General features: G+C 60.7%; 1 protein-coding gene across 1 annotated transcript; it reads left to right on the top strand.

Moving 5' to 3' along the window:
* The first annotated feature begins 21,128 nt into the window (after positions 1–21,128).
* RTN4R (reticulon 4 receptor) lies at positions 21,129–45,504 on the top strand. The gene is made up of 2 exons (XM_082640246.1): positions 21,129–21,296; positions 43,649–45,504. The coding sequence occupies exons 1-2, from the start codon at positions 21,275–21,277 to the stop codon at positions 45,070–45,072; spliced, it is 1,446 nt and encodes a 481-aa protein (XP_082496372.1). The 5' UTR covers positions 21,129–21,274; the 3' UTR covers positions 45,073–45,504.
* The last annotated feature ends 19,514 nt before the right edge of the window (positions 45,505–65,018 follow it).

The raw sequence follows: 65,018 nt of genomic DNA, 5'->3' as shown, positions 1-65,018 counted from the left end.
GGGGTTGCTTGGCAGCAGGGGCAGGGCCGGCCTGGCACACTGGGTCCTGGTGAGGTCTTGGGCTGGGATTTCTCACAGAGCCCCCTGATAAAGAAGGTTTGGGACATCCTTAAATGTCACCTCAGGGGTTGAAGGGCTGGGAGCACCTTGGGGCATCCACATGATGATAAATGAGTGTCTTCTGTGTGTTGACCATGGTGACACATGTCCCTAGTACACGGGGGTGAGGAGGGCCTGCACAGGTGAGGCTGCGTGCCCACAAAGGCCGCAGAAGGGGGTGGGAGTGGGGCAAGAACAGGTGAGTCGAGGAGGCCAGGACTCAGTGACTCTTGTCTTTTACAGTAATGTTTTTGTATCAATTGCTCTTTTATAAAGAGTTGCCATTATTCTTTTTCAAAAGTTATAACATCGTAAAATAATCTTACAGCTTACTTTGTAACGTGTAATAATCAGGGCCAGTCAAAGATGGAGACGAGGCCCCCAGGCTGACCCCTCACCAGTGTCCTTCACCCAGTCTAGGCTCACCGGGACTTTTTGGAGATTGGTTCAGCTGGCGTGGCTGGAGCTGGCCTAGGGCGTCTCTGGATCGCTGTTCAAGGCCCTCGGCTTCTCTCCAGATCCGCCCCAGTGCATGGTCAGCAGTTCTGCTCCAGCTGGGCCAAGAGCCCGACCACCCCCAGGGGATGTCCAGGGCCCAGGTGGACGGGCTCCTGGAATGCTGTTCACCTGGCCGCCCCTTCCCCGGGTTCCCACGGGAAGTGGAAAGGCACAGGGGCCTGTGGAGCAGGGGTGGATCTGGCACCCCCAGCCCCACCCCCAGCCCTGTCTCCACTCCGCCCCCACCCCCATCCCTGAAGCTGGAAATAGTCCCTCAGCCCAACATTGATTTTCCTTCCTTGCTCCGGCCACACTTTGAAGTTGGTACGAGCTGTACCTCCAGGTGCTCAGCGATGCTGACCTTGGCCTCCCCGCCCCTCAGCAGAGCACGCTGACCTTGGCCTCCCCGCCCCTCAGCAGAGCATGCTGTTTTGTGCATCCTGCCGTCCTCCTGGAGAGGCAAGGCACGGACGACCCGGCTCCCTGGCCGTCCACGTTAGACCCCGTACTGCAGAGAGCAGCGCAGACGGGCCTCCCCCTCCTCCGATTAATGTTTAAACACACGTGTGGGGGAATGTGGTGTGGGGCAGGGGGCCAAGGGGGAGAAGAGCTCTGTCTTCTGTCCACTCAGATGCTGCCGCCTGCTGAGGCTGAAGGGGAAGCAGGAGGCCGTGGGCATTGGGGGTTGCATGCCTTCTCTGGGGGGTGAGCCTGGGGAACGAGGGTGCCCACCCCAGGCGAGCCTCAGCAAGTTCCCTGAGAGCCAGGGGTGGGTCTGGAAAGACTAGGTTGGGCGCCCTGGGGCAGAGCAGACCGTGGGGCACAGTGGGAAGGCCCCACCTCCAGGCCATAAGGACAGCAGCCAGGCGGGCCTGGTGAGGACAGGGCCCAGAAGTGCAGGGTGGCTGGTGAGAAATGCAGCACACAGGGCTTCCCTGGTGGCACAGTGGTTAAAACTCTGCCTGCCGATGCAGGGAACACAGGTTCGAGCCCCAGTCCGGGAAGATCCCACATGCCGCGGAGCAACTAAGCCCATGTGCCACAGCTACTGAGCCTGTGCTCTAGAGCCTGCGAGCCACAACTACTGAGCCCGTGTGCCACAACTACTGAAGCCCGCGTGCCTAGAGCCTGCGCTCCGCAACAAGAGAAGCCACCGCAATGAGAAGCCCATGCACTGCAACAAAAAGTAGCCCCTGCTCGCCGTAACCAGAGAAGAGCCTGCGTGCAGCAATGAAGACCCAACGCAGCCAAAAATAAATAAATAAATAAATCAAAAAAAATAGAAAGAAATGCAACCCCCACACACACAAACACATACACACACACAAACGATACTAAAACAGAGCCCTGTGGGTTCCCCGAGTCCCAGTGCAGCCCCGCTTCTGCCTTCGCTGCCCTGCCAGGTTCCTGGAGCCTCTCTCTGGACCACCGGACCTTACCCTTAGCCTCTCAGAGACCTTCAAGTGCTTTGAACACTGCCTGATGTTTTGAAAAAGCTGGTTTCCTTTCTGATTATAGAGCTAGCCTGTGCTTTCTGTAGACAGTCAACAGACAGAACAGCACTGTCTGAGACCCCAAACCCAGGGCTGGAAGCCAGGGCTGAAATTCAGGCGTGTCTCTCTCCAATCTCTTCTTTGCAGGTGTGACACGTGTGCACACGTGCACCTGTACCCGAGGCACACTGGCCCCATCCCATGCATGTGTTCATGTGTGCACACCCACTCTCCTTTCTGGAACTTCCTGTCCCGCAGGGCTCGGGGCTCCCGTGCTCCTGGTGCTCTCAGAGTGTCCGTGTCCTCACAGGGACCTGCCACGTGGCAGGGCTGCCTCAGGACGAGTTCTCTAGGCACCCAACGGCCCTGCACCAGCTCACGGCAGCTCAGTGGGTGTAGAGGTCCCACAGAAGCCGAGAGATGCCTTCATCTCTGTCCCCCCAGCAGCCTGCGAGGGATGTGGTCTATTTGCAAACTGCGAGGGTGGGTGGACTCAGGAGCAGCAGCACTGGGGGCACGAGACCTGTCACCCCCACCGCCCGAAGAGCAGGACAGGTTCTGAGTGATGTCCCAGCAGAGCGGAGCCTCGGGGGCGCTGAAGGAAGTGGGGGGGGTGTGGGGGGAGGCCCCGGGGCACTGAGGGCTCTTAGCAAACGGAATCTGCCCTGAGCCCTTCACAGCCCCCGGCGATCACAGGCGAAGACCTGGCCTCAGCTCAGCCCTGCGCTGGGCACAGGGTCAGCGCCAAAGTCACTGTCCATCCAGAACAGCCCACTGGCCTGTTTTAACCACATATCAAACTCCATTAGGATTGATGGAATTCATTACCTGTGTACAGAGCTCTGGGGCACTCAGAGGAAGATCTGCCATAAAAGCGTCTGGGTGGTGAGCGCCCTCTGGGAGGGGCTGGGGGAGTCAGCCCATGTTCAGGGTAACGTTGGGGGCAGAAGGGGTGGATCCCCTGCCCTTAGCCTCTCCTTAGATCTCCCACCAAGGGCCCAGATGGGGAGCCACAGTGCCAGGTGCTTGGGGTAGGGTTTCCTGTCCTCCTCCTGGTGGCAGGGCACCTGCCAAGCTGGCCCCTGCCTGCTGTCCTGAGACCTTGGGTGGCAGCCCAGCCTTTCTGAGCCCTTTCCTCTAGAGCCACTGTGGGGCAGTGGTGGTGGCCCCCAGGCTGTCCCACGGAGTCCCCCCAGGACCTCCTGCCCCAGATGACGCTGGGCACAGGGGTCGGCACAGGCTCCCAGCCCCCTCAGACCTCAGCAAGTCAACCCCGTGCCTGCCCCTGGCACCGCTGGGCCTGGTCTCTTGGGGTCCATGCCCTTGTGGGTGCTGGGGAGCTGAGGGGCTAGGCCCGCAGTGACAGAGCTGACCAGCAGAGGGAAGCAGAGGGCCATGGAGACCCCTCTATAGAGCCCCCCACCCCCACCCCAAGGGGCCTTATCCCGCCTCTAGGACACCCAGACCCTGACCCGCATCTGCAGAGGGAGATCAGGCCTCACCCCTCCCCCACCCCAGGCCACCTCCCCTTCAGGCCTCTATCCTGCCACCTGCCCCAAGCACAGAGCTCTCCCCCACCGCTCTCACCAGCCCCCACGTATGGGTCACCCCCAGACACTGTCCTGGCCCATCCCAGAGCCCAGCACAGGGTTTGCCTCCTGTACCCCTGGGCCCCCAAGGACCGGGTGAGGCTCCAGAACATTCCGGGCGGCAGCCTTGGGGCCATAAATCACATTTGTGTTGCTTCTGCACCACGCATCCTGAAAAACCCACCTCCCAGCAGCTCAGAGACCCCACGTGCACCCAGCTGCTGAGGCCACAGATAGGGAGCACCTCCAGGGAGCAAGACTGGGCCTCCAGGGCCTGGCCAAGCATCCTCAGGGGCCAACTTCTCCCAGTGGGGGTCCCGACAGAGGTGGCTGTACCCTGCAGTAATGTGAGGCTCCCTGGACCCAGCATCTTGAAGGCTGCAGAGCCTTGTTGTCTCAGTGGGTGGTCAGTCTCTTTGTGTCCTCCAGTGACGGGGAGCTCACTCCTTCAAGGCTGCTGGTTCCAGAACCTCCACAGCTCATTCCCATAAGCTGAGGTTTGGTGGTATCAACCCCCTCGGCCCCATGGGTGGTGTTCTGAATTTGCCATCAAGCCCTCCTCCTCCCGCTGCTGGATCTGGCCTCTGGCCTGGGACCCTCCCTTCACTGTCCACCGTCTTTCTCAGGTGAATGCATTGGTGTCTTGGCTGTAACTACAGTCCACAACGATCCTCCCACCAGCCCAGCCACTCCCAGGACCCACCCCTGGGCCCAGGCTCCCACTGTAGGCTCCACAAAACTGACCCTCCTCAAACAAGCCCTGACCCCATCCCCCCAGCCACCACATGACACCACTGGCCCTAGGACATCGCCCCCCCCATTCTTCTTCACTCACCCCAACTTCTGTCTCCCTCTCCCTCCTTCCCCAGCCCACTTGCTTGGCCCGCATCCTGGACAGAAGCTCCTAACTGCCCTCCTGCCGCCAGCCATGCCTGAGAAACCTCCCACGGCTGTTCCATGCCCTCAGAATCAGTCCGGGCTACCCTCCACCCCCACCCCTCCCCAGCCACACTGGCAAGAATCCCACCCCACCCCCAGCAGCTGTGACCTGGCTGGGCCTGGCCCATTCCCACTGTGAAGACTGGGGCCTGGCTGGCTCAGGTTGTCAGCACAGACTTGAACCTGCCACAGAGGCTGATCTGGACCAGGCAGAACTGAGGCCAGCCAGGTCGCTGTGGCCTGCCCTGGGCATGGAAATGGAGCAATGAGGGTAGAGCTGAGGGTGGCTGCTGGACAGCTGAGGTGAGAAGTGCACTGTGGGCTTCCAGGAAGGTAAAGCAGGCACACAGGGCAGCATGGCCGAGGGAACCTCTAGGAGCAGAGTGAGCCTTGATCAAGCGGCACCTGAAGCTTACATCGCTGCAAATCTTCTCAGTTACACAAGCCCATGAGTTCCCTTCACAATCCAGCCCAGTTTGCAGTGGGTTTTCTGTTCTTTGAAGCCAAAGGCTCACTGTGGGTGTATTACCACTGTCTACCCCACCTCGCCCCCACTGCAGCCCAGAGTTTCTCCCCACAGTCTTCCCAGTATGTGTGGCCGGCTCGCCTGGGGATGATTGGGTCCCCACAGCCCCTCTTCAGGCCCTCCACCTCCAGAGGAAGCCGGCAAGGAGCAGGCTGGGTGACACCTACCGCAGAGCAGTCGCGCTGGCCCACAGTGAGCCCCAGAGACAGAGACACCCAGTGGCCCCCAAGGGCCCAGGGCCAGCTAACCAAGATGCCCATCTGGAGGGGCAGACAGGTGGAGGGCATGCTCCCTGGAGCTCACTGCGCCAAGGAGGAGAGTGCCCCCAACCAGGACACTCTGGTCTGGACTCTGGGGGGCTGTCTCCCCAGCCCACCCCATCACCCCTAGGCCTGCAGCCTCTCCAAACCCCACACCATGTCCACACACAGGGTCTCCTGCCCCAGCCCTGCCCACTGCCCCACACGGTTCCACACCCTCGTCCTCTGGGGCCTGCAGCCCCCCAGTGCCCACAGCCCCACGGTGCCCTTTGTCCAGCCTCCCAAGCCCACACTGAAAGTTGCAGCCTCCTACCTGACACAGAGGCACCAGGAAGATGGGCTAGGTCTGACGTGCCCTATGTGCAGAGCTGGGTGTGCGGCCGTGGCCTTGGCCAGGCGAGAAGCTGGTGAGACCTACGAGCTCCCTCTGGGAAAGGGCCTAGACTCCGAAGCTCACCTCCCTCTTCAGAGTGTCGGGACAGACACCTGCCCAGGGCACCAGCTCGGGTGCTGAGTGAGTGACAGCCTGAACCAGCGAATGAGCCTTGAGCTGCCCCTCGTGGGGGCTCAGCCTGAAGCCCTGGGCCTGGTGACCGCAGGCCCCGTGTCAGCCAGGGGGCGGCCCAATTCTGGGTACCGTTTTCAAGGGGCAGCCCCAGGGGCTGAGGGCTGGCCGGGTGAGTGTCTTAGGCCCACTCCACCGAGGAGAGACTTGAATCTGACTCACCTTCCTCCTCCCAAAGCACATTGTCTTCGAGGATGGGGCATTTTGAAATGAAAAGATCTGATGATCAGTGGGAGCAACTTCCCCCTTACAAAAAATTGAATAGATTGTCACAGCATTGTTAATTGTCTATACTCCAATATAAAATAAAAAGTTTAAAAAAAAATTGAGGGACTTCCCTTGTGGCACAGTGGTTAAGAATCTGCCGGCCAGTGCAGGGGACACGGGTTCAAGCCCTGGTCCAGGAAGATCCCACATGCCGCGGAGCAACTAAGCCCGTGCACCACAACTACTAAGCCTGCATTCTAGAGCCCACGAGCCACAACTACTGAGCCCACGTGCTGCAACTACTGAAGCCCACGTGCCTAGAGCCCATGCTCCGCAACAAGAGAAGCCACCGCAGTGAGAAGCCCATGCACCGCAACGAAGGGTAGCCCCCGCTCGACGCAACCAGAGAAAAACCCGTGGGCAGCAACGGAGACCCAACGCAGCCAAAAATAAATAAATAAATAAATAAAATTTAAAAAACCCATTGAATAGAGCCGCTGCCCCAGGCCACGGCACCTAGCCCCTTCCCATTCAGAGCAGAGGCCTCCTACCTGGCCCAGCTCTCTGGCAGGGGTAACCCTGCCGTTGCCCCATCTGGCTATGTGTCCCCCTATACCACCAGTGCCAGCCTGGGATCTCCCATCCTGTCACTGGTTTTCCTCGATGTCTTCACCTCCAGTGTCCCCGGGAGTGGCTCCCACTGTGCCCTGCTCCATGGCACCCACTGATTCAGGCTGCCAAGGGGGCACTGGGGTCTCCAGCAGACTTGTGCCCTTTCTCATCAAGGTGTAGGACAGGGGCCACTACTCCCAGCCTCTGAGGGAGGAAAAGAAGCATGTGGAAGCATGTGGGGGCCTGAGGCTGTGTCTGGGGAGAGTCTGGCCACACAAAGGCCAGCAGGGGTGTGGCAGGCCCTGGGTGGCCTGGCCTGAGCTCCGTCTCCCCCCGCCCAAACTTCACTTTGCTGCCCCTCATCTCTGCAGGGGAGCTGATGTGGATGAAATGGGAGCGTGAGACATGTCTGGGGAGAGGACGTCCCTAGTGGGGTCGGAGAGGGTCGATGGGGATGGGGGGAGCAGGTGGCAGCCCCCAGCCCTTTTTCTGAGCATCAGGAGGAGCTGGGGCTTGTCTGGGCTGGAGCCACACAGCGGTGGGCAGTGGCCGCAGCGGAACATGCCATTTGTTGCCCCTGACAACGTGGTCTTGGAGGGGGTGGTGGTTTGAGGAACATGCTCATCCAGGCTCCCTGAGCTGGAGGGTCATCTTTGGAATGGAGGGTCCGGGGCTGTTCCAGACATGGTGCCCCTGGGGAGAATGAGCTCTGCACCAGCCACCTGCTCCCCCCGGGCCCCCTTCCTCCCACTGTGTGTGGCTCTGTGCTGGTCCAGCCCTTGTCCTCTCCCTTCACCCTCAGTCCTGCCTGGTTCCCTGGAGCCCTCACTCTCCTGTCTCTGGGCTCAGAACCCAGAGTTGAACTTGGGGGAGACAAAACTGAGCCAGACCCCACCAGGAGAGAGGCAGCCTGGCTCGGGGCAGAGGTGGCTGTGACGGGGTGTTGTCTTCAGATGCGATGGGAGGAAACAGCACCAACTACCCTAAATTGCCCTGAGGCTTGAGCACAGGGCGCCAGGAGCTGTGGGAACGTGGAGGGGATGAAAACGCAGACGTACAGTGTGGGTCTCGGGACGGGCCTCAGGCTCCTGGGGACAGAGGGCTTGCAGCTTCCCAGGCAGGTCGGCCCAGGTCTCGGGTGGAGGGAACAAGGCGTTTCCCACAAGCCCCTCAGCCCGTGGTTTGGCTGCTCGTTAACATCTGAGGACTGCAGTCATGGGCACTCCAACATCCCTCCCTTGCCTCAGAGGACATGAGGGTGACTCGTTGAACATGCTGGGTTTGAATTTCCAGTTCGGTTCTCCCAGTTTCATAAAATATTGACCGAATCTCAACATTTACAAGGAAAGGGCGTGCTGCCGGGAGGTGCGACGGGCTGTTGTGGGATGGGTCTGGGGGAAGTAACCGCAGGGCTCTGACACTCACGCCCGTCTCTCTCTCTCTCTCTTCAATCTGGCTCAGATATTTTAAAAAGGGAAATAAAATCTCTGCTTCACGATGGTGGTTTCTGCACTGCTTCCAGGTCTCTGGGGTCAGAGTCCCCCTCGTGCACCCTGGGTGCAGTTCCTTGCATTTGGGGGCTCAAGGAACAGGGTGTCAGCACTGAGGGGAGGAGCTCGGGGGAGACGGGGCTGGAGGCTGGAAGCCAGGAGTGGACAGTGGCGGCACCGGAAACAGGCAGGACGTACGCCTGGTGGCCCAAGCCAGTGTCAGAGGCCTGGCGCCCATGGCCAGTGGGTGGGGGGAGAGGCTGCAGGGGGCCGGTCTGCCCCCTCAGGCTCCTGGCTTCCTGCCTACCCTTAGATTCCTGCAGGTCTGTCTTGCCTCAGGGCCTTCGCACTGATGGTTCTTTCTGCCCATGCCTGGCTCTTTCTGGTCTCCTCTTCTGAGAGGACGACCTTTGGTAGCACCTGAGTTCGGCCACATTTCCTCACTGCCTGCACCTGCCCTAGCACCTGGCATGCACCTGTCCTAGCAAGTGTGCCCTATCGACTGGGGTGCAGGGGAAGGAGGTGCACCCCTGAGGGCCTCTGGGGTTGCTTCTCAGGCTGGATGTGTGCTGGACTCTCGCTCCAGCCTTGCCCTCGATTTGCCCATGCTCCATCCTCCCAGACTGGCCGCGTTGCTCGGGGGTGCCGGGCAGGTGCTGGCTCAGGGGCCCTGGCTATGGGGCAGAGGGCACAGCCTCAAGACCTCAGTCTGGCCACAGGCATGGGTGCAGCCCAGCTCCCCAACGCCCTGTCCCCACAAATAAAAGATTCCCTTCCTCCTCCCAGCCTTGCACAGCCGCCGCAGCCTGCTCAGGCCCGGCCCTTTGTGCCCACACGTTGCCATGGAGACGGCGATTCAAAGGCCTGGCACTTCAAGGCTTCCCTCCTCTCTTGGCGGGCTGGGCGGGGGTAGCTGGGATGGTTGGTGGCAGGTGCCGCCTCCTCTCTCCGTCCAACTAAACGCCAGGCTCAGCCAGGACTGGCGCCCACTCCCTCTCACCCAGGGACAGGTGCACTTTTACTGGGATCTTATTTGAAGTTGTATATAATGAGGGAAACTGAGGCCTGGTGGCCCCTGGCTCCTTTGGTCTCTCTGCAGCCCAGCGTGGTGCTGGGTACATGAGGGCTGCAGCGTACTACACGGCGGCCACAAGACTCTGCATGCGCCTTCTCCACTCCCCGGCCAAAATCACCATCTGTGCAGTGGGCTGTTCTCAGCCTAAGTGCCCGCAGGGTGTCTGAGCCTCTGGGACCCAGGCCCAGGCAGATGCTGCCCCTCCCTCCATACCCACAGCACTGATGGCACTGGGACTGACAGGCAGGGTGTGCTGCAGGGGGCTCCTGATCCAGTACTAGTCCATCCTCTCCTTGTCTCCACGTCCGCTGTCTGGTGTCTGTCTCTGAGTCACCCTATTGGGGGTGTCGCAGGGTTTTTGAGGCTCTTGCACTTTCTCTACGCCCTGTGCACCACTCACACTTTTTATCTCCCCATAATCCACCCTTTAATCATCTCCTCAGACTCATGCAACTAAAAAAGTCTACAGCAGAATTTTCTGGTTGCAGCCACTGCCCTCCCACCCCATGGTGTGGCAGAGGAGAGATGACCATTTGGGGTGTCACCCACTCACTGTGGCACGTGGGGGCATCTGGAACAACTTTGAGCCTCAGTTTCCTCTCCTGCCTAATGGAAGCAGCCACCTGCTCTTTAACACATGTCCCCAGATGTCTGGGGGGCTGGGCTCTTTGGGGGCCTCATTTCTTTGGGGGAGACCCTGCCCCTTTGTTCCAATCCAGGAACTCTGGTGAGGGCGGCCCATCCGGACCTCACTCCCCTGCACACGTTTCAGAGCAGGCCGGGACAGTGAGGGACTTCCTGGGAGGTTCCTGATGGAGGGACGGAAGGAGGGAGAGACAGCAGGGCTGGCTGCACCCCAGGCTGGCTCCACAAGGCCCAGGCTTTGCACCTGCCTTCCCTGGCCTGGACCCCTTTTCACTTGAGCAGCTTGGCCCGGGGCAGCCCTCAGCCTCACGGGCTGTGCCCATGGAGCCATGGTCCTGGCTTCTGGAGCAGGCAAGTGGTGTGAACACAAAGAAAGAGTATACAGGCCAAGGCCCTGTGACAGGGCACAGCAGGAGCCGGGCAGCTTCACTAGGTGTTGCCCCAGCACAGCATCTAGGTGACCCTCTACGTTTTACATTAAACTCCTGGGAGTGGGTACTCCCTTCTGGAAAGATGCTGGCGATGGTCTGGTGTCCCTTTTCAGTAGAGAGGTCCCCATGACCAGTCAGCATCCTCACACCCCATGAGAAGCTATGAGACGCAAGTTTGCAGGGTCTAGTGACATATCTGGACCCAATCTTAGCAGAGGAGGGGCCACGGCCACCCCTAGGTGCTGCCCCTTAGTGTCCTGGGTCCCCAAATGGGAGGTTTTAGTGGATGTGTGTGCCTTGGGGCTGGGTCAGGGCTCCAGGCTCCCAGGTGAGCCCCGGGTGAGTCCTTGGGTTGTGTAAGGAGAAGGAGGGGCAGAGGCTGGGACTGATGGAGCCTGTGGCATGGTGGGTGCAGGGCCTGGCACACAGAGGTCAGTAACAGAGCTGGGCCCTCCACCCCATCCCCAACCTCTCGTCGCTCCTGGAGATGAGCACATGGACATCACCTAATTTGGACTAATCTGGGCTCCCCAGCCCGGTAGAGGAAACTCCTGCCACAGGCAGAGCCCTGCTTGGCCCCTCGTTGGGTGGGCACAGTTAGCCGAGGACCACTGCCCACGTGCCACCTCCCCGGAGCTTAGCGGGAGCTAACTGGTCCCTGTTCTATCACAGGAGCCCCAGCCTGGCAATGAGGTCACTCAGCTAGGGAGGGATAGGGCTGGGGGGGTGGGGTTGAACCCCGCCCGTCTGACCCTCAGGCCTGGGAATCACCCATCACACTCTTTTCTGCAGAAGAAACTGAAGGGGTCCACAGCCTCATGGGAAAGGGCCAGCTGGGCCCCAGCCCATGGCCCCAACACCCTGGGAGCTCAGATGGGGCCACCCCCTCGTCCCACCTGGAAAGGTGGCCAGGCCAGGTCCTAAGGGCAGGGATACTCTCTGCAGAGTAAGAGCCTGCCTAACTCAGAACCCACTGTCACGTCCAACCATGTGGGGTTCATGGATTACACCCACCAGGCCTCGCATGGCCAGGAAGAGGGGTTCAGAGGGTGTCCCAGGTGGCAGCAGGCATCGGTGAGGGGAGAGCCAGCACAGGACTGGGCCTGACGGGGTGAAATGGGCACACACGGCCTGGGTTGTCACTGGAGGGAGGGTGTCCTCCTGCTCCATTCTGTATATCCCAGACTTCTGCTGACAAATCCATCTCTTCTTCTCCTTTTTTTTTTTTTTTAAATAAACTTTAAAATTTTAGAACAGTTCTATATTTACAGAAAAATTGAGGGGATAACATAGGGAGCTCCCATCCCAGTTTCCCCTATTGTTAACATTTTACTTAGTATGTGTAATTGATGAACCAATATTGATACATTTTTACTATCAACTAAAGCACATACTTTACTCCTCTTTCCTTGGTTTTTACCTGATGTCCTTTTTCTGTTGTAGGATCTGCTTTTTAGTCATTGAAACTTCCCAAGAACAAAGGGACACAGAGGTGTGGTTTGTCACCTGGGACCCAGCCGACCAGGCATCCGGGGGCCTTCCCAGGAGTCAGGCCTGGACAAGGTGGAGACAGTGACCCACCACATATCTGGCTGTGGCCCTTCCCCACTCCTCACTTCCTGTACACCACAGAGACCCTCCTGGACTTCAGTCTCCTCATCTGTGACATGGGCCCAAGCTGCCACGTCCACACCATGCTCCACACCCGACAAGCACGTGGAAGAGCCTTTTTTCCCCCCAACTGTGGCCAGATGCTCTCAGGGCTGGACTCCCCCCTCTCAGGAGCCTGGGTCTCCCAGACGGGGTCTCCCTGTCCTAAGACCTGGGTGGGACAGGGGCGGCATAGCCTGCTCCCTGAGGGGCACACAGGAGGCGTTGCTGACCTGGCAGGCAGAGTGGCTGCTGGAGGTGCCTCCCCCCAGTTCTCACCCCCCAAGTCTCACTCCTCCGCACCCGGCCCTGCTGCCATCCTCCCACCTCCAGTCAGCCTCAGCTGAAAAGATGACCTTTTCCCCAGAAAGCTCTGCCAGGACAAGACAAGCTGGTGAGTTATGGGGCAGGGGAGACCCATGCTCTGCTTCAGTGAAAGCAGCTTCCGCCTCACTCTGGTCCTTGAAGCTCAGCCCTGGGGGCTGCCCAGAGCCCAGGCTGGTCAAGCATCCCCTCCTTGGTCCAGCGGGGGAGGGGGGAGGAAAAACTAGGCAAGTGGGTCCCTAAGGAGTGGACAGTCAGCCTTGGTTGCCCTGGCTCAGCACTCAGGGACCAGCTATCTGCCTCTTCCAGGGAACCCTCCTGGATTACCCACCTCTTCTCCAAGTGACTGTTGTCTTTGCATCTCCCGGATGGACATGCCTAGGCAAGACCTGCAAACTCAGGGACCCCCAACCCACTTTGGGACCCTGGGAGGAATGCTCCTCCCACATCCCACCACTCCTGCCTTCTCTATTCTTGTTAATTCTACCTCTTAAGAAGTAGGTCTTACCCCATTTCACCAACAGGGAAACTGAGGCTGGGAGGGGAAGGGACTGCCCAGGGACATGTGGCCAGTCTGTGAGGGGCCAAGGATCTGCTAGCAACCTGTGACAAGTGGGGATAGCTGGGGTGTGATAAAGCAATGTGGGTGAAGCTGACTGGACCCATGAGGAGGGGCAGTGGAGCCTCTGGTGATGGGCTGCAGTGGGAGCCGGGGAGCAGGGCCCCTGTGCACCCCTGTTAATCTGGCACTGCTGCCGAGAAGCAGGACAGCTGGACGACAGACTAATTAAAGCAGGTCTCGCTAGCACAGGGTCAGTGAAAACGAGGGTGGGGGAGGTCCTTCCGGGTGCCTGGTGGCAGCTCTGCACAGGTGGGCACCAGGAGAGTCCCTGCCTGCCACCTTGTCAGTGGTGACAGCCAGGAGGGGATGGGGTCATTTGTTTTCTTTTTAAATAATGCTTTATTTCCTGTTTTGAGTGGATTCCCAACCTGTAATGTAGATAAAAGGGGCACAAGAGTGTGTCTCACTCTCACCCCATCTCCAGCCATCTGACAATACAACCCTACCTGCAGGTGCCCTCCCTCACTCCCCATCCCTTCCTACAGGTGTTCCCCCACCCCCCCATCCCTACCTTCAGGTGTCCCCCTACCCCCATCCCTACCTGTGGGCCCCCCCAGCCCCCATCACTACCTGCAGGTGTCCCCTCTCTCGCAGAGTGAGTCCCCCAACCTTAATGAAATCTGTTGCCCTGTCAGAGGATGGGGGTATTGCATCTTACAGCAATTTAAATTTGCATCTTTCTTATTTTGAGGGAAGTTGAGCCTGTTTTGATGGGTTCATTTCATATCTTGGTCACTTTTCTCTTGGTTTGTTGGTCTTTTTCTCACTGATTCGTAAGAATTTGTTATATGTAACAAGAAGTGGCCTTTTGTGAAATGTCTCTGATCCTCCCACAGTATGTTGTTTATCTTTTTATTTTGTGCCCCCCTCTCACTGCCATGCATCTGCCTTTTATTTTTATGAGGTTGAATATATCCATCTTGTACTTTATGGCTTCTGGTTTTTGTATAATTCTTAGAATGATTCAAGTTTACAGTTTTTTTTTCTTCTTCTAGTAGTTTTATGGTTTTTTACTTTTTAAAGCTTTAGTCCATTTGGAACTTATTTTAGTATCAGGAGTGAGGTAGGGAATCCAAAAATTTCCCCCAAACGTCTGTTTAGCTGTCCTAAGATGATGTATTTTTTATATATTTTGAATTATTTGTTGAATAATCCATTTTTCCTCCTGGATTTCACCTGCTCCCTTCTCATATTCGCATTGGAGTCTCTTTTTGGGTTTTCCTTCCCATCATCTGACTGTCCATGGGCTGTGTTAATTATTGTGGTTCTAGAATATATTTTAGGATCCCACATGGCCCGTCTCCCTCGGCATGCTTATTTTAAAATTTTGCCTGGGTTTCTTTGCTTGCTCAGAATTACTTTGGCAAGGCCTCTTGATTTAGTCAGAGAACCACCACTCAGAACTCCAGCGAGGCCCGGGACGCGGCCCAGGGCCCAGCGCCCGGACCACCTCCTCTGACCTGCGCCCGCGGCCCCGCCCCATCCCGGCCCCGCCCTCGCGGCAGAGTGCGCAGGCGCGGCGCTGTCCAGCGTGCTGAACAGTGGTTCTGCCCCCTGGCCTTGGAAAGGGAGTGCGCCAAGGGAGTGGCCGAAGCAGAGGACATTCTTTCTGGGTGTCCTCACTTGTCTATGGGAAAGGAAGTGGTCCTGGCCAAGCCGGGATGCTCTGCAGGCCCAGGTGTGGGCCCTTCTGCTCATATGCAGAGGCAGCCCACCCTGTAGGACAGGCTGGAGAGACCCAGTGGCCAGAGCAGGTGGACAGCACTGGGCAGGGATGTCCGGGAGAGGAGCTAGGCCCGGGGCAGGTGGCTATGGCCACTCTGCTGACCAGTCATTCCAGAGGAGGCCTGCAGGCAGGTGGGAAGCAGCAGCCAGTGGGCCCTCAGGCCGAACTTACACATGCTTAGCCCAGACCCTGGAGCCCAGAGCCTGGGCATTGATTGGAGACTCCCAGAAACCCAGCTCTCAGGCCGGTCAAGAGTGGTGGCCGGGAGCCCAAGATCCAGCACATAGGCAGCCGATGGCTCTGCTCCCAGGTCTCCCTTCACCAGTTCTCAGCTGCACCCTCAGGGCCCAGGCTCAGTTCCCAGAATGCCTGACCTGGGAGAGCCTCCGCTGGGAGGAACTAGCCACCTGACTGGGAAGGGCTGCAGCTGGATGGGCTGGTGGGGCGGGGGCCCTGAGCCAGGGCTGGACTTGGGTGGCAGACCCTGAATGTCCTGACGCAGGCTGGGAGAATTGCCTCTGTGGCTGGCAGCAAACCTCGGCCAGCCTGGCCTGTCAGCAGGAATCCTGGCTAAAAATACCCCAGTCTCAGAGGCCTGCCTGCTGCTGCAGCTGCCTCAGAGCCCCCTCCTCACGCCAGGCATTGCAAACGTGCCCTTCAACCCCTGTGAAAGAGGCTGGTGATAGGGCCCTTTGAACAGATGAGAAAACTCAGAACCTGCACCTGGTGAGTCCCAGCCCAGGACACTAGTCTCCGGGACTGGCCACAGAGACCTCTGTCTCACTTGAAGGGCAGGTTTGGCACCTGTCCTGCTCCCTGCTTGGGACCCTGGACAGGGGTCAGGGTGAGGCTCAGTGCAGGATAAGCTGGGGCATGGAGCATGGCTCTCTGTCCCATGGCTCTTGGGGTGCAGAGCCACTTGCTGGGGGGAGGGCAGAGCCTCAAGACCTTGGACTGAGCAACCCCAGAAGAATGTGGGGCACCAGGTGAGTGCCAAGCCATCTCTGTCCCAATTGCCTGCCCCACTGTATCAGTCCCTGTGGGCTTCTGGGGGACCACTTGGCATGGGCACACCCTTTGTTTTGGGTTCATTAGCTGAGTGACCCCAGGACAAGGCTGTCTTCCCTGGGGCTAAATTTCCCCATTTGTACCTTGTGAGGGTGAGAGGAGTCGAGTCCAGAGAGATATAAACGTATCTGGAAGCAGTCTTCCAATGTGTTTGTTGAATGACTAAGTGACTGAGCAAGAGAGCAGATGAAGGCATTGAGGGGAGGATGGCCAGGGGGTTCTCCACAGTACACTTTGGGTAGGAGTTCTGAGCTCCAAGTTGGACTGGCCCTTCTCTGCCCTCAGCCTCTCCATCTGAAAAATGGAGCAAATCTTCATGCCCCGTGGATCATGGCAGCATAGAGAGGGTCTCAGGGGCCCAGGGAGCCCTGGGAAAAGCAAGACTGGGCACTAAGCCTGAGTTGGCCCAGCAGGAGTCTCACTGTGACTTCGGAATGGGTCTGTAATGCCCACCCTGCCCTCCACTCCAATCTACTCCAGCTGGCAGCCATGGCCACGCCTAGGCCTGCCTTCCCCACCCCACTGGGCATTTGTGGGTCCTCTAACCAGGTACCCCCCTCTCCCGACCCGGTTTTGACCGCTCGCTGGGCTCCTGCTGTGAACAGTGGCTCCCAATTTAGCTGTCACTGGCGGGTGGGTGGCTCTGGAAGGATCCACATTCCCTGCAGGGGTGGGGGAGGGGCATGAATCAAGTGCTGATGCCTTGGGCACAGCCTGGGGACCCTGCCTTCCAGACTTTTGGCCCTCAGGGACCAGGAACGTCCTACTCAGCCCTAGCCCCGGTCTCAGCCGGTGCCCAGACAGAGGCCACCAACCTACACTCACTGAAACAGGACCCTGAGCCCACCCCCCAGTGACCACTAGGGAGCCCTGGGGACTCACTGCATCTTCTGGGAGTCAGCAGAAGGGGCAGATCCAGCCTTGGGTGCTACATGCCAGTGCTGTGGGTCCCACTCAGCCTGAGTCCCCTACCCTCTCCAGGCTTAGGTTCCCATCCTGGAGACTGGCCACTAGAAGCGGGGATGGGATGTGCAGTGAGGGCCACCACTGTGTAATGCACACACTTCCTCGACCATGCCCGGCAGCCTCCCAGAGGTGGGAGGTGCTGGCAAAAAGAGCATCCAGCATGGCAGAATCCAGGATGCCATCCTGTGGGAGGAAGCCTCTGGTTGGTGTGGAGATCGGAGGCATTTGGAGATGGGCAGGCCCAGTGGGATTCTTGGGGATGCTGCCAGGGATTGGGCTGTCAGCTCCTTCCCTGCACTAGCCCCCATTGCTGCTGTGTGTGGCTTTGATGAATAAGAGATTAAGAAGCAGATTAATTATGGCCTAATATGCACCAAAGTTGGGCAGAGGGACTCCTCAGAGGCACTCCTCAGGCAGGCCTAGGCGTGGCCATGGCTGCCAGCTGGAGTAGATTGGAGTGGAGGGCAGGGTGGGCATTGCAGACCCATTCCGAAGTCACAGTGAGAGACTCCTGCTGGGCCAATTCAGGCTTAGTAGTGTATGTGGCTTTATTGGATGGGTGTAGTGGGTGTCCTCAGGGGCACGGGCTGATGACAGAAGACCAAGACACCCTCTGCAGCCCTGAGGTTGAGGTGATGGGGGTTTCTGGGTGAAGTAGTGGCTGTAGGCAAAGGTCATCCTGGGAGAGGCTGCCAGGATGCGGGTCTACCTAAGTTCCCCTGACCTCCATTTTCTTGCCTGTAAAATGGGTAGTGGTGGTACTGTCTACACCATAGGACAGAATGGGACGATGCACTTAGCAGGCCTAGCACAGAGTTCTTTTGGGCCTTGGGCAGACAGCTGCCCTGTGCAGAGAGAGCAGATGGCAGGCCGGCGCCCCCCAGCTCCCTGGAACTGCGACCACATTGCCAGCCACCCACTCAGAGTGCTGGGAAAGGTCACATTGGAGCAGCACCTGGGTGGAAGCAGGTTTGCTGCATGCCCTTGGAGCTAACAGGTCCTTTCTTGCACTGCCCTGGGGTGGCCCAAAATGTGTGCAGCAGAGGCCATGCCTCTTATTCCCCATCCCTCCCTGGGAGGGTGTCAAGGGACCACATGCCCATGGGTACCACATCAGCTGCCCAAGCAAAGCCACCACAGGCCTTTCTGTCCAAGATGGAAACAAGCCTCTGGGAGCGTCTGAGCAGGTTGACTCCTGTCCCTGTCACCCAGCACCAGCCACAGTGGAAGGGTCCCCTTGTCCAAGCTGGATTCTACCTCCAGTGGACCTGGAGGTTTGAGTGAGAATCCACATGCCCCCTGAGGGCCCTGTATAGGCCTATCAGGGAATAGGATAGGTTGGGCAAAGGAGGGACGGTGGCCAGTTGATCCATCCCAGGAGGTGTTAGTGTTGGCCTCATCCACATGATGCCCCGAGCTCAGAGAGGGCAAGGGGCTGGACTGAGGTCATACAGCTGGGAGGGCCCACTCATGCCTGACAGGCTGAACTTGGAGGCTGGTCCCCAGGGCGGAGGAGCGGGGTGAGGCAGCTCTGTATGTGGCTTTATGGATGGGTATAGTGGGTGAGCTGACAGAAGGCCATTGTGGTGGGTCTGAGGGGGACAGTTCAGGCAGAAGCCCAGGCCAGGCAGGGGTGACAGGATTGTTCAGCCCCAAGAGCAGAGCTGTCTGCAGTCTCCAGGCCAAACCCACTCCTGATCCCCAGAGCCATGTGTCCACAAAGCCTGGAGAACTCAGATCAGTGTGGCCCGAATGGCCTGTCATCTCTCCACCCTTGCTGGGTGATCCAGGGACTGGTCAGCAGTGTGCAACCAGGCTCTTCCCACGGTGTCTCTGGCTCCAGCCCCGAGCACTGACCCCTAGGGCTGGCTGTGCTCCTGGACCAGAGGCTACAGCCCCATCCCTCATGCTTTCCTGGACCTGCCCCACCCCCGCCACTGTCTCCAGCCTGAGGAGCCAGCTGTATCCTGCTGGAGGCCAACTGACCTGCCACCCAGCCCTGCTCAGCCCCTCCTCTGCCTGCCATGGGCCCCCTCAGTGCTGGCCCACACCTACCTCTCCCTCCCCACAGCCAACACCCACAGCAGACACGCAGGAGTCATCCTACAGGCTGGGCTTCCAGCGAGGAGGGCGCTGGCCAAGGTGCTGACTTGGGGGGAGGGCAGATGAAATCTTTCCCACAGCCCGCAGTGGCTGGCTTGCAGGTCTCAGCCCCACTCCCACCACACAGAACTGTAGGTGGGTGGTAGGCCCAGCCCCAGGCCAGGACAGCCAGAACATCCGGGCTTGGTGGATGAAACACGTGGGCCTGTGCCCCAGAACGGCTGCCCCCAGCTGCTGCAGGATGGGGCTTTGAACCTACAGGCAGGCGGGGCACAATCTTTAGCAGTGGTGGGCCAGCCCGGGGTCCTAGATCATTATAGCCACCCAGGAGCATGGGATCGTGGTCCACACTGGCCCTGAGCCGAGAATGACGGCCAATGCCACATGGCTTGTCATCTGGTCTGAGGTGGCCCTGTGGGGAGAACTCTTCCTGATCTGGGAGCTCCTGCATGCAGGGACCCTGAGGGAAGAGCTGACATGGGGACAAGCCTCAGCCTCCTGCTGGCTCTGTGAGCTTGACCTCATGTTCCCCATTTACACAACAGGGTACATACCTCCATGTGGCTGTGGGGAGGATTCACTCACGGCACCCAGCAACCAGTACCCACTGGGGAGGTGGCTCTGGGTGCGTGGCCGGGTGCAGGCGCAAGTACACAGGAGCTGGGGGTCTTGGTTCCCCCTCAGCTCCCATGTGTCTGGGAATTGAATGTACTCCACAATGACCTGGTAAGCCAATCCTGGGACAAGGGTGACAGGGACACAACAGGCAAAGGTGTGGTCAGGGCCACAGTGCAAGAGCCAGAGGGGTCTGGGCAGTGTGGCCTGTACCCCAGGCCAGAGAGCTGGCCTGGCACGGGCACCATCATTGGTCTCCAGCCCATGAGGCTGCCTGTGATTTTGTGCTCAGATGCGAGTGGGCTCAGAGAGGTCCTACTTGCCTTTGGTGAGGCCAGCAGGCCTTGATCCCCTTGCTCTGCTGACGTCTCCCAGCCACATCTGAGGTCAGGAGGCCTGATGGGGAGGCAGAATGTGCCAGGCCTCCCAGTCACCAGGTCCCTCAGCTTCACATCACTGGAACACTGGCTGGGCTCCCAGGGAGACCACCAAACTCTCAGCCAGGATGCTCCAGTCACAGGGAGCCTGCCAGTCCAGGGCCTGCCCTGAGCACAGGGTCCTACAGACTGGAACCAACTCTGCCAGCCAGTCCCCATCCACATGGCCCTCTTACCTGCCGGGCAGGCTCGGAGAGGCCCAGATCTGGCTGATCAGCTCCCAGCCCTCCTCCATGTGCAGGGCAGCCTGCAGGGACGCTGGCCTGGCAGCTGGCTGAAAACTCAAGAACTTATCTGTGAGGCCAGGTAGATCCCCAAGCAGCAGAGGGAGGTGGGACGCCTGTGCAGATGTGCCTGGGGTGTGAGTGTGTGTCACTGGGTTCTCTGGCCCTAGAGCCTGGCCTGGCTTTGAGGAGGGTGGGGTACTAAACAAGTGGGCTCAGAGAGGAACTCCTGGGCTGGAGACCCCATCCCACAGGAGGGAACAGGTGGGGGGCACCTGTGGACGTAGGGGCAGGCCCGTGCCTGAGTCCCCTCCCTGGGTGGTGCAGAGAAGTCCACAAAGACAGGTGGGGACCTGGGAAGTCTCCTAAGCTTTAAGCCTGTTTTCTAACTGAAAGATGGAGCAATGCTACCCCAGCAAAGGGCTGCTGGGCAGGGGGGGTTGGCCTCCAGGGTTTACTGAGGCGAGGAAGGGCGTGGGCCAGGCAGAGGCGCACCCCGCATTCCCAGGCCCGCGGACCAAGCCCTGCCCGGCAGCTGGCCGCTCGGGGACCCCCAAAAGCCTCCAGACCGGGCCGCCACGCCCTCAGCCCGCGCTCCAAGCCGACTCGGGCCGGGCCGCCATTCCCGTTGCCGCCTGAAGGGGCCGCCGCCTCTTTAGAAACGCGCCGCCTTTGTCCTGGTCGCGCAGCGCTGCTGCACCGGGCGGGCTGAGCGCCTCCCGCGGCCCGGCCCGCGCCCCCGGCCCGCGCACCTCCCGCCGTCCCGGCCCGGCCCGTCTCGGCGAGCTCAGGTGGGCGCCCCGCCCGCCGTCAGGCCCCGCCCCGGCCCGCCCCCGCCCCGCCTGGCCCGGCCGGCGGGGACCCGGCGGAGCGCTCGCGCGTCAAACCACATGATCCCATAAAACATTCATCCGCTCCCGGCCGGCTGCCCTCGCCTCCGCGCCGCCGCCCGCCAGCCCAGCCGACCGGGCGGAGCGTGCAGCCTCGTCCCGCGGCCGGGCCGGGGCCGGGCCGGAGCTGCGGCGCCTGGATGCGGACCCGGCCGCGGGGAGACGGGCGCCGGCCCCGGAGCGACTTTCGGTCCCCGACGCGCCCCGCCCGACCCCTAAGATGAAGAGGGCGTCCGCCGGAGGTGAGTGCCGCGCCCGGGCCGGCCGGCGGGCGGGGACCCGGGCGCCCCTCCCTGAGCCGCGGGGCGCGCCCGGGCTGCCGAGGCTGCGGAGGGTTACCGCGCGGCCGCGAGGCCACCGCAGTGCTGCCCGGCCCCGGGAGGGCGGAGCCCACGGCAGCAGGAAAAGTTGCCGCTTCCCTGGAAAGTTGGCGGCGGCGGCGGCGGCGGCGGGGCTAGTGTGGGGGCTGCTGGCTGGAAGGGTGGGGTCCTGCCTCTGATCGCCCGGCCGCGAAGGGGTTAATGAGCAGGTCTGAAGAAACCCGGGTACCGAGCAGAGGTGGGGGGTGTCCAGCCGCCTCCATCCTCGACCCGCGGACTCAGCTCAGGACATCTGGTTTTTCTGGGGTTAGACCGCAGCAGGATGAATGGGGGCGTTGGCGACAGTAGAGGGCGTGGGGGGCGGGGCTGGCCCAGAGCTGGCCCCCACAGGGGGCGGGCGAGGAGAGGCGCAGCCAAGCACTCCCTATCCGCAGCCTGAGGGTGCCTGAGGGCCCCTGCGGGCTCCGCTGAGGGGCACCAGAGGTGGTGGGGCCCCAAGCACCCCCTCCCTGGCAGCTCTCATGGGACCCTTCCCCCCTACCTGGTGTGAGGTGCTGGGGGTGACCTCCTGTAGGGGGAGTTGGACATCCCTTGCCTGGAGGGTGCTCCCCTCGTTCCCCCCCGCCCCCCCTTGCCCCAGGGTGCCCTGCTTATTTCCAAGGTGCCGCAGGCTGCACACGTTTCTTTGCACGTGCACATGTCTACAAGGGCTGCACAGTTGCACACCGCATGTGCACACGCATGCCAGGCTGCCCTGTGTGCACGCGTACACACACACACATGCTGTGGGTGCACATCCATGTCCTCGCCCCCGCCTGCTCGCCCACGGCCATGCATGCACATAGCGTGCCTGCTGTGGTCTCCACGCTTGGCGCACGCTGGGTCCCCTCCCAGGGACCCATTCTTGTGCCTACATGCACGTGTGTTAAGGGGGAGGCCCTGGGTAGCCAGAGCTCAGAAGGGTGAGAAACTGGCTACAGGATCCGACCCCTGTGTCCGGGATTCTCCCCTCCCAGCCCCCTGGGGCTGTGTGTGTGTGAACTCGGTATGCGTCTGCACGTGTGTCTCTGTTCGCATGACCGTGTGTGCCTGTGAGCATATCGGCATGTGTCTCTTTGCCTCCGGACGTGGGTGCCCCTGTGTGCCCAGGCAGCCCGTGGCCAGGTTCCACCCAAATCTGTAGCAGAGGCCCAGGGAATGTGTGTTGGGGGCCCAGTGCCCCAGCCCAGGGTGTGAGGCCAAAGGAGTGTCTGATTCCTCCCCCTCCCCCCAGGCTGGGGCAGTGGGGGCTGATGGGGGCTGGGACCCACCTAGGCAGGGAAGGCCCATTTCACACCTCCAGGTCAGCACCGTGACACACAGGCCAGACCCCCGGCATGCTCTGCAGTCTGCCACTAAGTCCAGCTCAGGGTAGGTATATGCTCACCCCACGGCTGACCCAGGGTGACCTCAGGAAAGCTCTGCCCCCGGTGCCTGGGGGTCTCCACGGCGAGAGCCTTCTTGATGAGAGGTTCTGTGGTGTGTCAGCTGCCTCAGGTGCTGTGTGCAGGTCTGAGGTAAGGGTATTGGTGACTCGCTCTCACTGTGGTGAGGAGGACCCCAGGCCAGGGCTCAGAGAGGCAGGGCCACACCACCTGCTCTCCCCCGCACCCATCAGTGTCCTTGTCTGTAGAATGACGACAAGTAGGTCATCCTTATAGGCTGTGTGGGGGTGAAACAGAGGGGTGGGTCCCACGATGGGGTGGGCAGTGGGGCTGGCCACTCCCCTTTTCTAAGCCTCAGTCTTTCTATCTCTAAAGTGGGTACCATCACCGCTCCCACTTCTACTCCAGTTGAGGTGAGGAAGGAACCAGGTCCCTGCAAGGCAGAAGGCTGCTCACAGACCCTGATTCCTGGGTGTGGGGTGGCAGGAGAACAAGGGCCTGGATGTGGGTCCTGGCTCAGCCACCGACAATGGTATGACCTTGGGTGTGCAGTTCACCCATGCCTCAGTCTCCTTACCTGTGACATGGTCAGTAATTGGGCCTCCCTCAAGGGTTGTTGGGGACACTTAAAGGGTGAGGCCCCCACAGGGTTCTGACCCCAGTGCTTCTGCCTTCAAAATACTGAAAACACCACCACCCTGCCCCACTCAATGGTTCCCACACAGGGAAGTCCCCCTGGAACCCTTGCACTGCCAGCTGGACCCTCCCTCCTAACCATTTGCAGATGGGAAATAAAGGCCCATCGAGGTCACTGGGGAGTTGGAGAAGGGGGGAGGCAGGGAGGGAGAGAGGGCCCTGCGGGAGGTGTGAAGTGGCCACCGATGTGTCCCCCACACTGGGGCAGCATCTTTACTCTGCCCCTTACCAGCTGGGAGCCTGCAGAACCCCTGACCCTTGGTTTCCCTATGTGAGGACTAACGATCAGCCGGGAGCCCTTAGGTCAGAGCTGGCTTTCTCCCTGTGGTCATGGAGGAGAGCCTGGCCCAGGGGGTCTCAACAAGCAAGAGGGCTTGTAGGGGGTCTGTAGGAGATGTGCTCGGGCTCTGGAAGACAGGGGAGGCCGAGGGCTGCCCCAGGTCCGTGGTGGGACCCAGGGTTTGTTTGCTCTTGTTCATTGTGAGTGACAGGCGGTGAGGGGCCCGATGTGTGCAGCTGTCCCCACCCCCACTCTCTAGACTCTGACCTCACCCTCCCTCCACTGCCCCAGGACAGCCGGCACGCTGGGCCGGCCCCTCAGTGCTTCCTGCCCCGGCCTTGAATTCATGGCTTTGTGGCACGGAGGCCTGTGGCAGCTGGGGCAGCACCAGGAGGGGCCCAGCTGGTGGAGGCAGGAGGAACTCACCCCCACCCAGGGCTGTGTTTCCTGCTCTCCTGGGCCTGTAGCCAGAAAGTCTCCGTGGAGACTCAGTCTGTGCATCCAGAGAGGGGTCAGGAGCATGAAGAACCAGTGAACTGAGCCAAAGGAATGGGAGAATGGGGGTCTCAGTGAGCATGGGGAGTAGGTGTGAGTGGTACTCTGGCCCCCGGGCCCCATCCTGGGGTTCCTGACAGCTCTTGGCCCTGCACAGTCAATGAGGTTCAGGCTGCCCTGTGCCCAGGGCTCTGACCTCTGACCCCTGACCCCTAGGCCAGGCTGCCTGACCTGTGGCCTGCCTGCTCCTGCCCCTTCCAGTGGTCCATTCCCAGATGCCACGTTTGCTTTCAGGCACCTGTTCATTCATTCACTCACTCACTTATTCCTGGCCTGTCAGACTCCCTCTGAGCCAGGCAGGTGAAGGGATGTGGTCCTTGCCCACCTGAGTTTATAGGACTAAATGCTTTAAAGGACAGGTGGCCACGGAGCTGAAAATGGCAGCCCAGCCAGAGCAGCATCCACACCCCTGCATCTCCTGGTGCCGTTGCTGGATCGTGTGGGCCCAGCCGGGTGTCTTGTGCTGCAGTTTCTTCTTTGGTCGCTGTATTTTAAACATTTTGCACGTCGGGAACTGTTCTTGTGTATCATGGGTTCGCGGGTGTGTGTGGAATCCCTTCCCGAGGATGCGCCATCATTTATTTATCCGAACGTGCCTCGGCCTCTCACACCATGCCTGTGCTTGTGCAGCTGGACAACCAGAGAAGTGTCCCTGGTGCAGCCCTGCTAAGTCCCCCGGGGGCGTGGTCAGATGCCCCTCCCCCAGTAGGAGGCAGGGCCTGATCCCAACCCTTCGCAACCTTTCAAGTGGAGGGGGCAGAGCCCTCGGGCCTCTCCCACCCCTGGGGTTGCATTTCTGCTACTCACAAGCGGAATCTGTTTCCTGGCCTTCATCAGGATTCCGGCTCTGCTGCTGGTCCAGCCCTAGTGCAGCCGGCGGCGCTTTGGGGCTGTCTCTCTTCTGCCCCCTTCACTTAGCCTCCACCCCAGCCCCGCAGTGTCCTGACAGTCCTGTCTCCTAGTGGGCTCGCTGCCTCTCCCTGCCTGGGGATAGAGAATGGGCCATGGTGGCCCTGTCCTACAGCCTTGCTAGCGCCCCCCCCCCCCCCCCCCCCCCCGCCAACCCAGGGCAGGAGGTGGAGCTGAAGGGCAGGGCTGTTGGAAGCCCTCCCAGAGTGGGAGGGGCCCTGGGGAGGAGCTGTGCTTGTCTAAGGCTGGCCCAGGTGGGCCTGGCAGGTGGTGAGCCCCAGCCAGGCCCTGGCACGTGGAGCTGGGCTGATGGTGACACGGGGAGCCCAGTGGAGGAACCGGGGTGTCAGGAGCTGACTCAGCTTTGTTCAGGCAGCCTCCTGGTGCCCCAGAGGGATGCTCTTTGGCCTAACGCCGTCACAGATCATGCTCCATGGAACTGAGGTTCCACAGAATGTTGGTGGGGCTTGGACAAGTGTTTCACGGTCAAGCAAATTTGGGAATGACTGGGTAAGAGGTGCTGACAGAGCTCCTTTACCACCCCTGTGTAACACACTCAGGGTCTAGTGTATCCAGTAACCTATTTTGGGAAACAGTGGCTGAGGTCCTTTGGAGGGCCTGGGTCCATCAAGGGCTCCAGGGTGGGTGGGCCATCCCACACAAATCCTGCAGCCAAGCACCTGGTGGGTGGAGGGACCATGCTCTCCTGGCAGCAAGGCAATGTGCAAATTTAACCTTTGGGTTTATGGCTCTATTTCTTTGCAGCAAATGTCACGGGAAATGTCAGGCTAAGGCTGAAGCTGATGGGTGAGGGGCCCATCGAGGAAGGGGGTGGAGTGCTGAGGGGCTCAGGCCAAGGTGAGGCTCTAAGTCCCTCACCTCCTCCCGGAAGCCCTCTCAGATTGCCCCTCAACTGCTTGGGCTCAGCACCGTGTACCCAGTCTGTCCCAGCCCTTGTGACCTTGTTGAGATGTTGCCTTTATTTACCTCCTGCCGGAGCCCAGATGGGGTGGGCTCAGGGACCTGCCAGAATTCTCCCTGCCCTGAAGTCTGGGCAGCCGTTGGATCAACCTCTGCAGTACCGGCTTGCCGTGTGACCTTGGGCAGCACTGCCCTTTCCTGGTCACCAGAGACGTTGTCCGTAATCCACGGCTGTCGACCAGAGGTGGGATTCCCACTCGATGCCTTCATAGGTGGGAAAACCCTCTGAGTCTGAGGTGTGTGGGGTGCTGGGCTCTGGGGGTGGTGGGGGTGGGTGGCTGGCTCATGGCATCCTGTGGCAGCTCCAGGCACATAGTAGGTGCTCAGTATATAGGGAGGGGCAAAGAGTGGACATGGTAGGCAGGGGAGGGCTCGAGGCCGTCAGGGAATCCACAGCCCCCAGACTTACTGGCCTCCTGGCCTGCCTGGCAGGGCAGCTCTGAGGCCTTAGCCTGGCCTGTCATGGAGTTCTGTCTGGCCCTTGCGTCCCAGTGGTTGGTTAGCAAACGTTCGCTGCCTCCGGGCTGTGTGCCAGGCCTGTGCAGCTGAGTGGGTGTCTCAGGCTCCTAGGTTGCCCCCGCCCAGCAGCTCCACACCACTTTCCCTACACGTGCTGCTCTGCTGCACTGGGTGTCCTGGGTCCCCCAGATTCAGCCTGTCTGGTGGTGATCGCCCTTATACCACCTGCCCCTCCACCCCCTACATCTGGGCCAAAGAGGTCTATAGTCCTGGCCACCTCCCTCTACCCTTCCCCAAAGTCCAGTATCAAGTCTGACCCCTCCCTGCCCGTCCCCTTTTATCCCTCATCAAAGGTCTGCTGTGGACTAGCCCCCCTCCTGGGCCCGTGGCCTCAGACGCCCACGTCTCCTTGCCCGCCATCTCATCCTCCTTTCAGGCTTTGAGATGCTTTCCTAAAACATGTTGCCGGCCAGACCCCTCCTGACTGAATTCTCCTGTGTCTGCCCCCCGATGAGGCCTGGCCCAGGGGGTCTGGTTTGGGAACGTCTCTTCCACTCTGGCTCCCTGGTTCCAGTGCCTGGCACACACACCCGTGTCTGCCTCCCCACGTCCATGTCCCTGAGTCTAGCTCGGGCCTGGCACCGGTGTGCAGGGAGCCATGAATGGTAGAGTGGCCTCAGGCAGTGCCCTGAGTCAGCTCCCAGGTTCACAAGAGCTGGTGGTCCTAGCCCTCAGGGTTGGCCACTGGCCATCGGGTGCAGGCCAGTTGCCCAAGGTGGCTCAAGAGGGCGGTCTCCTCCAGGGCACAGGTCTGGAGAGAGAGCAGAGGTGCCAACCTGTGGGGGAGTTGCTCTAGCCGAGGGCCGATGGGGCTTGCATTGGGAGCCCAGGACTTCAGCCCAGAGCCAGCTGTGTACCTGGCAGGCCACTCACCCTCTGAGCCTCCATGTCCCACAGGAGATTGCGAAGGGGAAGTCAGTGGTGAATGATGCCCACGGGACAGCCCCTGGTGAGGGCTTGACTGTCCCAGCTCCTGGGGCCCCTTCCCATTCAGGTGGGACCTCCTGCCCTGAGCTGGAACTTGCCGTGGAAATAGAGGCTGTGATGGGGCTTCGTGGGGCCCCCATGTCCCAGGGGCCTCCTCAGATTGCCAAGTCCCTCCCTGCCCTGGGGACATCATGGTGGCACTCAGGCAGGTGTGTGATGGGTGTGGGCCCCACTGTCCTCTCTGGAGCAGGAGCCTTTGCTGAGCGCAGAGGAGGAGCCCCTGTGGGGCCTCCCTCCACCCACCAGCCCTTCTGCATGAGGTCCTTGCCACCCATCCCAAGGGGGGGGGGTCTGTAACCTATTAGTTAATGCCATGGGGACCCAAGTGAGAAATGGGGCTGGGGGGACACGGTGGGATGGGGGTGGGAGGTGCAGGCCCCAGGCAGGGCCAGTGACTGGAGGAGGGGAAGTTGGGGTCCTCATGGGGTGTCTGCCTTTCTCAGTGAGAGGCGGAGGCTCAGCGGGGGCCTGGGGCAGGTGGGTGCTGAGCCGGCTGCGGTGCTGACTTGGAAGGAGGTTCAGGGTCTCCCTGCTTCACCACGTGGGTGTGAAGCCTTGCCCCACAGCTCACTTTGCACCAGCCTTCTGGTGTGGTGAGAAGAAGGCCAGCGTTCCTGTCCAGTCCTTGGGCAAGACGGGAACCGGGCAGAGGGAGGGTGGGCCACCTGCCCACTGTGTGGCCTCTGGCCCAGAAACATCTCCTGTTCCCAAAGATGTGGTTGGAAGCAGAATTCCAGAGAAAGACCAGTCCTGGCTGGCCACCAGGACGCACTGGGCATCAGAGAGGTCTCGGGAGGGCTGTGGGTCCCAAGGTCACACAGGACACCCTGCACCCAGCTCTCTCACCTGCCTCCACAGCACACCCCAGCCAGGAACCTGCGAGTGGGCTCTGGTGTCCTGGGCCACCCTCACCCTTCCCAGAGCCCTGCCGTGATCCCTCCCATGCTTTCCACTGCCTCTTCCCTCCCTCTGCCCTGGCTGAGGTCTCCCTGCTCTCTCAGGACACATCCAGCCCCCACTTGTCCTCAGAGAACACAGAGATGGCTAGTCACACCCGTCCAGCCCCAATTTCCAGGCTCCCCAGGGCCTCCCAGAGGATGAGGCCCTGTAAGGCAGTGGCTGATGAACCTGGTGGGAACCATGCTCTTAGATCTCCTTGGGGGCTGAGGCCGTGACTCCCAGGGCCATCTGAGGAAGCAGCAGGACTGTCATGTAGCCCTGGCAGTGAGCAACCCCCATTCCACTGTGCGGGGACTAATGGAGGGCGAAGGGGGGGCCTGGGGCTGGGGTTCCTGAGTATGGCCTAGCAGGTGACCCCCCTCCCTTGGGGAGGACCCTCCTCACCCCTGGTGAGGTTAGCCATGCACCACAATGCACAATCCAGGTGGGGGTATGGGGATCCCTGGACAGGTCCCCGAGGGCCACTGGCTTCCACCTCTGTTCCCCTGCAAGTGCTTTCTAGCATTTCAGGCCAGCCCCATGCCGGGCAGCAGGGACCTCGAGATTCTTGTGACATATTCAGCCCTCCAGGTCCCTGGGAGACACCCCAAAGCCCACTAGGTACCCACGGGAGAGAAGTGAGAGTGTGGGTGCTGGCAGGCTGGTGAGGAGCCTGAGGCCTGGGTCCCCCACTGGGTCCTCACCAAGGCCACCCTGGGCCTACGTCTTAAAGAGGCCCTGGAGCTGCTGGCTGAGGGGGAGGGGGCTCCTGGTGCAAGCAGAAGCCCAGAGACTCCGGGACAGCCCAGTGCGTGCGCCGGGGCCCCTGGGGTGGGCTCAGGAGGCCCTGGGCAGCAGGGTGGAGGGAGATGGGGTTCAGATGAGGAGATTGTGGGACCAAGAGGGATGCAGAGGGAGGGGTTTGGAGAGCTCGGGCTGGAAGGATTGGGTGGGGGCCGCAGAGGTGGATGGCGGCGTACCCCAGCAGGAGGCCGGCCCGCTGCTCTGTGCTCCAGCCGTGTGACACGTGGCCCCTGCATTCCGGCCATGTCCAGGCTGTCTTTCATCTCCCTGCCTCAGCCCCAATTTCTGTCAGGCAGAGGCTGACACGGGGACAGGTGTGACAAGTGTCTGGCTTCCTTTTCGAAAATTGGCAAAAGAAAAACTCTCCCCATAAAGATATTCCATCTACACACCTCCTGGATGTCACCGAGAGGGCCCATCACAGCTGAGACAGATGGTGGCCCTAATGGACTCTATTCTTCACCTGCTGCTGGAGTTGTGGCCAAGCCCCCAGGCTGGCCTGAGGCGGGTGGTGGCATGGGGGGGTGTCAGTGCCTCTACAGAGCCCTCCCGACGCTGTGGCTGCCTCCCCTGACCCCCAGATCACAGGAAGCCTGATACAGAGGACCATCCTTGTTCAGTACATGGGGCTCTGGTGGGCCAGTATGTCCCTGGGGTGGGTGGTGGGAAATAGGGAGGTAGGGCTGCAGGCCTTCACGCTTTGACCCCCGCAGCTCATTTCCTGCCGGGTGGCCAATGTGGACGCCGGTGGGTTCACTGTCCCTACGTTGCCCTGAGGCCCAGGTGGGGTCAGGCCCTGCCTGGCATGTCATGCGCACAGGGCCCCTCAGGCCTAGCTGAGGCCCCTTCCCTGCCGAGAACCCTTGGTGGGAGCCCAGGGACCGAGACCCCGGCCAAGCTCCATGCGCTCTGCTTGTTCGCCTGCTCCCTCAGTGGCACCATAGGGGCTAAGTCCAGGTTTCGGGGCGAGGCTGTGGTTGGGTAGGGGAGTGGGATGGGTGTGGTGGGGCTCTGGGAAGAAGAGCCTTCCGAGGGGGGTGTCTGGGAACAAGGAGGGGATGCTGCCTGAGCTCAGGTCAGGTCAGGTCAGGTGCCATCATGCCCTTGCTAGCTGTGGCTTAACTTCCCCTCCGTCAGGGGGGATGTGGCCCCTGCCAGGGGCAACATGAGGTGCTCCCGTGGGGCGGACAGGCTGGGCATTTCCTGTGCATCCACTGTGCGCACCAGGCCTGCATGAGCTGTGTGGCCTCAACACCCTGTGAGGTGGGGCCTGTCGTCTGCACGCTTCAGCCAAGGGAACAGGTTTGTAGAGGTTGGGAGACCAGGTGGGGACCCCACAGCACGGGGCTCTTGAAAGGGACTCCCACTGCCTGGGGTTGGCCTCACCCACCCTACCCTGGGCCAGCTGCCCCATCCAGTGTCGGCACATGAGACCAAACGGAACAAACTAAAAACTCTTCTGATTTTACCAGTTCGTGTGCATTGTAGAAAAATCTGGAAAAATATACCACAGTTTTAAGAAATTTATTGTACTAATCAGCTGAAACTGTCATAGCAAAATGCTACAGACGGGCGCTCAAACCACAGAAATGTATTTCGCACAGTTCTAGAGGCTGGAAGTCTGAGATCAGGGTGCTGGCAGGGTCGGTTCTGGTGAGGGCTCTCTTCCTGGTTTGTAGATGGCCACCTTCCTCACATTACTCACAGGAAAACAGGCTCTCAGGTATCTCTTCTTACAGGGCACTAATCCCATCATGGGGCCCCACCCTCACGACCTCATCTAAACCTAATTACCTCCCAAGGCCCCACCTCCAAATACCATCACATTGGGGGTTAAGTCTTCAGCATATGAATTTGGGGGGTGGGGCACAGACATTCAGCCTGGAACAGAAGTGAAGCTGCCCTTGGCATCAGGCACTGCTGCCTCGCCCTGTGGGGACGTCAGTGCCCCACGGACTCTCCTGGGCCTGGACACCTTTGGGACAGCCATCTCTACAGCCTCACACTTCTTACATTCACGTGATGGACGTTTATGGAGCATCTGTGCCGTCAGCAGCCCTAGTCCTGCCCCGAGGAGCCCACGGCCCGGGGGTGCAGAAACAAGCAAGGCAAACCTGCCAAGTTGACCACTGAGGCGTGGGGCAAAGGGGGCACCTGGCAGTGGACAGAGGGGGGGCGTTTCACAGACCCTGGGAGTGATTTGTCAAGTTCTCAGACATAGCCTCCCCCTTTTACAGATGACAGACCTGGCTCTGAGAGGCGGAGGTTGCTCGCCGTGCCTGAGCTGAGCAGGGTGACGTGTCTGGGCTGGGGTGACCTGGCTCATGGCGGGGGCGAGCCTGTGACCAGGGAACAGTTGGAGGGTGGGCGAGAGGCAGCTGGCTGCCTGCCCAGTGGGTTGCTGGATTTTTCTGATGCATCAACAGAAGAGGTGCAGAGGCCTGGGCCACGGGGTGCTGCTCTGAGCAGGCGGGGCCTGTGGGAGCTGTGGGTACCAGCCAAGGGCACCCCATTCCCTGCATGTCTGCTTCCTCCTCCACACCGGGCTCCCCTGGCCCCATGGGGCCACGCGGTGAGGGGTCAACGTGAGGAAGGCCTTCGGGGTGCAACCCTTCTTTCCTTGGCTCAGTGGTTATTGAGCACCTGCTGTGTGCAGCCCCTCACAGGTCGTCTGCAGGTGAGCAGGCCGAGGGCCTTCCAAGGGCACTGGGTGGGGAGCAAGTCTGTCTGACCCAGGCCTGGGCTCACGCTGGGGACACTTGTATGTTGGGCTGGGTGAGAAGGGAATGAGGATGTGAATTTGTTAGGAAAATTTTTAGGGAAAAGGCAAATGCCTTTGTTGGGCTTGGTGAAGTCGAGCCATGCCGGCCTGGGTGGGGAGGCAGGGGAGGCCAGCTGGGCACTGGGTATGTCCTCTGTGGGGTGAAAGGCTGGGCTGCCTGGGTCCTCAGGTTTACACAGGGGGGATGAGTGGAGTGTGGCCTGCAGATGGCCCCCTGCCTCCTGATGCCTGGCCACGGCAGTCCCCAGCAATGCCTTGGGCCTTCAGGGACTCCTCCCCAGCCTGCCCCTTCCTCTGCCAGGGGGCATTGGTGCCCTGGGTCCAGTGAGGTGGGGGGTGGGGTGGGAGAGGCCATGCTGGGCACCTGTCCCGGGGGCTGGTGCTGAGGAAATGAGGCCACCCTCCCAGCCCCGCCCCCAGGGCAGCCGACCCCTTTCTGCTGCCAGAAGCGCCTGGTGCATCAGCCTCAGGAAGTAGCCGAAATACACTGACCTGCTTTTCCAGGAGGCAGCGGCACGCCTGGTCCTCCCACCCTCACTGGTGAGAAGCCGCCAACAATTTCCATCCCAAATTGATTTCAAATAAGGAAGAGTTATCACACACAATCATATAGGAATAATTTATCACTCGTTAATAAAAGAGCAATTACTTATTCACGTCACCCCTGCCTGCATGTCATGCATTTGGATGCAGAAACGCGATTGGGGCTCTCATAGAGGCCCCAAGGTCAGGGGAGCCCTCCCCAGGGGCTGCAGACCTCTACCTGAGGCCCCGGGTTTGTCCGCTGGATCCCCTGTTCCTGAGGGTCCCCAGTCTGGGGTCAGGGGGTCGGATCTGTGACCCCGGAGCAGGCAGGGCTGAGGAGGGACAGTGGGAGGGGCTGCCTGGAGGTGGTGGGACTGTGAAAGGCCCAGGGCACACATGGATCTTCAGGTTGGAAGCTGTCCCTTCAAGAGTCTGGATTTCAGAGGCCCCTGGAGCCAGGAGCTTGGAGCGTCCCTGAAGGCTGGGGGCGTCCTTGGCCACCCTTGGCTGAGCAGCCGCTGAAGAGCAGCCAGACGCTGGGCTGAGCACCAGGAGGCTTCGAGAGCTCTCAGTCCCACTTTCTCTTCCTGCACCTTGGAGACGCCTGCTGCTAACCCACGTTCGTCTCCACCTTCTGGCAGATATGCTTTATTTTCTTCTTTTTATTTATCTCTGTTTCTGAGATTTCATTGCCAAGTATGCAGTCTTTTTAAAAAGATAACACTGTGGTCGGCCATATCTTGCTCAAAGTGAAAGCCTGCACCCAGCCCTCAGAGGCTGGTCTGGGACATTGGTTTGTAGCCCTCCTCCAACTCACCTGCTGTTGCCAGCTTCCCTGTTTTTCCAGGTGGTTACCTTCACATTTCCATGTCTCCTACCCCAGCCCCCTCTTCTCCAGCACACTCCCCAGTGTGGCTGTCTCACTACCGACAGTTAAATTCATAACCAGTGTTTCCTAATCCAGGTCACATAAATGCTTGTCACTGCCTGACTACAGGGGGTGACCCTCTCGCTCTCGTCTGGCCTTTTGTTTTTCCTGGAGTTTACAGTTGACTTTGTCTTTTTTCTCTTGTCCCATATGCCACCCTCATGTGCTTACTCTTCTCTGTGTCAGGCATTCTACTGGGTGTCTCGTTTTCCCCAGGGGAAGTCTCCCTCTAGGCCTTTGCCCTGCCGTCCCCTCCTGGGCTGGGCATGCTGTGGCCCCCTCACAGCTGCCCCTGACTGCCTTTCATCACCCAGTGTTTCTTGGGGTTCGTGTTTATGTCCTGTTTTTGGTGAAGTGCATTCCCAGCTAACCATCTAAGGAAGGCACGGTGAAGAATCATTCTATGAGCCCTTGAATGTTAGCAAATCTATTCAAGCTGGATTGGTCCAGTCCAGAATTCCAGGTTGAAAATAGTTTCCCCCCAGAGTTTTGAAGCCGTTGCAGTTTTGTGGTCTTCTGGCATCCAGTGTGCTGTGGAGAAGTCTGCTGCCGTGTTGCTGTTCCTCTCTTAACCCCCAGAGACCTGAAATTGCACTGTGAATGTCACGTGTTGTGCCAGGCACTCACCCAGGAGAGTCTTCAGCTCTGGGAGATTTTCGGGTATTATTTCTTTGATAACTTTTTCCCTCTATTTTCTGTTTTCTTTCTGGAATTACCTAAGACAGGTGTTGGATCTGTATTTGTCTTCTGAATCTCATCATTTTTTCCCTGTTTCTCTTTTTGTTTTTCTTTCTGGAAGACTTCCTTAACCTTGTTTTCCAACCTCTCTATTGATTTTGGGGATAATTTTAGCAATTCTATCTTTAACTTCCAGGGACTCTGCTTGTTTTCTGATGGCTCCTCGTTCGTAGCACCCAGTTCTTGTTTTAAATCCTCTTCTATCCCTACGAGGACACTGATTAGATTTTCCCTAATTTTTATCTATTCGCTGCACTGTCTCTGCTTCCTCTGGAGGCATTGCCGCGATTGTCCGCATTGGCACCTTTTCCAGACACGTGGTTTTCTGGTAGCATTTACTAGGGAAGCATGGAAGGTGGCGGGATGCTCTGCTGAAAGTGGGGCTTGTCGACTGGCCGGTGTGGGTGATCAGGCAGGAGCTGCTCTGGACACCCCAGAGGCCATGGTGGAGATCCTTCCTCTGGACGTTTCTCCGGAGGAGCAGCCTCATCGCCCTGCTCCCTAACCCCTCAGCAAGTACTGCATCACTGTCCTGGGTCTGGGGTGGGATGAGCACAGGTCTCTGACATGGGTGGAGGGTGGGCATAGAGGGGCCCGCCGAGTGTGCCAGTGCTGCAGGAGGAGCAGCAGCAACTTGTGAGGCCATTCCATCTGTGCTGGGCTCCACGCTTGTCTCTGAGCCTCCTCCCTCCACTGAGGCTGAGCTCAGTGGAGGCAGGGAGAGGTTGCCCTAGGTGTGTTCGCAGCATGGCCTGGCTGCCGTGCCCTCCTCCCACCCAGACGCAGCCTCTCATGGACAAAGCAGGGCTACCATGCCAGGCAGGAGGGGCCTCAAGACAAGCAGAGCGATCAGCATGGCTGTGGATGCCATGTGAGCTGTGGGCCTCTCCTGCCTGGGCTCCTCACCTCAGACAGGGCTGCCCAAGGTCAGAGCGGCAGAGGCCCCACAGCAGCCCCTGGGGAGGCAGGGTGTTGGCCACAAAGCCAGAGCCTGGGTGAAGGTGCTCAGTGGGGTTCCAGGCTGGAAGCATCTTGGGGCCCCGGGGAGGTGGATCCTGGCCTGTTGTCATCCTCATGTCACTGCTGTAGAGACAGCTGCCCCAGCCCCTTGGTGAGGGTGTACAGAGCTGGCATCTGAGCCCAGGGCTCCTGGACCCTGGGGTCCACCTTGGGCAGCCCATGGAGCAGAAAGCTTGGGCCAAGGATAAGCCTCGCTGGGGGTCAGAAAGCCCAGAGCATGTGTTGGGGGGAGGGGCTCAGCAGCTCACCTGCTGCAGGGGGGCTGCTTCCCCTTTTTGTTATCTGGGTCACTTGGGGCTCAGGGCCTGCCCTGGTCACTTGATGTGGCAGGAGGGGGGTCTTAGACCCCGTTCCCTGGTCTTGCTGGTTCCCTGTGGTCACCGCACCTTGATAAGGCTCGGTGCCTTTGTCTGAGGAGTGGGGTTGATGGTCATCTCCTCATTGTGCTGTGGGATGTAGCAAAACCTCCAGGAGTGAGGGACATCTGTGACTTGGGCGTTCCAGGGAGGTGAGGGCCCCATCTGCCCCCACTCTCCCCTCCACTGGTGCTTGGTGCTGTGTGAGGCTGGGATGTCAAGGTGGATGGACAGGGCCTCCCTGGGAGACAAGCTCGACCAAGAAGGCCCTGCATGGCCTCAAGGCACTGCTGCTGGAATGCTCAGGGCTGTCTCATGTCTGCCCAGCGCTGGCCACCCACTCACTCACCTCCGGGCTGGTGGGGGCCTCTCCTCAGGACCCCACACCCTCCTCTTGGGCTCTGTGGCCAGGTCACACAGGGGTCGGCTCGCTGGCCCACTAGTATCGCACTGTCCACTTGGCTGGGAGGAGGGGACACAGCAAGTCAGTTTTGATGCACTTCCCAAGATGTTAGGATTCAGGCCTTGGCTGACAACTCTTCCCATTTAGGAATAAATAACAAAGGTGGGACAACTCGGTCCAGGAAAGGAGAGAGGCACTGGCGTGCAGGCCGCCTTGCCAACAGGCTTCCCCGGACCATCCTGTGGACCCACAGCCCCTGGATGCAGTGACCTCAGCCGGTGGTGACTCGAATGGGAGCATCTCAGGCTGAGGGTCCTGGGCCCCGCACTTGCCTCTGGCCAGGGGTGCTCAGCAGACCATGCTGGTCCTCCCCACGGTCTCTCTTGGCGAGTGCTGCCCCCCACCCTCACTCTCCCAGCTCAGTTTCAAAGCCCCCAAGCACCCTGCCCATGTTAACCCCTTCTCGAGGCCCAAGCCACCCTGGTCGGGAGCATTTGTGAGAACTCGGCTCTCCTGGGACAGTGAAGGTGGGCTTCAATCCAGCTGCTCTCTCCAGACGGGGCTAATCCTTAACAGCCCAGAGGCCGGATGGGCTGATCCCCAAGGGTGAGCAGTCGAGGGCCTCCGGAGACCTGCATTTGTCTTTCCGTAGCCAAATAGATCCCGCTCGGGCAGAGGCCACCTCCTGCCTTGTCGGTGATGTTGACAAGTGCCAAGGGCTCGGGAACACCTGGGAATGTGCCCACCCGTCAACTCCCGCCACAGAGGACAGCAGAACCCCTTGGCCTGGCTCCTGGCTCCTGGGTGGGGCTCCCATGTCTGCCAGCCTCTGCACAGCAGCCCCTCTGCTGTTTGGCTGGCTCGCCTCTGTGCCCTGATCACACAGGCCCCAGCAGCACAAGTTCCAAGAGTGTGTTCCTATTGTGTGTGCCCATGGCGTGCACCCCCCACCCCGAGTGTGCACCCCAAGCGTGGGCTCCTGCACTGCATCTACCCTGTTGGAGGCTGCTGTCAGGGCCTCGCAGGAATGGTTAGCTTCGTGTTGGCGGTAGATGCAGGGTCCCGGGAGGAGTGTGGGATGGATTGCGGGGAGGGCAGGACCCATGTTGGCCCTGCCAGGCTAGGCATCCAGTCCTGGACAGGAGCTGGCAGTGGACGGGTATCTGGGCAGGCGGGTGGGCATGGTGGTAGGTGTGTGGCAGTAGGTCCCAGGCCCTGGCACGGGGAGTGCCCCTTCTCTGAGCCTCCCTGGGGCAGGGGCATGTCAGCCACTGGCCAGTTTCTCATTAGCATCCTCTGGGGACTCGAGCCTACACTGGCCGCCGGATTGAATTAGCCTCAGGACCCTGATGAGCTGGTCGTGGAGACAGAATTCTCCAGGTAATTAGGCAGCGGGCGTTTGTTGGTGGCCTGATGGAGTGGGGGGTTTGCTGGGGGTGGGTGGGACGGGGGGGTCCAGCCTCTGGGGGGAGGAAATGCTGGCTGAGTCACTGCTGCAAGTGTGGGTGTGGCCTGCATGGGCAGGGTCCTGGGGCTGGACGAGGCTTCAGATGCTGGTGTCATGAGCCCTCCATGTGGGGCTCCTGGGTGGGAGCCGAGGGAGGTGGGCTCTGGGTGAAGAGCATGTGGACTGGACAGGGCGAGGCTCCAGAGCCTCCAGGCTAGCAGCCTGGCCTTGGCCAAGGATGGATTCCTGAGGCCTGCTGGCTGGGCCCAGTGTCCTGCCCATCAGAGGGTGTTCTTGGACCCGCACCCTGGCAGTGAGCTCCAGGGCTTCTCGCTTGACGTCTGCCTGCTATCTGGGGCCAGCTCGGGGCTCTTTGGCCCCTTCAGTCCCCCACGTGACACCTGTGGTCAGCCCGATCCTGGACCACAGGTGTCACAGCCAGGACCACATCCCGACCACAGGGCGCCCCCTGGGGAACACGCTTGTGGGTGGGCTCTGCATCCAGGGCCTCCAGCTCCCAGGCAGGCCAGACCCTCCCCTGCCACTCTGTTTCCTTGCCTTGTAGGGGCCCAGAGCTGCCTCCCAGGTGCTGTGTCGGCTGGAAATTTTGGGTTCCAGATGGGGCTGATGGGTGAGGTAGGGGTGGGGGAGTTTTAACTTTTTACTACCCAGCAAGGCTTTTCAGCAACTGGACACCACAGGGCTGGGAATCCTACCGGCTCCTGGGCTGTGAGCAAGAGACCCCCCCATCCCCCACCAAGCCTCATTTCCTCACCTGTAAAACGGCTAAATACACTAGCCCCTGGGAGAGCTCACCAGACAGAGGGACCTGGCCTTCTCATCCTGGGTCCACCCGTGCACAGCACGGTCAGGAGGCCGGCTCTGCCCACAGTGGGCCTCAGTTTCCCCCACTGCACGCAGCTTGGCCTAGTGTTTGGAACTGCTCAGCCCTGTGTCCAGTACCCTCCTGCTATGGTAGGTCACCTTGCCCATTATCCACCTGGCCAGCCCGCCCTGCCCTGCCCCTCAGCTGCACCCTGAAAAGATCAATAAGGAGGGGGCCTTGAGGGGCACAGCCAGGCAGGGAGCTGGTAGCCACACCCCTGGAGACACAGGGCTCTATTGAGGGTGGGCTGCCTCACGGGAGCGGCTGCCACCCTCCTCCCTGGCACCTGACCCAGGGAAAGGGCCCAGGAAACGCCCTGGCCACGTGTGCTGCCGCCGCGCATGTCTATGCCTGGAGGACGGACGGAAGGTGGGTGGTGAGTATGAGAAACAACGATGACCAAGGGGGGACAGATGGACGACGGGGGCGGTGGTGAGCCCATCGTGAGTGGGGGGCTGGCAGGGATGGGAGGGGTATGGGTGCAGCCGTGACGGGTGCCTTGACCCTCTGCGGTGTGTGGACGCCACTGGCTCCCACCCCCGCTCGGAGCTATTTCTGGCCTGGCTGTGCTGACTGTGGCCTCCTGTTCTGCCTTGTAACTGCGATCTGTGACATGACCCTTCATGGGACGTTCTTGGTGTTTGAGAGGGTCCTGAGCAGACTGATGTCCTAGCTATGCTACGGCGGTCTGGCCCCTCCACAGATGGCTGACCCCAGCCTCCAGGGGAGTGGGCAGCAGCTGAGAACCTCCCGGGAAATGTCCCCTCCCAGCCACCAAGGGCACAGGAGGGAGCTGCCCACGCTCTCTTGCCGTGACCATATAGTGGCCACTCTTCAGGCCTGGGCTGGATGTCCCTCCTGCCCCTTCTGGCAGCTCTGTGGCTCCTTCTCTTGCCCACCTTTCCTCCTGGGCCGGCTCTGAGTGGGAGCAGGCCATGGTTTAACTGCTCACTGTCTCAGTTTCCTAATCTGTAAAATGGGCTCACGACACCAAAAAGAAAATTGATTCTTATGCAGCTCCAACTCACGCCTCTTTATATCAGCTGGTGGACCCTTGTAACGCCCCCAAAGTGGGTGTTACCGCCACCCCATAGCCGCAGGGAGGCATAGAGGCCTGAGGGCACTGAGCCCGTGCTCTGGGCTTCCAAGGCTGCTAGCCCTGTGCCATCTCTTAGGCCTCGCTTGTGGGGGCAGAGGCATCCCCATGAGACCTCAGGGGAGCTGCACTCCTGCAACCTCAGCCCAGGCTGGGGGACCCCGGGAGCGGCAGGGGCCAGGGAACACACTGAAGACCTCCCCGTGCCTGCAGCCTCCAGCACGCCCTGTTTCTGAGCTGCTGACCTCAGCAGCCGCCTGCCCGCTGCCCACTGGCTCCTGCGGCTGCTGGTGACTCCCCAGAAGCCTCCACCCCTCCTGGCTCCCCTCCCTTCTGCTCCCCTCTCCTGCTCCCTCCACCTTCCTCCCTGCCCCCTGCAGTGCCCAGGAGCTGGATCAGGGTGAGCAGTGCAGATGGCCTTCGAGGCCACACGCAGGCCTGATGCCCCCCAGCGTCCTGGGCCTCGTCAACTGGCCTGGAGAAGAGACCCTGAGCAGAGTCTGGTCGCTGTGCCCCCACCCCCAAGACCGGAGTGGCTGGTCCTCCACCAACCATAGCCCTCGTGCCCCTGCCCCAGCTCCAGAGCAGACCTGGGCTAAGGTGGGGGCTCCTAGCCGTGACCCAGGGGTCCCGTCCGTGGGGAGGGCACTAGAGAAAACCCCTGACCCGTCCATTCTGTGCTGAGGCCCGAGGAAAGAGGAGGGATGGCGGGGGAGGGGCCGGCTTGGGTTTGCGGGAAGCTAGCTGAGGGGGCCTGGTGGCCTGGTGTGCGACCAGGACCCTGGTGTGGCGTGGTGTGCCTTGCGATGATTTCTGTGTATGAGAGCTGGGCGGGGCAGGGCTGTTTTCTCACCCTGTGTGCAGGAGGCAAGCTCCCACTGGACCCCGTGAGGCTGGGCGTGACTGGGAGGTGGGGCCAGGGGAATGGGCAGCTGTCTGGGGCCAGTGGGAAGGTTGGGGGAAGAGAAAGGAGAGAAAAGTGAGGCAGGGTGCAACCTGGGGGCCTCTGATGAGTGGGCAGGACCAGCGAGTGCAGATCTGCAGGCCAGAGAGGCCTCAGGCTCAGGGGACTGCAAAAGCCAGGGAGGATGGGTTGGTGGGTGGGCGATGTGGGATGAGAGGATGGGCTGGGAGGACAGGCTGGGGACGGGGCGGAGCGACGGATGGGGAGGACTTTTAGGGTTGGGAGGGATTAGGTGAGTGATAGGGTCCAGGGGGTGGAGCCAGGGTACACCCTCCTACTACCTGGTGGGGTCTCCAGGCCCCTGCTGTGAGAATGAAAACATGACACAAAGTTGGGTTTGATTATCTCTTAGAAAGATACCCCCTCTGCTTGCTCAGCAGAGGGGTTGCCATGGAGACCAGCGGGCAGGCCCCAAGGGGGCCAGGCTGGAGCCAATTACTGTGGCTGAGGCGAGGAGCGAGCCCACCGCCGGCCGCTATGCTGACAGCAGGGCCCGTGCTGAGGGACCGACCGTCAGAAGATGGTTTCGTAAAAGCAGTTGCCTCGGCGAGAGGGAAGCCGTGTCTTCGCGCCTGTTGCCCACTTCCCGGCAGGGCCGAGCCACGTGGCTGCTCTGCCACTTTCCCCCATGCGTGGCTCAACACTGGTGCCTATCTCAGGGCATTCATAGAGTGGGCACGGCCCCAAGCCCATGGCTTATAGCCTTCTGTGGGCCCTGCTTAGCAACGGCTGGAGGCTGGAGGAGCCGGCCGGTTCCAGTGGTCAGCTGACCCCAACCCAGCCAAACTCACAGACCATGGCTGCAGGCCTGGGAGCCAATGGTCAGGGTGCAGTGGTAACAGTGCAGTCGGTGATGTGGTGGGTATGGTCATGATGGATGGCTGCTGGCAGCCAAGTTGGTGGTATGGCCCAGCCCGTGGTGGTGAGGTCCAGAGTCTGGCCTGATGAATACCTGGGGCCCCACCTCACCCTGCCCCAGATTGTCCTCTGCCACAAGGTCTCGGGAGCAGGAAGTACTGTTTTCATAGCACAGTCACATCCCGTGGCAACAGTGAGATGCCGTGGGAGCTGGCTTAATCAGGCCCGACTTTCCAAAGGAGGCCCGTAAGGAGAGAGCCAGGAGAGGATGCCAGCAGTTTAAATAGAACAGCTGAGATGCCCCCTCATGGCCTCCTGTGTGCAGCCAGCCCAGGGAGGGGCACCTAGGGCTTGGGCAGGGGGTGGTCCTGGGGCTGCCATGTCCCCAGCAGCCAACAAATGGCCCAGCCTCAGTGGCCACCAGAGCACAGGGGACAGAGGAGGCCCCTAGGCTGTGGGGACGGTGCTCCCAGTACCTGGGGACCAGAGCCTGGGAGGGTGTATTCCTTGTGACTGCTGGACATGCCTGGCTTGCTGGGCCTCTGGGCTTGGGGCAAGCGTCTGCACTGGCCCTGGCAGAGAGGACCTAGTGGGGATTTGGGGCCCAAGGTCATGGTTCTGGGTGGGGGAAGCTGGCCTGTGGTCCCCTCCTTTCTCCCTCCTGGTTCCAGCCCCAGCACTTAGCCGGCCTTATGTCTGCAGAATCCTGCTCTCAGCTGACTGCCAAGGAAGGTGTTAGCTGTCAATGCAGGTGTTAGCTGTCAACGAAGGTGTTAGCTGATAACTCAAGTGTTAGCTGATAAGCCATAACCCTCCCAGGGGGATTCACATTTTAATATACTTACTCCTGTGGCAGAAAGAACCTTCAGCATTCAAAGCGGTGGCTCTAATGGTGGGATGATAGGCAGGGAGCTTAGTATTGGGCATGTGGCCCTGCTGGTGAGCCCAGCCTGGATACAGCACCCCAGGAGGGGTCTCCTACCCGGTCTAGGTCTTTGGTGAGGCCCTGAGATGGGGGAGCTGCAGCCCCCTGGGCTGGGGTGGAACCTGCTGGGAGCGTGTCTTGGCAGGAGGGTTGGGGGCAGCTGGACTGTGCAGAGATTGGAGTAAGCTCCTCGCCCAGGGAGGAGACCAAGCAGAGAATGAGGCTGAGGGGAGGAGGCTGCAGGAGGCGTTCTGAGCCAGGCCAGGAAGCACTAGGCGGCAGTGAGGAGGGCATGTGCAGGAGGGAGCAGCCTGCCTGAGGGGCTCACAGGGCAGGGCTGCAGTGCCCCCCAAGCCCTGGACCTGCCTTCCCTGCTATGCCTGCCCTCAGGGCCTAGGCTCCTGATCCTGTGATGGCAGAGTTGCTCTGGAGCGTGGGGCTGCTGTGGCAGTTCCTGTGTCCTGTGTCCTGTTGGTGGGACCCAGACCCCTGCAGGAGGGCCACTGGAGCTGTGGCTCCCGGCTTCACCAAGGCCCCTGCAATTTCTTGGTTAAAGCACAGCTCCCCGAGGTGGGGAGGCTCCCTCAGAATCCAGGCAGGCCTTGGCCCCAGGGGCTCTGGGGGCCTGGGCAGGGCACCAGGTCTGAGTCACAGCCCCACCCTTCCTGCAGCCTGAGAGGACGCTCTGGGAGGGCTGCTGCGGAAGCTTCCAGGAGGCAGGCCTGGCCATGATCCTTGGCCCAGGGCTCCCCTGCATGAGCGGGGCTGGCCTGGTGCTCCAGTGTTTGCCGGGGCCTCTCTCCCTGCCTGGCCTGTGGGCTGATGGGACAGGGACAGGCTGGGTCAGTGCTGGGACGGACAGGGAGAGCGGGCAGGCCCACGGGGGCTCTGTGTTCACTGGAGTCTGAGAAGGTATCTGCAGGTGTGCATGTCTATCCCAGGAGGTCTTCACTTGGGCCTTGGGGGTGACCTGCTAACCCCGAGTGGCAGGGGGTGCGGGCATGTTAGCTCGTGTGTTTTGAGTGCCAGGCAGGGTGACGTGGGTGTCTGCAGGTGACGTTTCTCGGTGTGGAGCGTTCGACCCCTTGGAGGGCTGTTGTGCAGCAGCTTCCACCTGGCGGGTGGGGCAAGGATCACAGCACCTGAGTTCCCAGGGGCGGCAGCATATCCTGGGCCCAGCCCCAGCCCCTCCTGCACAACCCCAGCCTTGCAGGAGCCCCTGCCCACTAACTGCCCTCTGCTCTGCCCACAGGGAGCCAGCTGCTGGCCTGGGTGCTGTGGCTGCAGGCGTGGAGTGTGGCGGCGCCGTGCCCGGGTGCCTGTGTGTGCTACAACGAGCCCAAGGTAACCACAAGCTGCCCGCAGCAGGGTCTCCAGGCCGTGCCTGCCGACATCCCAGCTGCCAGCCAGCGCGTCTTCCTGCACGGCAATCGCATCACATACGTGCCAGCCGCCGGCTTCCATGCCTGCCGCAACCTCACCATCCTGTGGCTGCACTCAAACGCACTGGCCTACATCGACGCCGCTGCCTTCGCTGGCCTGGCGCTCCTGGAGCAGCTGGACCTCAGCGACAACGCGCAGCTGCATGCCGTGGACCCCGCCACGTTCCAGGGCCTGAGCCGCCTGCACACACTGCACCTGGACCGCTGCGGCCTGCAGGAGCTGGGTCCCGGCCTGTTCCGCGGCCTGGCTGCCCTGCAGTACCTCTACCTGCAGGACAACGGGCTACAGGCGCTGCCTGACGACGCCTTCCGCGACCTGGGCAACCTCACGCACCTCTTCCTGCACGGCAACCGCATTACCAGTGTGCCCGAGCGCGCCTTCCGCGGCCTGCACAGCCTTGACCGCCTCCTGCTGCACCAGAACCGTGTGGCCCGCGTGCACCCGCACGCCTTCCGGGACCTCGGCCGTCTCATGACACTCTACCTGTTTGCCAACAACCTCTCTGCACTGCCCGCGGAGGCCCTGGCACCACTTCGGGCCCTGCAGTACCTGCGGCTCAATGACAACCCCTGGGTGTGCGACTGCCGGGCGCGCCCGCTCTGGGCCTGGCTGCAGCAATTCCGCGGCTCCTCATCCGAGCTGCCCTGCAGCCTGCCCCCGCGCCTGGCTGGCCGCGACCTCAAGCGCTTGGCCACCGCCGACCTGGAGGGCTGCGCTGTGGCCGCCAGACCGTCCCGTCCCTTCTGGACCGGCGGGCCTGCTGATGAGGAGCTGCTGGGGCTGCCCAAGTGCTGCCAGCCGGACGCTGAGGACAAGGCCTCGGTGCTGGAGGCCGGGAGTCCGGCCTCGGCTGGCAACGCACTCAAGGGGCGTGTGCCGTCTGGCGACAGCCCGCCAGGCAACGGCTCTGGCCCACGACACATCAACGACTCCCCATTCGGGACCCTGCCTGGCTCGGCCGAACCCCCGCTGACCGCGGTGCAGCCTGAGGGCTCCCAGCCACCGGAGCCCCCCACCACGGGCCCTCGCCGGCGGCCAGGTTGTTCCCGCAAGAACCGCACACGCAGCCAGTGCCGTCTGGGCCAGGCGGGTGGCGGGGGTGCCGGGGCTGGTGGGGCTGGCGGGGTGGAGGGCTCGGGTGTCCTGCCTGGCCTCGCCTGCAGCCTCGCTCCCCTGGGCCTCGTCCCCCTGGGCCTCGCGCTGGTGCTGTGGACAGTGCTCGGGCCCTGTTGACCAGCCACCGAGCGCAAAGCCTCTCTCAGCAGCCAGGTGTGTGTACATACGGGGTCCCTTCCCGCTGCCAGCCAGCCCCGGGTGGCAGGCCCTCCCTGACGGCGCCTCCCGCCTGCCCGCCCGCCCGTCCCATCTCCACCCCGTCATGTTTACAGGGCGTGGTCGGGGCGTTTGTTCCAGAACGCCGCCCCCCGCCCGGATCGCGGTATATAGAGATATGCGTTTTATTTTACTTGTGTAAAAATATTGGACGATGTGGAATAAAGAGCTCTTTTCCTAAGCTGTGGCCTCTCAGGCTGGGGGTTGCTGTGAGACGTGAGAGGCAGGTGGGCCCTGGAGGTTCAGCCCTGCCCCCGTCATGGCACACGGAGTCTCAGGAAGGGAAGGCAGCTGCCTGGTGGTATGGCCTGAGTTGCAGGCAGCTCAACCCTTTTCAGCCCAGCACTTGTGGTGGCCATGAAGACTGACCTCAGTGTGCCTTGGCTCCCTCCCTCCCGGCTGGGCTGACAGCGGTGTCTGAGAGAGGTGTGTGTCCAGCACAGACCATGCCCAGCCAGACAAGGCTGCCTCTGTGGGGACATCTGCTCTGCGATCACACAGAGTCCCTAGAGGTCCCAGCCTTCCAGCACAGCTTCGGCTGCCCCCCGCTCCCATGTGGGTTGAGGTGGTCCCAGGAGGAGCCTGAGGTCCAGGAGGACCTTGTGCGGGTGGGTTAGGGTGGTCCTGATGGAGTTCTGGGAGGTGAGGCTGATCCCCCCTTCCAAGGCCTAGCAGGGGCCGTGTGCCACCCTCATACCACTGCCTGTGGTCTCATGCCAGTGCTGTGGCCATGCCTGCTCCGGCGTGTACCCAGGGTGCCACATACCTACACCATACCGCACACATGTACACGCACAGGCGGGGCAGGGACCATGTGTGCACACATAATGCACGTGCATGCGTGCTCACACGCAGCACAGGCAAAAATATGCACATGCACATTTTCTCAGTCCTTACTGGGCATGAGGACTCAGTAACAAAAGAGGCCACGTGGCCATCCCACCATCCCCCTCGAGGCAGGGGCCTGGGGGAGCAGGAAGAGGGAGGAACACACCGTGAGTTGGGAGAGGGAGTGGGGGAATGTTGCTGGTGGAGCCAGATGGCCGTGGGGGCGGCCGGGGCTCCAGAAGCCCAGGGGAGGGGGGAGGGGAGGGGGTGTGCTCAGCAACCAGGCCCCGCTCCCCCACCCGGCCCCTCTGTGCCCCTGGTGGGAGCTCAGACCCTCCCTGCCCCAGCCCAGGGCAGAGTCAGGGCACTGTTGGGGGAGGGTCCCTGCCTCTCCTGTCCGGCCCCTCCCCCTCCTCAGCTGGGTCCTCCCATATGCCCCATCTCTTCTTCTAAGGGACCCTTGGGCCTGGGCCCCCTGGCACCCCCTGTGTGAGCCCTGGCAGTTTGCCCCTCTGCACGGTGGACGTGGGTACATCTGAGTTTCAAGACCAGGCCGCCTGCCCCCAGGCTCCAGGTGGACAGCATGGGCAGGCCCCTTTGAGCCCAGGAGACCCCATCACCACCTTAGGTAGCCTCCACACACACAGTTCCGTGCAGTCTGGTGTGGAGGTATAGGGCAGCCTTGGCAACCATCAGCACCCCCGGACACCGTCCCTGTGACTGCACAGCCAGGCCGGGAGTCTGCCAGCCTGCGCCTGGGCGTTGGTGGGCAGAGGGAGCGTAGGCAGGAGTTTCTTTATCCAGTTTTCTCCTGAGAAGCCCCTGCCATGCCCAAGAAGACACAGCCAAGCTGCTAAATCTGGGGAGGGTGCAGGGTTCTTGATCAGCATGGTGGCCCCTGGGCTCCCACCACCTTCCTGGCAGCCAGGAAACTGCAGACATGCATTTGCAAAGATCTTTGAGGCACACCTGAGCTCCTCAGCTTGCACACATCCTGGGATAGGGTGCTCACTACCTCTATTGAGCCTGCTTCATACTGAGAGACACCCATCTGCCCTCAGGGCACTTTTCAGGCTGACTGCGCCTGTCACCGTCAGCTGGCCCTCAGGTGGGGCCTGGGAGCCCCCAGCAACTCAGGAGGCTGCAGGGCCCCATGCTGAGCTGGGACTTGGCTAACCCCCAGATGCCATGCCTCCATGGCCACATGCTCCTCCTGGCACTGCCAGAGCCCCAGCCCGTCCTTTGGGGCCCTGCATCCTCCTCTCCCCCAGGAGAGAGAAACCCAGGCCACAGTGGGGAATAGGGACAAAGGGCCGTACAGGCCTTGTGAGGGTGAAGAAGGTGGACCTGGGGAGTGGTGGGGTGCAGATCTTGGGGACTTTGTTCTGAGGGGCAGAGATGGGTTCTGATTTCCTGAATAGATCCATCTGGCCTCTGCGAACACAGTGGAGACTTGTGAGTGGGCACACAGGTCTGGCCAGGCGCAAGGAGGGTCGGGTGGGGGACCAGGAGGGCTGCGGCTGTGTTTGAGTTGGACCCAGCAGAAGGCAGAGGTGGGCAGGGCTCCCAGCGTCTGTGCTGAGCAGTCTGTCCCCGAGGTGGGGGCCCCCAGAGGAGCAGCCCCCGTTGTCAAGGCCCAGGAGACATCTGGGTGGGGGTGTCGCGTGGGCTGTGCAGGCTGAGCTCAGGAGAGGGGCCCGGGCTGGAGGACAATTTGGGAGTTGTGAGTTTGGGTGATATTTACAGCCCAGGAAGCGATGACATCACCAGCTGGCACTGGGTCTGGGGCGGCAGGCTCAGCTCCTGCCTGCCCCACCCAACCCTGACCCCTACCTTTCACCGGGCGTGCTGGTCCCCTGGGGTCAGGCCCACTGGACCCAGACAGGAGGTTACCGATGTCCAGCCTCAGTCTCCCAGACCCTTGGACCTGGCTGGGCAGGAAGCTAATTCAGGCCACAAGAAGCGCATTGGGAGTGTCCACCTCCCCAGGCCAGCTGCTGGTTTACCAGGATGCTCCTGGCCCTCATGCAAGGGTGCCAGGCCAGCCACAGGGCAGACTGTGCACAGGATCCTTCCCAGCTCACAGGTCCATCTGTGTCACAGCCCGGCCAGGCTGGTGCTACCGAGAGCAGTCAGTGGAGGGTGGCACCTGGGGCCTGTGCTTGCAGGGGTGGATGAGAGGTGAGCAGGGTGCTGGGCTCAGGCTGGGTTCCTCCCAGGGGTCACTTCTCTGCCAGCCCTGACCCTGGGGCCCTGAGAGGGCAGTGGGGCATGACTGCATGCCCACTGGGGGCCAAGGGGCCGCTGGGGCCACCCTGTCCTGCCATCTACCTGCAGGGTTGGCCCAGGTCCTCGGACAGGAGCACCTGCCCCTGTCTATCTGGTGCCCAGGGCTTTGCACAGTAATTGGTAGAATTATTTTTTAATCCTTAAATTAGTGCTGAAATAATAGAAGCAGCAGAATATTCAGCAGCTGATTGTAGACCGATGTCCAGTGAGACTGAGAACGTGTCGGGAGTGTGTCTATGGGAAGGAAGTATTTATTTGTTGGATGAGCTGGGGCCCAGGGGCTGCAGGACAGAGGCCCTTCCTCACAGCCAGGGTGACCCAGCCCACCCTCACCCACCACGACGCCCTCGCAGGAAGAGGCTGCTGACGTCCCCTGCGTGCACACAAGGACACTGAGGCCCAGAGGTGTGAAATGACATGTCTGGAGCGTTGGACCTGCCTGAGGCCGTGCTTGCTCAGAGCCGCCCACGGCCAGCGTAGCTCTGCCCCAGAGCGCCATGCGGCTCCCTCCTGAGCCTCAGCGTCCTCACCCGGTGCTGGGCCTGCACAGGCGTAAATCTCTTCTCCCTGTGCCAGTCAGCCTGGGGTGTCCCTCTGCCCAGAGCATCACTTGACATGGCACGTGGATGCACCCTGACCCCACTGGCATGACGTGTCGCACTGTGCCCGGCCCCTCTGGCAACCTTGCCTTTGGTCCTGCCTTGCCCCCCTCTTTTCCCACCCTGCACTGGGCTGAGGCTGCCCTAGAGCCCTAGATAGCTGGCCTGGCCGGTGCACATAACAGCCCAGGGGCTTGGCCGGGCTCTGCACGTGAAGCCTGGGCGGCCCTGGGGGGACAGCAGCATTCTGGACACAGCCCACCCCACGTGGCCAGGCTGGAATCCTGCAGGAATACAGGGTCCCTGCCCCAACCCCCCCACTAATGCCCACCCCAGCTCCCAGCCACAAAGTGCCGCAGGATGCTCCTCCCAGCCCCCTCTATTTACTTCAACACTCAACTCTGACACAACCCTCTCCTCCAGGAAGCCCTCTGTGATCCCCCCAGGCTGATTCCCACCCAGCCAGGCAGTCACGGAATGGATCCACAGTGCCCAGACCTACACGGCCAGGGCTTGGGGAGGTCCAGGATTGGGTCCTGGGTCGGGGCAGATCACCATACCTCACTGGCCCTCGGTTTTCCTTCCTGTCATGAGGAATGAGTAAACCCTCATGGCAGGGGTCCCCGTGGCTCATGGAGCCTCTGTGAGAAAGGCTCTCAGCTTGGGCCAGCACCAGAGGGACTCCCAAGCCGCTGAGACGGCTGCGGCCCCCGGTGGAGACGCGGATGGGTCGTTCCTGCCACACCATCCTGAGGTCGTCCCTCCAGCCACACCCCCCACCAGCCTACCCCCCACAGGCCTGTCTTCTTGGCCCTCAGACCTCGGCACAGAGCACGCACTTGGATTCCCAGGCCAAGCGGCATGCTGTGGGGCCAGGCTGGGCCACCTGAGTGCACCTCACCCCTGCGGGGCTGCTAGAGCTGGCGGCTGGGAGCACCCCACGAGTTTCCCTTCCTTCCTGCAGCCTATTGCACACCCCGGCCGGGCAACGGGAAGCAGACAGATTCACAGCCAGCAGCCACTGTGGGATGAAAGGTGGGGCCTTTCATCCTGGCATCTACCAACTCATTGTGTGTTTATTAGGCACCTACTGTGTGCTAGGGGCTGGTAGGGGTGCTGCTGGGCTTTGGGCTTCCACCCCCTGGGCCACTAGGGAGATGGGGCTGCCTGGGATGGAACGTGGGGAGGCCAGTTATGTGGTCTGGCGTGTTGAATCGACACAGATGGAGCCCCAGCCTCTGTCCCCTAGAAGAAGCCTGGGGGCGGCGGAGAGCCCCTTCCCTTCCTCTGCGGGGAGTGCTAATTAAACCCGCCGCCGACAAACACTGGGGAGCAGGAGGCCTCCGATCTGTCTTCACAAAGGGCTGTGCAGAGATTTATGGACAATAAAGGAACATCCATCTAGGGGAGGGCAGCGGAGCAGCAGCCGGGCAGGATGGGGGGAGGCAGCCCCCTTCCAACCAGCACAGCACAGGGGAGGATCACTGAGGAGGGAGAAAAATTAATGTGAACAATCAGGGAACGATGAAGGCCTTGCAGGGGAAACACCTTGACACACACATCGTGTGAGGCCAGCCTGGGTGGGCCTGGGGACGAGAGCCAACGACACCAGGTCAGGGGCAGCCTGATACCACACAATTATTTTTGAAAAATGATGGAACAGAGAAAGAGCAGAGGTGGGGGCATGGGGGTGCTGCAGGCTCCGGGATACCAGGGGCTTCTGGGATGCAGTCGCTGTGCCGCGAAGGCGAGGAGGGTCTCAGGGCCTCAGGAGCTCAAGGGGCTCGGCCTTGGGACCACTGGGGCTCCTGAGAACCAAGGGGAACTTCATGGCTGAGCGCTTCCTGGGGCCCCTTTGCCCCCCAGGAGCGGCTGCAGCCACACCTGCCCACCTCCAGGCTCTCAACCACCACCCATCCCTCATTCCCGTCCTGCCCCTCCACCTCAGGACCCCTCTGCTCTCTCCCCTCTACTGGACCTGCCTGTCAGCATCTGACTCTCCCTGACTGCTGAGGGCCCCGTCCACACACCCGTCCACCTGTTCTCTGTCTGTCCCACTCTGTCCAGCCACACTCCTCTGCTCTTCCCTCAACAGGCCCTGGTGGGGTGGGGGTGGGGGGGAACGAAGGCTTTCCTGTCCCCGGGTCAATGTCACCCAGGACACACACCCTGCTCCAGCCCTGGACCTCTCCAGACCTGCAGAGGGACACACTGGCCCCGAGGCCCTGTCCCGGGCCAAGCCTGACTCAGAGTGACCACCCAGGACGGGACAGTTGTGCTGTCGCCCCCATGCCTGCCGTGCCCAGGGAAGACTGTGCACCACCCCCCATGGTGACTGCTGGGTCTGGACTGTTCAGGGGCCCAGGCTGGGGAAGTGCACTTTGTCTGTTGGGGACTGATGTGCCCAAGGGGTGAGATGGCCCCCAAACCCACTCCTTCCGTGCAGGTGAACTGAGCACAGCGTCGTTTGCAGGTTTCCCACACATTAGGCGTGTTCTGTGGAAACCAACCCTAATTAACACCACCACACAGAAGCACCCAGCTCTGTATTCCAGAAATAGGACGTGCGCCGGGGTGAGAACTGCCATGCGGTGAAGTGAGGGGGCGCCTGGCATCCGCTGTCCCCACAGCGGCATCTCAGGGAGCCTCTGTGTCCTCGCCGGCTGTTGTGGGCATCCAGGCAGCAAGCACGGTGTCTGGCACTCAGCATTCTCCACCGTGATGAGTCCTATGGATGATCTAACACCTGGATCTGGGACCACCTCCTCCTGGAAGCCGGCCCGGACTGCATCCACCTAGCCTTGGAGTCTGAGCCCTCACCCGCCTCCTGACAGAGCCCTAACTTTGTTAGGTCTTGACTCAACCCCTCCAAACTTGGTCTGGGGTGACCTGGTATCCTGCCTGTGACAAGCGAGCATCAGGCATGGGCTGACCCCCACTCCCCAGAAAGGCTTCCTTGGTCTGGAGAGGGAATGTGGGAACAACTGTGATGCCTGGAACAGCACTTGGTCCCTTCCTGGGATCACAGGGCAGTCTGAGGCAGAGTGGAGCACCGACGACGGACAGCACAGCTGAGGGGGCCTTGGCCTCCACCAGCCCAGAGCCGTCTACCACCATACCTGCTGTTTGCCTGGGCCAGGGAGGGTCTCTCTCCTGCAGCCCCTGGGCTGGGCCCCACCATCACTGTCACCGTCACCAGTAGGGTACAAGAGGGGACTAGGACTTACAGAGGAGGAAAGGCTGGGGAGGGCAGTGGGGGTCAATGCCTCTTGGACGGGAGAAAGCTCACGCCACCCACAATGCTGCCGAAAGCCAGGGGGGCCAAGGAGCAGCTGAGTCTTCAGTCAAGGAGATTCTGGCCCTGGAGAAACTAAAAATGCACTCAGCCCGGTGGAGAGCCAGGCTGTGGCGGTGGAACCCTCTCCTGCTGTGTCTCAGCTCTCAGTCCCTGAGGGCGCCGTGGAAGGGGCGCTCACCCCCTCCCACCATGGCTGAGCAGGTCCTGGCAGAGGGAACAGACTGTGCAGGAAAGCAAGAGCTGACTGCCTACCCTGAGCTTGGGCAGCCTGGGCAGGGCCTGGGCTCACCTGTCAGGCTTACCTGTAGCCCGTGAGGGGTGGGGGCAGGGTCTCCCCAGGGAACCCAGTGAGGGGTGCTAAGCCGGGCAGGGTGAGGCTGAGGGCTGAGGGCCCGTGGATGAGTCTGGAGGGTTTGCTGCACCTGTCTCTGGGGTCCCCAGGCCCCCATGATGGGCGGCTGCTGTCACGTGATGCCAAGCCGTTCCTGTTCCCAGCTGGCCTCCAGCTCAGCTGGCTGCATATCAAGCTAGGGACTCAATAATGAAGGATTTGACTTGCAAAATCGGCAAAACAGTGCTAATAAGAGGACAAGCTCACATAGGGGTGGGGGCAGGGACCTGAAATCCAGGCATCAGGGCAGAACACCCAGGTCTGGCCCGGGTGCTCGTGAGGGTGGAGAAAGTGGGGCTCAGGGGACCCTGGGCCTGTCACCTCAGCTCCTGCCTGCTCAGGGCCAAGGACAGTGTATTATGAGTAGGTAGGCAACCCAAATTGTAGGGACAGTGCCCCACCGGCCAGTCCCAGAGCCTTAAGTAGGCCCAGCCCTTCCCTGTGCCCTTGTGGGAGGGGTCTGGGGTGGGGGGGCCTTACCTGACCCCTCCCACACTCCATCTTGGCTCTGGGAGCCTCACAACAGAGGGGCCTCCTGCCCCAGTCAGGAGCCCCACTGCTGTGGCTCTGAGTGTGGGTGGTCCTCAGTCCTGAAAATAGCAGTTCACCCCCCTCCTTCTGGGTCCCCCACAGGGACTCAGCTGGCAGGGTGGGCCTGAGGGGACAGAGAGCTGACAACCTCATCAGGGGCTGAGCTGGGCACACAGACGGAGTGACCCGAGGGTAACGTGGAGGGCATCAGGGTTAGATGTCTCCACAGAACAGGCTGCAGCCACGAGGCTGGGGGCAGGGTGAAGACCCCTCCCTGGGCCCTGTGCAGGGCAGGGCAGGCCTTGCCCGAGTCGGGGCCACAGGCCACAAGGAGCTGCTTCGTGGACCCCTCCAGCGTGCAAGGTCTGTGGGAGGTGCCAGTGGGAGGGAGATGGAGGGAGGAGGGGGTCAGCCGGGGACCCTGCCAAGGCCTCTACCTTCCCAGAGCGTTCACTTCTCAACGCCAGCAACATGGCTCCATGTGCGCATGAGGGCACAGTCCAGGCTGGTCACTGTGGCCCACTGTTCATTTATAAGGAAATTCCCCAATTACGGCTCTGTCACTGAGGCTGGCTGGCGAGCTGGCTGCGTGCATGTTGCCCAGAGGGGAGCTGAGCGGGGGCACCAGGGAGCAAGATAAGGAGGCACTCGGCACCCGGGAGAGCTCTGAGACCATGAGTGCTTTCCCAGCAATGCTGAGTGGGTAGGAGGGGATGCCTGGCCCCCAGTGCGGCTGCCCACAGAAGGTCCTGGTCCTCCTGTGTCCGCCCAGGGGCGCCGTGCCCACCCTCCACCTTCCCTCTGCACCTGGCTGGAGTCTGTGCACCCAGGTCCCACACCCAGAATGCACTCGGACACACTGGCTTGAGGGTCTGGCAGGCGTGGTACCAAGTGGGCTCCTGGGGAGAAAGGCTCACTCTCCAGTGCCCAGCATTGTCACCGCAGGGTGTGATGTGCACCTGCTAGCACTGGTAGCTGGTGGCCGCATGTGGCCACCCCGGGCTGGCTGGGCCTGAGGGCTCACCCACTCTTGGCAGGGCCTGCCCCGCCCCAACACTTCCCCTCTAATTGGGCCTTGTCAGGGCCCACGCGCGCGCCTTGGTGCTCATTCTGTCAATATTGGCACAATCTTTGCTCACCCAAGACTGGCAGAGCTGAGAGGCCGGCGCAGCCGCAGTAGCTCCTGGTCCCTGGGAGCCACGGAGCAGGAGGGGCATGGATCCCAGGTGTGGTGGGGACAGCCTGGGGCCACAGACGTTGCCTGAACCTCCCCTGCTCAGGCCACTGCGCCAAGCCAACGTGCACGGTTATGGTCTCTGGGCACCTGGCCTGAGCAGCAGGACACAAGAGGCCCCAGGATCAACTGCCATCCTGCCTCCTGGGGAAAGCACAGACAAAGGCTCCGAAAGGAGCACAGGGGGCAGCAAGGAGGCTGGGCGGGGCCAACAGCCTGGCCTCCCGCTGCTGGGGGACCCTGGGGGCCATTTCACCAACCCAGGCCTTGTTTTCTCTTCTGCGAAATGGGGTGATAGGGAGACCTCCTCAGTGAATCACCAAAAGGCCCCGGGCCCACCCTCCTCAGCCCAGCAGTGTACACTCTCCAAGGAACTCACCGCGTGCATGGGCTGTGCCCAGGAGGGACCCGCCGAACGTGCAAACGGACTCTCACGTGAGCACATGGACTCTCATGTGTGCACACGTGTACACAGCGCACAGAGCACAGCGCCCACACGTCACCCAGCCCTCCAGCTCTCCACCCTCTTCCGAGGATCACGTATCCGCGTCTCTCCTCGTCCAGCCTAAGGCCTCCTACCATCGCCCCACAGCCCACAGCAGCTACTGACAGCAGACATATCATCAGCCCAGGGACCCCCCCAAACCCTGAGCTGCCCAGGCCTGACCACGCCGACCTGGGAACAGCCCTCGAGCCCACACTGGGCACTGTCAGCTCCAGACGCTCACTGGTGCTCAGCCCTGGGACACGGTGCTGGGCGGGAGGCCACCTCATAACCTGACCCCAAGCAGCTGTCCTCAGGCTTGGGTGGGTCTGCAGTGTCGCCCTCCTTCTCCCTGGCACCACCCACCCAGCTGTGGGGTACCTGCACCCAGCTAAGGGAGCGAGGGTGGCCTGGAGGGGCCAGGGCTTCTGCTCCTAGCTCACTTGCCCCTCATTGCCTTGTGGCGGGTTGTTCACAGTTCACTTGGCATTAAGGTTACAAGCTGCTGCTGAACCTCAGACAAATCCCTGCCCCAAAGGGCAGTCGCTTCAGTGAGCAGGGAGCGTGGTGGGAGGGGCTGGCCGGGTTTGGGGCGGGTGCCCAGCCGCCAGTGTCCACACCCAGAGCCTCCTGAGAGCTTAGGGCCTCTCCGGAGGTGAGCCCAGGAGCAGGTGCGGTGGGAGTGGCCTGGGGCCATTGCGCACAGGGCGCACCTGGAGAGCAGCCCAGGGCTCCAGGCAGCAGGAGACCCCGCGCGTGCATGGCCCCGTGCTTCCCAGTCCCATGTTCCACAACTGTCACTTTCCAAATTCAGCAAGCATTTTTTGAGCACCTACCTTGTATGCGCACAGTTGAGGGCGGTGCTGTGTGGCCCTCGTGGCAGGTATAGGCTGTGGAGCTAAACGAGCCTTGGCCGTGGCCAGCGTGGACCCCGGGCCTTTGCATCCCCACTGCACTCCCTCTGGGCACAAGCTCCCTCCTCCTCTGGGTCAGTGCTCACAGCCCACTGTCTTGAAGGGCCTCCCCGACTCCCCAGCTGCACCCCACACTCTCCCCAAGGCAGTCCAAGCCACAGAGTTCTGTCTGCACCAGGATGCTTCCCAGAGGCCTCGGCTGAGGGGAAGTGGACCTGGGGGTTCTGAGATGACTCAGGGTCATGGAAGTGGCCCGAAAGGACATGGCCTGGCCCCCTGTGGCATCCTCCTCCCCTCCTGAGCCTCAGGCCCATCAGGGCCCTTCCTCACGCGGGAAGCGGGGAAGCCGAGGGGAGGCTGGCTCTGGTAGAGCCAGGGAGCAGCTCAGATACGCTGACTGTAAACAGCTGTTAGTCTCTTGCAGAACAAAATAAATTGTTTTAACAGCAGAGCCGTTATTCTTCTCTGTGCAACTTGGGGCTGAGGGCCTTGGGAGTTCCATGCCCTGCTAGCTGGCACTTGCCCTGGCCCTGGCCCTGCCCCTGACAGTGGGGCAGCCCAGCCAGCCTCAGGGCCTTGGGTCAGCCTGTCCAGCAAGTGATGGATCCTGCCCAGGCCTAGGCTGCATCTCCGAGACCCTCACAGGGCCCGAGCCAGGCCTGAAGCCCTATTGTCTACCTGCCACGGGCACACGGTCCTGGCCTGCAGCTCCCTCTCTTCCCCTCCATCTACACCCCTACCCCACCACTGCTATGCTGGGGGATCTGGGGACATGGGAGTTGGGGGGTCTGGGCATGCCCCACCTCGGGGACCACACCACACAGTCCCACGTCCCAGGGTCCTGCTGCGGGAGTTCCCCACAGCTCCCAGGAACACTGTGGGGTGGGGATGGGCTCTCAGAGCCCCCTCACCGAGCTGCGGGCTGTGGTTGCCCTTTGGTTTTGGAGAGGGTGAGCCAGGCCCAGCTACCAGGGACCAATTATCGCTGCAGCAGCTCCGATGCCTGCCCAAGGCTTCTGCTGTCCTCACTTCAGTCTTCACAGAAAGTTTTGTGTGTGTATCCGTGAACTCGCTACGTGAGTGGGCACACCTGTGAGGTCATGGAGTCAGCCCTCCTGGGCAGACACCCAGCTGTGGTCTCTGCCCAGAATTTCCCCTTTCTCACCCCGTGTCCCCATGCAGCACCCCAGCCTTCAAGTGCAGGGGGGCACTTCCCCCAGGGGCCTGGTCGTAAGATGCTGGGCAGCTGATGACCCCTCTCTGGGCGAGCTGCCACTGTACTGTCCCCCACATGAGGCCACATGTGCGCCAAGCTCAGAGATTGTGTCCTGGTCACCCCAGCTCTGGAAAGGGCTCTGGGGTGGTGCCCTGGGGATGGGCAGAGTGTCCTAGCCGGGAAGGGGTCTGGGCTGGACAGCTGCCTGCACTGCAGGGTGGGGCTCAGTGCCCATGTTGGGTGAGGCTTCCCCGAGTCATGGGCAGAAAGAGGAGCCTGAGTTCTGGGCAGCTCACCCCACCCGGCCCACCCCCACCCCCCCAACAATAGAAAAACATCCCCGGGCCGGCCATCAGCTCAGCGCCCGCTCACAGCACATTGCCTCGGCGAAGACAGGAAATCCATACTGGGCTGAGCAATGCTTCTAGCGAGGTCAGACCTGTTGGTTGGGGCGGGGGAGGTGGAAGGGAGAGTGGGCCAGGCTGCCTACTCTCACCCACTCATAGGCTGAAAGCGTCTGTGCCAGCGCCCGACGTGCCTTCTGTAGGCCAAGTTGGGCCGTCCTAGGGCCAGAACCTGCAAGGCTACACCTGCCCTTGGGGGGCACCCGGCATATGAACCCTGGGGTCAGGTCCTCGCCAGCAGGCAGCAGGTCATAGCTACCATGCCACTGCCCGCTCCAGCACAGGGGCACCAGGACAGGGCCCTGGCAGGCCCCCCCTACCCCCCCACTCCAGGGCTGGCAGAGCTTCAAAGGCCCCTTCCAGGGTCCCCCTCCATTGCCGCCCAAGGCCACATCTCATCTCCGCGGGGAGCCGTCACCATGGACACCACCTGCACCATCTGCTGTCAGTGCAGCTTGAAGATGCTCCTATTCTGGCCCCCAGGCCCTTTGGCCCGGAGGGGTGGCCAATGGGATTAGCACCCTCTGTCCCCCAGGGGACCCACCTACCCAGTATGAGCTTAGGCTGCGTGGTGCTGGGGGCTCAGGGGTGTTTGTGAATGAATGAATGAATGAATGGGAAAAAAGAACAAATCCCCGGGGATCCTCCTGCCCCAGGTGATGGCAGGATCCAAGAGCTCCAGGGCCCCACAGGTGGGGGCTCCGTGGAGGGCCCTGGACCCAGCTTTGTTTGGGGTTCCTATCAGTACCTGCTGGCCACTGCAGGACAGCCGGGGCCTCCTGGGTCCACCCGCTGTACCAGGTGGGCTGGATATGCTGTGTGGCCTGTGGAGGGCAGAGTCATGCTCCCCAAGCATTTCCCATCAGCACCTTCCCACCCAGGAGGCTGGCCCTTCTGACGAGGTGGCCCTGTGTGCAGTTCTGGCCAATCTGTGAGCAGGAGCAGGTGGGCACATCTGGGCTGCGTGCAAGGCCTGCAGGTTACCTCTCTCCCTCGGCCAGGATCCAGTGACGTCCCAAGTGGTGGCTGCCCGTCAGCCTGGGCCAACAGGTGATGTAGACCTGGGTCCCCCGTCAACCATGGGTTTCATGTGAGAAGGAAACCATCCTCTGTTGCTTTTTACACAAGGGGACACTGAATCTCAGGCCACCTGCCCCTGCCCCAAAAGGTCTGCCACACCGCGGCCATCGCTCCAGGGCCCCTGCCCTTGGCCAGGCTTATCTGGGAGCCCTGAGACCCCATGAGGGGCATGCTGCCTGCAAAGGTATGTTCTCATTAGCAAGAGATGAATAATTAATGTCACAATGCCTTTGAAACTCTTTTGGTTTTTATTTTAAATCTTTTTTTCTATGTATAGAAACAACACTTCCGTTAGGCACCAAATTTATTCTTTAATAAACACGGCAGTTATTTATTCAATCCCTAGGCTCTCTGGGGTGGCCTGACACAGGGGCAATGTCAGCCCGCACCCCACCGGCCCAGCCTCCTGAGCACAGAGTGGGGCAGAGGGCAGAGGGCAGAGGTCATGGGCAAAGTGCACACTTCCCAGAGCCCCCCTGGTTCCTCTCATGTCCCCCACTGCAGGCCTGGGATCGGGTGATAGGTGTGTGGAGGGAGCCCAGGGCCAGGTGGCCCCAGCAGAGTTCCAGGTGGGGGCTGGGCATCCCCTGGCAGGACAGCATGTGTGGGGAGGGTGGGCCAAGCAGGCCTTGGGGATGTGAGGCCACCGGCCCCCCCGGCGAGCCCTGCTTCACGCCACGCGTGAGGCCTGCCTTCCTACACGCACCAAGCCTGGGACTGGAGCTGGTGGCCTGGTTGATTCAGCTTCGTGAGGTCCTGGGCCAAGAGTCCGCGGACATTGATTTCTCGGCTCTGCAAGTCAGTCTTCAAATGCCATTACTTGATGCTTTCTCGGGGATTCAGTCAGAAACACTGATTTTTTGAACTACAAACCACGGAGCATTTGGGCAGCAGAATAGTCTCCAAATGCACCTTCCCTGGTCTGAGGCTCTGCTGGCTGAGTGTTAGCACGCTGGAGCCCCTCGGCCTGCCCACAGCTGGAGTCAAGGGGTGGATATCACAGCCTACACCCTCATCCTGCTGCCCAGCTCCAAATCCTTAGCTAGAACATGATGCTGAGCAAAAGAATTAGGATGTAGATATTTTTTTCTTGCAAAAAGTCATCATTAATTTTTTAAAGTGTGCAATATTGTCCTCAAGAAAACACATGGAAAATGAGTTGTCTGGGGCTTCCCTGGTGGTGCAGTGGTTAAGAATCTACCTGCCAATGCAGGGGACAGGGGTTCGAGCCCTGTTCCGGGAAGATCCCACATGCCACGAGCAACTAAGCCCGTGAGCCACAACTACTGAGCCTGTGCTCTAGAGTCCACGAGCCATAACTACTGAGCCCACATGCTGCAACTACTAAAGCCCATGTGCCTAGAGCCCGTGCTCCACAACAAGAGAAGCCACTGCAATGAGAAGCCCGCGCACCACAACGAAGAGTAGCCCCTGCTCGTCTCAACTAGAGAAAGCCTGCGCACAGCAACGAAGACCCAACACAGCCAAAAATTAAAAAAAAAAAAAAGTTGTCTGTTCCTAATAAATATTTTCTAGGTTAAGTATTTGTAACTCTATCAATTATTTATCCCCATATATGGAAAATACATAATTTGTAATAAAATGCAGAACGGGTTTAATTTTTCTTCACAATATATGAAATTGAATTTTTGACTAATACGTGAATAAATTGACTCTAATCCCTTCCTGTCATAGTGTATGGTATTGTTTTAGGTATAAATCTCTTATTTTATAGATGTTTTCAAAAAATTAATCTCCAATATTTAAGGATCGATGTAAATCTCCATAACAGGGCGTTCCAGCGGATTCCCATTTATAAGGCTTGTCGTTTCCACATGCCCCCCCCACCCACCGAATCACCAATGACACGCACCAAAGTCACACCAGGGCTCCCCATACACTCACAAATGTTCATAATTTACAAAACAGGTGCCGACTTGGTTGTAATGAGGCGACCTGGGCCCGTTGGTGGCAGGAGGAGCAGCCCGGGCCCCGCACTGCAGACCAAGGGCTCCACGCGGCTCCAGGCGCCCAGCCTAGTCCCGATGGGCAAACAGGAGGCCGGTCCATCCCTGCAGGCCTGCCCCACATGTGAGAGGGTGGCAGCTGAGGAAGCAGGCTGGCCTGGCTTGTGTGGCCCTGAGGCTCGAGGAGGAAAGACTGGTGGGAACCTGGGAGAGCCAGCATGCGGCTGGGCACAGGCCAGCGAGGGGATGACAGCAGGGGGCAGCCCAGCCACAACCATTGCTCTGCTGGACACTTCACAGTGACTGGGTGGAGGGAGAGTCATGTGACCCAAGCCAGGCTGGTTGGGAACACAGACGGGGCCAAGAAGCAGTAAATGCCCCAAGTCAGATGCTTCCTTGGAATTTTTTACACTGAAGCAGGAGGTGGAGCCCCTTTCTCCACCTGGTCTGGAGGTACAAGCCTGGCATTGCTGGGGCCCAGAGGTCCAGCTTGGGGACCCACCAGTTGGGAAGGTTGACCGTGGAGGGAAGTGGCAACAGGGGCTGGGGCACCTTTCGGGCACTCTGTGTCCTGAGACCAACTGGAGCCCACACCATCCTGAAACACGTCCCTGGGCCTGGGGGGTTCACAGCAGAGCCTGAGCTCTTGGCCCATGAGAGTCAGCGCAGAGGTTCTGTTAATTCGGGAGCTGGGCTGAAGAGGTGCCGGGCCCAGGGACTCCGGCTCAATCCGGATGTTGTCTGGGATGTCATTCCAGAGGCTGCACGGTGGGAAGTCGCAAGAATCGCTTCATTACACATGCCTGATAAATGAAGAACCAGAGAGGCAGGTGTATGTTTGAAAACCGAGACTTGAGTCCTCGAAATTAACAGCAGGACATCCGTCTGCCTCACCACCCGTGGCTGCAGGACCCAGAAAACCCAGGTGCCAGGCAGCAAAAAGGCATGAAACAGAGAGGTGAAATAGGCCAGACACCAAAGGACCAATGCTGCATGACTTCACTCCTATGAGGTCCCTGGAGTCATCACAGTCACAGAGACAGAAAGTAGGATGGAGATTGCCAGGGCTGGGGGAGGGGAGGGGGACTCAGTGTTTAACGGGGGCAGGGTTTCAGTTTGGGAAGATGAAAAGTTCTGGATGTGATGGAGGTGACGGCTGCAGGACAGTGTGAATGTCAATGCTGCTGAGCTGTGCATGTGCACTTAAAAATGGTTAGAATGGTAAACTTTGTGTTATGTGTATTTTACCACATTAAAGAAAAAAGGAATGTCTTCCCTCCAAAAAACCCCCAATATTGTAAGTCTGTATGTATGTATTTTAAACATTAACTTGTTTAAAGTACGTAAAAATAGTTCTATGCTTCATTCGAGGTTGACTGCGCAGGATCACCTGCAGAGAAAATGTCCTGGTTACACAATCTTTCAGCACGTGGGTCATCTCAGTTGAAGGGGGAGAGCATGAAACGGGGCCCTCAGGACTGGAGACCTAAGCAGACCTGGCACCACAGTCCACAGCGGCTTCCTGGAAGGAGGACACCCTCGGAAGGGACAAGGCCTCGGAACGCCATCCCCATAGCCTGCGCTGCTGTGGGGAAGGGTCCCATGCGGTGGAGTCGGGGTTGGTGGGGGGACACGCGGGGCTTCATCCTGAGAGGCCTCTGCAGCCACACTCGTGCTGGGCTCCAGGACACAGCGGCTAATGGGGCAGACAAGACATTCTCAGGGGGACACAGATGGGGCCAAGAAGCAGGAATGCCTCACGTCAGAGAGTTGCCCTCCGAAGGGACAGCTCCTCCTTCTCATACTTTTTTTTTTTTTTTTTTTTTTTTTGCGGTATGCGGGCCTCTCACTGCTGTGGCCTCTCCCATTGTGGAGCACAGGCTCCGGACGCGCAGGCTCAGGCTCAGCGGCCGTGGCTCACGGGCCCAGCTGCTCCGCTGCACGTGGGATCTTCCCAGACCGGGGCACGAACCCGTGTCCCCTGCATCAGCAGGCGGACTCTCAACCACTGCGCCACCAGGGAAGCTCTCTCATACTTTTTAAATTTCCTCAAACAAAAGTTGTAATGAAAAGCCACAATAACCAGAAAGCACGTGAAGGTAGGTCAGCTGGCTGCCAGGAGGGACCAGGCCTGAAACAAGGGGCCAGTCCTCTTGAGGCTCTGCTCCCCCACCACAAACAGGTCGCTGGCCCTCAGAGATTCTAGCGGGTGACAGGCCTAGGTGGCTCAGTGAGGTAGGCAGCCAGGATGGGCCCTGGGGTCCTGGCAGAAGGGGGCCTGGGTGTCAGCAACTGCTGGCCACCCCAACTCCCTGCCCTTGGCTTTCCATGCCTTTTATTTTCTGTATTCTTTTTTTTTTTTTTTTAATATTTATTTATTTGGCTGTACCGGGCCTTAGTTTTGGCATGCAAGATCTAGTTCCCTGAGCAGGGATCGAACCCGGGCCCCCTGCATTTGGAGCTCAGAGTCTTAGCCACTGGACCATCAGGGAAGTCCTTATTTTCTGTATTCTGATGCTTTGTCATCTTGGTCCTTGCTGACCCTGGAGGGACTGCCCCTGCCCCGGGCTAGCCAGCTCCCAGCCCTGGGAAAGAGCAAACATGCCCCCGTCTGCACATTTCATACACAAACCAGCCAATCCAGAGCCCGCCCCCAGCCCTCCCCCGCCCCAGGGCTCCACACTCCAGGCCAATTCCCACCTGCCCTAGTCACCCAGGGCCGGTGCCCCAGAGCTGACCCTGAGCCTGCTCACCTGCTTCACAGTTCCTTCACTCAGAAGCGGCAAGACAGGGTCCTGCCCACAGCTCTCTCGTCCCTCTGCCTCACCAACCCTGCAGCTTCCCCATGTGGCCGCCGGAGCTGGTGTGCCCCCTCCTCTTGGGATCTGTGAGTAACAACTCTCTTCTCAATGATGGCCGTCTCCTGATGTGTTGGTCTTGCCATACCCGAATACTATTAATAACAAGACCTACATTTAAAACAGGCAGCCCATGATGACTCTTGGGTCAGCCAGGTGCAGGAGTGGGCAGGGGCATGGGGGGCCCCATCCCTCTGGGGCAGCTCCTCCCTCAGGTGGGGTCTCCCAGGGACCACCAGCTCCCCAGGGTGGCACAGATACCAGTGGGCGTGGGGCTGCTGGAGGAACCCACACTTCTGCCAGGCAGGGTGTCTGTGTGTGGGAGGAGGTGGAGGCCATGATGTGCCCTGGGCGCCCCACCTTCCAGGGACAGACACCAATCAGCTGCCTTGTTGGTCTGGTCCTCCCGTGTCTGCCGGGCACAGGCAGCGTCTCTGAGGCCAAGGACGTGGTGGGCTGAGCAGAGTGATTACCATTGGGGCTATATAGCCTCAACTTCCCTGGGGGCCTCCCCATCCTGGGCTTGACAGGCGGGAGAATCTGTCTCCACCACAGTGTCAGGCGGGTGGAGCAGCCAAGGCAGAGTCGACAGGAATCGGTGGGAAAGTCAGTCATCAGAGAACCAGGGTCAATGGAGCCTCGGGGGCAGAGCCCTGGGCACTTGGGGGGCACGGGTCCTGAGGGGCCGAGGGCTGGGGAGGGAGGTGGGCAGGAGCAAGTGTGGATGTGCTCCCCCCTCACCTCAGGCTGCTGGGTGGGAGCATGTTTGACAGCAGGGGACTCTGCCCAAAGCCCCAGTGGGCTGAGATGAGGAGGTGGGGGATGCCCAGGGCCCGGGGTCAAGGACAGCGTGGGGCTGGGCCAGAGCTGGGACAGAAGGGAGGCCGGGCAGTGAGTGGGCAGGAGAGGTCAGGGGACAAGCTGCTCTCGCAGGTGCACCTTACCTGGCCCCTGGCAGCCTCTCAGAGCCATGGTCTTGGTGGTCAGTCCCCATGAGGGGTCTTGGGCAGGGGAAGGGGCGCCTGCAGCACAGCCGACACAGTGCAGGGAGGCTGGCCAGGAGGGCAGGCTGTTGGGTGGACCTCCAGGAGCTGGGCATGTCCTTGGGCTTGGAGGGCACAAGTGAGACCCCACTGACTGGCCTCGTTACTTACAGGGTGGCTGGGTGGACAAGCAGTGGGGCCCTACTCCTGGGGTGGCCCTTGAGGGTGTGGCCCAGGGCTCTCTCTGTTCAGTGGCACTCAGACCTCAGAGCCCTGGCTTCTCTGGGCACAGGCCAGGTCCATCCCCAGACACTGCCCCTCCTGAGCTCAGGGATCCTCCATCAGACCTGAGGCACCTCCTCTGTGCCTTCTGCATCTGGGAGGTGGGTACCTGGCTGGGCAGGCAGAAGGACCCCTGACATCCCCAGGCCAAAGATGGGATTCGAATCCCTGATTCGGACTCCAAATCCTGACCCCATGGGCTCCCTGCCTCCGCAGAGACCGCCTCAGGCAGAGGGAGGGCAGAGGGAGGACTGGGCCCAGCCCAGCCCAACCCAGGCCAGCCCCAGCCCACCACCAGGCCTGACTTCCCTGGGCACCACTGGCCAGTCTTCCCATCTGACCTTCCTGCCACCAGCCCCTCGTGTGTGTGAGTGTGTGTGCCTGTGTGTGTGTGTACATGCACATGTGTGCACATGTGTGTGAACAGGCATGTGAATGAACGTGTGGGTGTGCAGATGTTTGAACCGTGGTGGCTGTCCTGAGGACCAG

This window comes from Mesoplodon mirus (genome assembly GCF_964341445.2).
Source record: "Mesoplodon mirus genome assembly, chromosome: 13".
Taxonomy (NCBI): Eukaryota; Metazoa; Chordata; class Mammalia; order Artiodactyla; family Ziphiidae; genus Mesoplodon; species Mesoplodon mirus.
This window is presented reverse-complemented; position numbering and strand designations above follow the sequence as displayed.

What these genes read in the sequence shown, in the direction of transcription:
- RTN4R (XM_082640246.1), top strand. Translation starts at nt 21,275, where the DNA reads ATGAAGAGGGCGTCCGCCGGAG. An exon ending in GAAGAGGGCGTCCGCCGGAG is followed by an intron (nt 21,297 to 43,648) that starts GTGAGTGCCGCG and finishes CTCTGCCCACAG; the next exon opens with GGAGCCAGCTGCTGGCCTGG.